This window comes from Sapajus apella, unplaced genomic scaffold (assembly GCF_009761245.1).
Source record: "Sapajus apella isolate SASKATOON/1434 unplaced genomic scaffold, GSC_monkey_1.0 scaffold34, whole genome shotgun sequence".
Lineage (NCBI taxonomy): Eukaryota > Metazoa > Chordata > Mammalia > Primates > Cebidae > Sapajus > Sapajus apella.
Genome location: NW_022436974.1, coordinates 1,001,847 through 1,073,935, shown reverse-complemented (window position 1 = coordinate 1,073,935; position 72,089 = coordinate 1,001,847). Strand labels below are relative to the sequence as shown.

Below are 72,089 nucleotides of genomic sequence, written 5' to 3'. Positions count from 1 at the left end.
AGACTAACCGTGGCTCATCTCCTCCAGCTGTGTCCACTGCTCTGAGTACTTTGATATCAATATGTGAATACATCTGGGGTTCAGTTAGAAAGGAATAAGGGTGGGGAGATGGCTGTTGGGAATTCAACAAATAGTGTCTGACATTATACCAAAGTCTCATTTCCCTCAGAGTCCTAAGTGAAAATATAAACTGAGAAAGAAATTCACACTAATGTATGACTGAATTTAATAGCCCACTTATTTTTATAAATATAATATTTTCATATATTTATCCTGATTATTTTTTAAACCTGCATATATACATACATATTAGTTATTCTATTTTACGTGATATTTCACAATAAGTATCTACTCCAAATATTCCTTTAGGTGCCTTGAATTATTCTTCAACCTTATGCACTAATTGCTGATGGCTATGGCTCTCATTTATTTGGCTCTACAGTTTAGCATACAGTTGTTCAGAGTCTACACATAGCTTCATTTGTTACACTTTTGTGTCCTTAGTGTTGTATACACTTAACTAGACCTGGCTTGTGTTACAGGTTGGAAATGCTTTAATTTTTAATTTTGTCATCTAGTTTTTTCTCTTTAATATAGCTTTTAGGGATTTTTCTATATTACTATTAAAAGTTTATATAGACCATTTTAGGATGAGGAAAGATTGGCAAATATAAGTACTAAAAATAAAGATCTGCTATAATCTGTAATTTATATATTAATGTGAATGATACATTTTGTGCAATTAAGAGGAAAGGTATCATAATATTGAGCAGGAGTATGAAGGTCAAGAACTAGAAGATAATTCCCTGACTACAGTCTGCAATCAAATCTTTTGAAGCAGGAGTCATAAATACCAGCTGTTTATCATCTATCTATCTATCTATCTATCTATCTATCAATCAATCAATCAATCAATCATCTATCTATTTAAGGTGAAGCAAGTTTATTGAGGAAGTAAAGGAATAAAAGAATGGCTACTCCGTAAGCAGAGCAACCCCCAGGGTCTGATGTCTTTTTATTCAGACTGAGTCTCACTCTGTCACCTAGACTGGAGTGCAATGGTGCAATCTCAGCCCACTGCTAGTTGCCTCTTTTTATAGTTATTTGTTGATTATATGCTAAACAAGGGTGGATTATTCATGAGTTTTCTCAAAAAGGGGTGTGCAATTCCTGGAGCTGAGGGTTCCTCCCTTTTTAGGTAACATAGGGTAACTTCCAGTTGTTGCTGTGGAATCTATAAACTGTCTTGTCACTGGTGGGAGGGGCTTTTAACAGGCCAATGCACTATAATTAGTGAATAATGAGCAGTGAGGGAGACCACAGGTCACTCTTGTCACCATCTTGGTTTTGGTGGGTTTTGGCTGATTTCTTTTCTGCAACTTGTTTCATCAGCAAGGTATTTGTGATCTATATCTTGTGCTACCCTCCTGTCTCATTCTGTGACTTAGAATTCGTAACTACCTGGAAATGCAGCCCAGTAGATCTGTCTTATTTTACTCAGCTCCTATTCAAGATAGAGTTGCACTGGTTCAAATGCCTCTGACAAATCCCCCTTTTCTTTTATAGGAGAATCTTTAACCCTAAATGTTGCAGAAGGATGAAGATCCACTTTCTGTAACTTCTTTGTGCTGAATAGGCATGATGATATTCCTGCCTAACTATTAGGGTCTTTTGTATTCAGGGCAGAGAGGAGCTCAGTCAGAAAGCATCAGTATGGTGAGGCCATTCGTAACTCTGAGTTCTGACAAAAGGTGTTTAACTTAAGAAAACATTCAGTGAGCTTATCCTGCATTCCTACACAAAAGAGTACAACAGCAATATATTTCACAACAATAAAGCAAAATAAGTAAAATTATCCTAGGTAAACTAAATAAGAAAGCTTCCCATGAACTGAGCAACTGGTGGAACCAAACAGATATGAGGTTGCTAGCTGATTCCAGTATGTTCCCAGAATTAGGATATTGATCCATATTTTCACATTATCCGTTCTTCTTTTTCTTCCTGAGCTGTAGTCAGAAACCTAGTTCTATAAAAAGGATTGTTGGTATTTTTATTGGAATTGAATACTTTATTTAAAAATTATACATTAATTCATTTATATGAAAATAAATACATGACAAATTAAGTTAGCAAGAAATGAAATCTTGATGATATTGATAAGTTCTAACCAAGAATAAAACATGTCTTTCCATTTGTTAACATGTCTTTCCATAAGTTAAGCCAACATATGTGTTTTTATTTAGTGTTTTATACTTTCCTTTATATAGCTTTGAACATTTCAAGTTTATTCTAAGTGTTTTATATTTTCTGTTGTTACTTTAAATGTAATTTTATTTTTATTTTTATCTTCCAATGGATACAATTTATGCATACTAATTTGACTGATATTTGAGTGTTAATTTCATAGCCTACTACTTTAATGAATTCTATTAAGTTTGTAGGATTTCCCAAGTATACCACCATATTATCTGCATGTAAAAGTGGTTTTATTTCTTCTGTAATTTTTATGACTCTATTTTATCTTTTCTAAATGCAGTGACTTATGTGCCTAGTATTATGCTAAGTAGAAGAGATAATGGGCATCCACGCCTTACTTCTGAACTTAATTGGAGTTTCTGTGGTGTTTCCTCGTTAGGTCCAATGCTACTTTAGAATTGTGATATATATCTATATCTGTATCTTTCTATCTATATATATCACAATGTTATATGCTGATAAGTTTTATGTTTTATATATATATATATGTCTGTGCACATATATATTTAAAAACTAAGTATTCATAGCTTCTTATTGTGGTCCTCTACTGGGTATGCTTATGTTTATGTGTTGATGATTAGTTTTATGTATATACATGTATATATATATATATATATATATATACATATATATACACATAAAGTATAAACTATATATACACAATAATATATATACATATGTACTTATGTATATACACAAACACATATATGTATTACTAAGTATTTATAACTTCTTATTGTCTTAAGTTTTTTATTGGGAATGAGTTTGAATTTTATCAAAGGCTTTTTCATATTTATTTTTCATCAAATTTAGTCTTGATTTCTGAAATTATGTTTTTTTTTTTTTTTTTACTTTTTTCTATTTTCAGTCCTTGAGTTTTTCAAGTTCTCAATTCATCAACACTTCTTACAAGCCACTGTTTTCTGGCCATCTCTTCTCTGAGTTTTTGTATTTCTGCTTTGTGGTTTTCTTTTTCCAATATTTGTCCAAAGCCTAGTGGTTTACAATTTTCATATGATCAGTAACAACATTGGTGAGTTTTAAAATAAAACTATTTTTTTTCTTTTCCAATATTTATTTAATTATATATATTTATGAGTATAATTTTATGTTTTAATACATATATATTGTATAATGATTGAATCAGGGTATTTTGTGTATCCATTGCCTCATGCATTTATCATTTCTTTGTGGTGAGACCATTCAAAAGCCTTTCTTCTAGCTACTTTGTAATATACAATACCTTACTGTTACCATCATTACCCTACTGTGCAATAGAACACCAACATTTTTTATTTTTACTTCTATTTTTATTTTTAAGTTCCAGGTTACTATGTGCAGAACATGTAGGCTTGTTACATAGGTAAATGTCTACCATGGTGGTTTGCTGTACCTGTCAACCCATCACCTAGGTTTTAAGCCCAGCATGCATTAGCTGTTTATCCTGCTGTTCTCCCTATCCCGCCCAACCCCTGCCCTCCTTGACAGGCCCAGGTGTGTGTTGTTTTCCTCCTGTGTCTATGAGTTCTCATTGTTCACCTCCCACTTATGAATGAGAACATGAGGTAGAACATAAGAGAACCAAGATTTACTTCTCTTATCTAATTGTAACTTCGTACCCATTGAGCATCCTCTTCCCCTCCTTCCCCTTCCCCTCCCTTCTCCAGTTTCTGGTGAACATTGTACTCTCTGCTTCCATGATATCAACTAATATTTTTGCTTAGTTGAGCATATGGGTAAGAGCATGTGGCACTTATCTTTCTGTGTCTTATTTTTCTTAACATAAAGTCCTCCAGGTCCATCTGTATTGTCACAAATTACAGGATTTCATGCTTTATTATGGCTGAATATTATTCCATTCTGTTTATATGCCACATTTTCCTTATTCATTCATGTGTGGCTGGACACTTGGGTTGATTACAGATCTCGGTCATTATAGATAGTGCTGCAATAAATGGGAGAGTGTGGGTATCTCTTCAATATGCTGATTTCATTGCCTTTAGATATATACCAACAAGTGGGTTCGCTGGATTATATGGGAGTTCTGTTTTTAATTTTTGGAGGAGACTCCATAGTGTTTATCATAGCAGCTGTACTAAATTATAATCTCATCAGTGGTGTATAGTGTTCCTTCTTTTCTATTCCTCCCCAGCACTTGTTTTATTTTTATTTTTGTCTTTTTGACAATAACCATTCTAACTATAGTGAAGTGTTGTTTTATTATGGTTTGATTTGCTTTCCCCTGATAAATTCTTTCCATTTCTAAAACACAAAATTGTTACATGGATGCAGTGGCTATTCTTTTCGTTTCTCGTACTTGATTTAATTTTATTTTTATGAACCAGCTCTTTACAACAATCTCATGTTAGGGAAAGGGGAAAGACCAGGATAACCTGGCACCTCTGTAACTTAAAGGCTGTCACCTCTGTTACAGTGACAGAGCTAAGGTGTTATTTCACTTTCTCTTCTACTTTTTGAATCTATCCTGGTTCAGAAGAGGTTCTACTGCCATACCTAAACTTCTTCAGGTTCTAGTCTACCTATGTCACCAGGAAACAGATCCTGCCTTCTGGAGAATCTCCCTTACATACAGAAGATTTTTAAAATGTGATGTTATTATCTTCTTTCCCTGAGTATCTTCTGAGCTCTCTTTCTCTGCCTCCTAGTGTGCTCCCCAGCCTCACTTATAGCAGTTCCCATTCAGAGCGTGGTCTTCTTGTGGGTATGTTTATGTGCTGATAGTTGTTACACTGTTCCCCCTTTGTCCCCTCCTTCCCTTTGAGTTTTATCTCATCTCATTTCAGTTTTCTGCAAGATGTTGCTAACAATTTTGCTTTGGACAGCATTTACACAAAATTTATAGCTTGGACTTCTGCCTTTGTTGACCATTAAATGTGCATTTTTTTTCTAATTATCCTTATTTCCTTATGGCTTTCTAGAGAAGTGGAATATTTCATTACTTAGTTGCCACCAAGTTTTTACTGGAAGTTGAAACATATTCTACAATATTTTCTCTATTTTACTTTTCATGTGACTAGTTATTTAAATTCTTTGTATGACTTTACTTTTTATCAAAGTAGATTAGTTATATCTAGTAAGGTTGATGTGGGAGTACATTTAGATACTAAAGTTGGCATAATATCTGATATGTGATAGGTGTTTATGATGGACTGAATTTGTGCTCCCCTATCCAGTTCATATGTTGAAGCCTTAACCCCCAGTTTGGCTATATTTGGAGGTAAGGCCTTTAAGGAGGTAGTAAGATTGATTGAGGTTATAAGGATGGAGCCTAATCGAATATGACTGTTTTCCTTATAAAAGGAGGAAATATCAAGATTTTCTCTCTCTCTCTCTCTGTTTCTTGCTCTCTTCCTTCATCTACATACATATGAGCACAGAGGAAAGACTGTGAGGGCACAGCAAGAAGGCAGCCATCTGTAAGCCAGGAAGGGAGGCCTCACCCGAAAGCAACTCTGGTACCTTGACCTCAGATTTCCAGCCTGCAGAACAGTGACAAAATAAATCCTGTCATTTAAGCTGCCCAGTCTTTGGTATTTTGTTATGTCAACCCAAGCAGACTGTATTGGGTTTCTCTAGAGGGACGGAACTAATAGGGTGTGTATACATATATAAAGGGGAGTTTATCAAATAGTGTTAACTCACCCAATCACAAGGTCCCACAATAGTCTGTCTGTAAGCTAAGGAGCAAGGAAGCCAGTCTGAGTCCCAAAGCTGAAGAACTTAGAGTTCGACATCCAAGGGAAGAAAGCATCCAGCATGGGAGAAACATGTAGGCTGAGGCCTTTTCATGTTTTTCTGCCTGCTTTATATCCTGGCTGAGCTGGTAGCTGATTAGTTGGTGTCCACCCAGATTAAGGGTGGATCTGCCTTTTCCAGTCCACTGACTCAAATGTTAATCTCCTTTGGTAGTACTCTCACAGACACACCAGGATTAATACTTGGCATCCTTCAAGCCCATCAAGTTGACACTCAGTATTAACCATCATACAGACTAATAGAGTGTACGTTAGATTGTAACTGCTAATAGTAACAGTTGGTGGTAATGGTGATGATAATCCTAGAGGTCCAGATCTATGGACATTTACTGATAAAGAATTGAAAGAGCTGCTTTGAATTGATAATGGAATTTTTAGGAGGGATATAAATAAGCTTTCTGCTCTTCGACTCTCCCCTTTCCTTTTATTAAGTGGATTTAGAAATACTTTTATTTGGTAAAAGAAATGTTATAAATCTCCATACATATGGCTAATATTTCTGGCTAGTTATCGTGAAGCAGAATAACCATTAAGCATATTATTAGAGATAATTAATTTTATTGTATGCTTGATTTTAGTAATAAATTTAAGCAGTTTGTGTCACCTCACTTAGGTAAGCTGCAATTATAATATATGTCTAAATGCAAAATAATGAGATGTCTGTAGCTACCTTTATTATTACTTGTATTTCTTTTTCTTTTTTCTGAATCCACAATTTATGATTTTGATACTGAATGAATAAAATTGTTCTTTCTTCCTCACTAGGAGGCCTGCCTTCCAAGCTGCTTTTTTGCCAAAACATTTACCAGGACTTTTAAAGTCATCTCTTGTTTTCAGTTATTCTTCTCTTTTATGCCAACTACCTTTGAATAGATTTGGAAGTTAGTCTATGTTTGAAATTACTGTGTGTTTTCTGTGTTTATATGTAATTCTAACTTAAAAATCAAAACATCTCCACAATTCCATTGGTGTCTCATTTTACATAAAAGTATCATTTCTTTTACTGAACGTCTAGATTAGATGTTACTTCCTCTGTGAAACCAACCTGGACACTCCCAATGCAATCAGAGAAATTTATTTGTTGTATCAGAGAACTTTCCATGTTGTGTTGTATTTTGTGTACGGCATATGGCACATAGTACAGAACTTAATGATTAAATGTGTCTCCAGTTAGACCCCATGTTGCTTGGGAATATAGATTGTATCTTTTCACATCCTCAGAACCTAGCATTTCTCTATGTTGATTTTATTATTGTCAGATCATACTTTGCATGCTTTCAATTCTTATAAATTTAAGTTTTGTGACTCAGAATATGGTCTATGGTGGTTAATGTTCCATCTGCAGTTTAAAAGAATGTATATTGTGCTGTTTGGGGATGTGAGGCTCTGCAGTATTTCAGTTGGTTGATAGTGATGTTCACTTCTCTATCCTTGCTATTTTTTGTCTTCTTTTTATTATTGAGGGAGGAGTGTTTAAGTCTCCAACTATATTGTGAATTTTTCTGTTTTTCCTCAGTTCTATTATTTTTGGCTTCCTGTATTTGCAAACACTGTTAGATGCATATACCTTCAGAATTATTATATTTTCTTGATGAGATGCCCCTTATATTATTATGTAAGTTTCTTCTTATTCTGGTAATTTTCTTTGCTCAGAAGCCTACTTTGAATAATATTGATATATCCATTTCAGGGTCCTTTTGATTAGTGACTGCATGATGTATCTTTTTTTTGTCCTTTTGCTTTTCTTAACTGAATAGATATATATAGTTTTGGGTACATATAACAATTTAATACATTCATATAATTTAAGGTAATCAAAGAAGTATACTTGAGATATATGTCACCTTAAATATTTGTCTTTTCTTTATGCTGAAACCATTCTATGGTTTACAATTAGTTTTAGATGACAAATAGCTAGAAGACAAGAAGTCATGCAATAGATTATTATAAACTATAGTCACCCTACTGATTTATCAAACACTAGATCTCATTTATTCTATCAAATTGTGTATTTGTACCCTTGATATGGTTTGGCTCTGTCCCCACCAAAATCTCATCCTGAAAGTAGTTTCCATAATCCTCACGTGTTGTGGGAGAGAACCAGTGGGAAGTAGTTGAATCAGGGAGGCAGATACCCTCATGCTGTTTTTGTGATAGTTAGTTCTCATGAGATCTGATGGCTTTATAAGGGGCCTTTCCCCCTTTTGCTCGACACCTCTTACCTGCTGCCATGTACAGAAGGGCGTGTTTGCTTCCCCTTCTGCCGTGATTGTAAGTTTCCCGAGGCCTCTTCAGCCATGCTGAACTATGAGTCAATTCAACCTCTTTCCTTTGTAAATTACCCAGTCTTGGATATGTCTTTAGTACCAGCATGAGAATGGACTAATATAGTAAATTGGTACCAGGTAGTGTGGTGTTGCTGTAAAGATACCAAAAAATGTGGAAGCAACTTTGGAACTGGGTAACAGGTATAGGTTGAAATAGTTTGGAGGGCTCAGAAGAAGATAGAAAAATATGGGAAAGGTTGGAACTTTCTAGAGACTTGGAGGGCTCAGAAAGCAAGAAGATGTGAAAAGTTTGGAACTACCTAGAGACTTGTTAAATGGCTTTGACCAAAATGCTGATAGTGATATGGACAATGAAGTCCAGGCTGAGTTGGTCTCAGATGGAGATTAGAAATTTGCTGTGAACTGGAGGAAACATCACTCTCACTATGCAAAGAAACTGGCAGTATTTTGCTCCACCCTAGAGATCTGTGGAACTTTGAACTTGAGAGAGGTGATTTAGGGTACCTGGCAGAAGAAATTTCTAAGCAACCAGGTGTTCAAGAAGTGATTTGGTTCCTGTTAAAAGCATTCATTTTTATGTAGCCACAAAGATATGGTTTGGAACTGGAACTTATATTTAAAAGAGAAACAGCATTAACATTTGGAAAATTTGTAGCCTGAGGACGCAATACAAAAGAAAAACCCATTTTCTGAGGAGAAATTCAAGCTGGCTGTAGAAATTTGCATAAGTTATGAGAAGCCAAATTTTAATCACCAAGACAATGGGGAAAATGTTTTCAGGGCATATCACAGACCCTCATGGCAGCCATTCCCATCACATGTCTGGAGGCCTAGGAGGGAAAAATGGTTCCTTGGGCTGGGGCCCAGGTTCCCCCTGCTCAATGTAGCCTCAGGACATGGTACCCTGAAGCCCAACTGCTTCATCTCCAGCCATGGTTAAAGGGGCCCAATGTATATCTCAGGCCTTTGCTTCAGAGGTGCAAGCCCCTAGCTTTTGTAGCTTGCACATGGTGTTGGGCCTGCGCGTGTACAGAAGTCAAGAATTGAGGTTTGAGAAATTCTGCATAGATTTCAGAGGATGTATGGAAACACCTGGATATCTAGGCAGCAGTTTGCATAGGGGTGGAGTCCTCATGGAGAGCCTCTGCTAGGGTAATGTGGAAGGTAAATATGGGGTTGGATTCCCCACGCAAAGTCTTCACTGGAGCACTGCCTGGTGGAGCTGTAAGAAGGAGAGCCACCATCCTTCAGACCCCAGAATGGTATCTCCACCAACAGTACACCTGGAAAAGCTGCAGACAATCAATGCCAGTCATGAAGGCAGCCAGGAGAGGGGCTATACTCTGCAAGGCCGGGGACAGAGCTGCCCAGTCTGTGCGAGCCCACCTCTTGCATTGGCATGAACTGGATGTGAGACAATTTTGATCTCAAAAGAGATCTCAAAGGAGATCACTTTGGAACTTTAAGGTTTAATGACTGCCCTGGTAGATTTCAGACTTCCATGGGGCCTCTAGCCCCTTTCTTTGGCCAGCTTCTCCTATTTGGAATGGGTGTATTTACCCAATGCCTATTCCCCATTATATCTAGGAAGTAACTAACTTGCTTTTGATTTTGCAGGCTTATTGGTGGAAGGGACTTGTCTTGTCTCAGATGAGACTTTGGACTTGGAATTTTGAGTTAATGCTGGAATGAATTAAGACTTCAGGGACTGTTGGTAGGGCATGACTGTGTTTTCAAATGTGAGATCATGAGATTTAGGAGGGTCGGGGCAGAATAATATGGATTGGCTGTGCCCACCACCCAAATCTCATCTTGAATTATAATTCCCACAACCCCCATGGGTTGTGGAAGGGACCCAGTAGAAGGTAATTAAATTATGGGGACAGTTACTCTCATGCTGTTCTCATGATAGTGAGTTCTCATGAGATCTGATGGTTTTATAAGGAACTTTTACCTCTTTTACTCAGCTCTTCTCCGTCCTGCCACCATGTGATGAAGGATTATTTGCTTCCACTTCCACCATGATTGTAAGTTTCCTGCAGTCTCCTCAGCCATGCTGAACTGTGAGTCAATTAAACCTCTTTCCTTTGTAAATTACATAGTCTCAGGTATGTCTATGTTAGCAGCATGAGAATTGACTAACACACTGTTCATTAGCTTCTCTTCATCCCTCTCTCCTGCTTACCTCTCCTGGCCTCTGTAACCACTAATGTATTCACTATCTTCAGGAGATTCACTCTTTTAGCTTCCATGTATGAGTGAGAACATGCAGTGTTTCTTTTTTATGGCTGAATAATACTCCTTGGTGTATACATACAACATTTTCTTTATCCTTTTGTCCATCGATGGTGCTTAGATTGATTCTGTATTTTAGCTATTTTAAGTTGTGCTGCAGTAAACATAGGAGTGCAGATGTCTTTTCAATGTATTGGTTTCCTTTCTTTTGGCTATAGTATAGTAGTGAAATTACTGGATCTTATGGCAATTATATTTTTAGCTTTTTGAGGAAACTTCATACTGTTCTCCATAATGGCTGTACTAACTTACCTTTCCATCAACAGTGTACGAGTGTTCCTCTTTCTCCACTTCCTTGCCAACATCATTATTGCCTACTTAATAAATGACATTTTAACTGGGATAAGATGGTATTTCATTGTAGTTTGGACATGCATTTCTCTGGTGATTAGTGAAGTTGAATGTCTTTTTATATTTTTGTTTACCATTTGTATGCCTTCTTTTGGGAAATGTCTGTTCATATCTTTTGCCCATTTTAAAATCAAATCATTAGATTTTTTTTTCCTATTGAGTTGTTTGAGCTCCTTATATATTCTGGTTATTAATCCTTTGTTGGATAGATAGTCTGCAAATATTTTCTCCAATTCTGTAGGTTTTCTCTTCACTTTTTGGTTGTTTTCTTTGCTGTGCAGAAGTTTTTTAGTTTCATGCAATCTCATTTGTCTGTTCTTACTTTGGTTGCCTGTGCTTTCCAGTTCTTATAAAAATATTTGCCTAGACCAATGTCCTGGAGTATTTCCCCAATATTTTCTTCTAGTACTTTCATAGTTTGAGGTTTTAGATGTAAGTCTTTAATCCATTTTGATCAGATTTTTGTATATGGTGAGAGATAGGGATCTAGCTTTATTCTCCTTCATATAGTTATCCAGTTTCTCTAGTATCATTTATATTAGAGACTTGACTTTCCCCATTGTATGTTCTTGGTAGCTTTGTCCAAGATGAATTGACTGTAAGTGCATAGATTTATAACTGGATTGTCTATTCTGTTCCATTTGTCTGTGTGTCTACTTTTATGCCAGTACCATGCTGATTTGGTTAGTACAGCTTTGCAATACATTTTGAAGTCAAGTAGTGTGGTGCCTCCAGCTTTGTTCTTTTTGTTTGGGATTGCTTTGACTATTCTTAGTCTTTTGTGATTCCATATAAATTTTAGGATTATAATTTTTATTTGTGTGCATAATTTCCTTGGTATTTTGATAGGTGTTGCATTGAATCTGTAAATTGCCTTGGGTAGTATTGTTACTTTAACCATATTAATTATTTCAGTCCATGAGCATGAAATATTTTCCCATGTTTTTGTGTTCTATTTATTCCATCAGTGTTTTATAGCTTTCCTTGTATTTATCATTTACTTTTTTGGTTAAATTGATACCTAGGTATTTTAATTTTTTGTATATTTTTTATATTCTTTTCTTTGTAGCTATTGTAAATAAGATTGCTGACTTTATTTTTTTCAGATTGTTTGCTGTTGGTATATATAAGTGCTACTGATTTTTTTATGCTGATTTTATATCCTGCAACTTTACTGAATTCATTTATCTGTTCTAGCAGTTTCAGTGTGGGCTCTTTAAGTTTTTCTAAACATAAGATTATGTCTTCTTCGAACAAGTCTAATTTGACTTTTACCTTTTCAACTTACATGCCCTTTATTTCGTTTTCTTTCCAATTAATCTGGCCAGGACTTTCGGTGCTATATTAAATAAAATTGTGAAAGTGGGTATCCTTATCTTGTTTCCGATCATAGGTGAAAGGCCTTTTACTTTTTCCTATTCCGTTTGATGTTAGCTGTGGGTTTCACATATGCGGTCTTTATTATTTTGAATTATGTTCCTTCTATATCAAGTTTGATGAGAATTTTTATCATACAGGATGTTTTATCAAATACTCTTTTGGCATCTATTGAAATAATTATTTGGTTTTTGTTCTTGGTTCTGTTAATATGATGTGTTACATTTATTGATTTGTGTATGTTGAACCATCCTTGCATCCCTGAGATAAATTTCTCTTGATCATGGTATATGATTTTTTAATGTGATATTGAATTCTCTTTGCTAGTATATTGCTGAGAATTTTTGCATAGGTTAATCAGTGATATTGGCCAGTATTTTTCTTTCTTCATTGTATCCCAATCTTGTTTTGATATCAGGGTGATTCTGGCCTCACAGATTGAGTTTAGATGTATACCCTCTTCAATTCTGTGAAGAGTCAGAGTCATATTGGTATTAGTCCTTTAAATGTTTAGTATAATTCAACAGTGAAGCCATCAGGTTCTGGGCTTTTCTTTGATGGGAGACTTTTAACTACAGCTTCAATTTCATTACTCATTATTGATTTAGTAAAATTTGCTATTCTTGGTTCAACCTTGTTAGGTTGTATGTGTCTGGGAATTCATTCATTTATTCTGCTTTTCCAACTTGTTGGTATATAGTTGTTTATAATAATTTCTAATGATTCATTATATTTCTGAGGTCTTAGTTGTTTTGTCTTCTTTTTCATTTCTGATAATATTTATTTGAGTCTTTTGTTTTTCTTAGTCTAGATTTTAGTTTGTTGATTTTGTTTATAATATAAAAACAATTTTTCATTGTACTGATCTTCCATACTTTTTTAGTCTCAATTTATTTCTGCTTTGATCTTTCTTATTTCTTTCTTTCTACTAATTTTGAATTTGGTTTATTCTTTTCTGTGTTCTTGAGGTGCACCACTATTTTTTCAAAATTTTTCTACATTTTTGATATGGGTATGTATTGCTATAATCTTTTGTCTTAGTACTGCTTAAACTATATTCCATAGATTTTAATATGTTGTAGTTCTGCATTAATTTGCTTAAAATTTTTTTTAATTTTCATCATAATTTTTTATTGACTAAGTATGTTCCAGAGCATATTTTTTAATTTCCATGTGTTTGTGAAGCTACTGAGACTCATCCTGTTACTGATTTCTAGTTTTATTCCATTCTAATCACAAATGATACTTGATGTGGTTTCTACTTTTCTGAATTCTTTCAGACTTGTTTTGTAGTCTAAGATATGGTCTATTCTGGAGAATGTTCATGTTCTAATGAAAGGAATTTGTATTCTGCAACAGTTGGGTGAAGTGTTTTATAAATGTCAGTTAGACCTACTAGGTCTAGTGTATAGTTTTAACTTTAATGTTTTCTTGTTGAATTTCTATTCTTTTCTTTTTTTTTTTTTTTTTTCGGTCTGGATGATCTGTCCATACTGAGAGTGGAGTGTTAATGTTCATTACTAGTATTGTACTGCAGTCTGTCTCTTCCTTCTAGTCTATTGATGTTTTGCTTATATGCTTGGGCTCTCTGGTGTTGGATGCATAGATATTTATAATTTTTATATCCATTTGTTGACTTGGTCCCTTTATCATTATACGATGACTTTCTTTGTCCTTTTTACAGTCTTTGCTTTGTAGTCTATTTTGTTTTTTGGGATTTTTTTTTTTTTTTTAAGATGGAGCTCCATCACCAGGTTGGAGTGCAGTGGCATGATCTCAGCTCACTCCAATCTCCGCCTCCCAGGTTCAAGCCATTCTCCTGCCTCAGCCTCCTGAATAGCTGGAATTACAGGAATGTGCCACCACAAACAGCTAATTTTTGTATGTTTAGTAGATCTGGAGTTCCACCATGTTGGACAGGATGGTCTCAATCTCCTTACCTCATGATCTGCCTGCCTTGGCCTCCCATAATGCTGGGATTACAGGTGTAAGCCCCCACACCTGGCTGATTTGTAGTCTATTTGATCTGATATAACTACTCCTGGTCTTTTTTGGTTTCTAGCTGCATGGATTATCTTTTTTCCATTCCTTTTCTTTCCGTCTATAAGTGTCTTTATAGATTAAATGGGTTCTTAAAGGCAGTATATAGTTGCATCCTGTTTCTTTATCTATTCAGCCACTCTGTGCTTTTTAATTGAGTCAATTTACATTCAGCATTATTATTGATAAATAAGAACTTACTACTGCTAATTAGCTCTTTGTTTTCTGGTTGTTTTGCAACTCCTCTCCTTCTTATTGCCTTTCTTTGTGATGAAGGGATTTTCTCTAGTAGTATGTTTTAATTTGTTGCTTTTTATTTTTAGTGAATCTATTGTCAGTTTTTTGTATTGTGGTTACCATGAGGCTTACAAAAACATCATATAGATATAACAAGTTATTTGAAAGAGAGGACAACTTATCTTTGATCATAAAGAAATGAATAGAAACAAAGAAAAAACAACAAAAAACTCCTTACACTTTAACTTTATCCCTGCCACATTTTAACTTTTAGTTTTCTTAACTTACATATTTATATATTTCCTGTCTCTTAACAGGTTGCCATACCTATTACTGTTTTTAATAGATTTGTCTTTTGGGTTCATACTAGAGTTATGGGTATACTGCATACCACAATTACAGTATTAGAGTATTTTGGGTTTTTCTGTGTAATTTTACCAGTGGGTTATGTTTGTTGTTGTCATTGATGGTAGCTTTTTTTGTTACATATTACTGTTTCTTTTTTTCTTTCAGATTTGAAGAACTCCCTTTAGCATTTCTTGAAAGACAGATCTGGTAGTGGTAAATTTGCTCAGCCCTTGTCTGGGAAAGATTTTATTTCTCCTTCACATAAGAAGGATAACTCTGCTGGCTGCAACAGTCTTAGATGGCAGTAGTTTTTTTCTTTCAGCACTTGAAAATGTCCTTCCACTTCCTCTGGGCCTATACTGTTTCCATTGAATGAAGTCTGTTAACAGATAAATTGGAGTGTCTTTATTCATTATTAACTTCTTTTTTCTTGCTGATTTATGGAATCTCCTTTTGTTCTTTATCCTTGACCTTTGAGAGGTAGTCTTTTTTTTTTTGAGACAAGGTTTTGCTCTGTCAAGCAGGCTGTAGTGCAGTGATATGATCATGGTTCACCATAACTTCAACCTTCTGGGCTCAAATAATCCTTTTGCCTCAGCCTCCTGAGTAACTGGGACTACACCTGGCCATTGCCCCAATGGGGGGCTTTTTTTTTTTTTTATTTTTATTTTTTTGTAGAGCTTGGGTCTTACTATGTTGCCTAGGCTGGTCTTGATCCCCTGGCCTCAAGCAGTCCTCCCACCTTGGCCTCCCAAAGTGTTGTGATTACATGTGTCAGCCACTACAGCTGACTCTGAGGTAACCTTATTTGCTTGGTGCTCTATGACCTTTCTGTACCTGGATATTTATGTTTCTCATGTTTGAAGACTTTTCTGTTGTTTCTTCTTTGAATAAGCATCATTGGTTGTCAACTTTGTTGTTGGTTGTCTTTCTCTTGAACATTAATAATTCTTAGATTTGGTCTTCTGAGATAATTTTCTGTATCTTATAAGTGATCTTCAGTGCCTTGCTTGCTTTCTTTTTTTTATCATTTTTCTCCTCTGACTGTATTTTCAAACAGCCTGTCTTCAGGCTCACTGATATTTTTCCTCTGCTTCATCCATTCTACTGTTGATAGCCTCTAATGAATTTTTCAGTTAAGCAAATGTATTTCTCAGTTCCGAGATTTGTGTTTGACTCTTTAAATTATGATTTCAACCTCTTTGTTAAGTTTCTTCAATAAATTTGTGAATTGTTTTTTGTGGTAGATTGGAGATCACTGAGTTTCCTTAGAATTACTAACTTGAATTCTTGGCCAGAGGGTTCACATATTGCTGTTTCATTAAGCTCAATTCCTAGTTTCCTGATTTGTCTATTTGGGGAGATTATGGTTTGGTTCCCTCTTTGCTGTTATTTCTTGTAGATGTCTATGCCTTTGCATTGAAGGATTAGTTATTTATTCCAGTCTTCTCTGTCTGGTTTGTTTTTGTTGTCATTGGGTATATTTGTATAGATTTTCTTTACTGCTAGGTTGCTGCCTCCTTTTTGGCTCTAGGTGGTGCCTTAAGCCAACGGGGGCACACCTAAAATGGATGTCCAAGCAGTGTGATGTGGGAAGGCTAGTTAGGGGTTCATGCCCAGGGGACCTATTAGAAGAACCCCCTAAACCATGGTGATGCTGAACAGTTGCTCTGATTTCGTGTCTTCTTTGGCCAAGTTACAGAGTAGTTTCCAGGACCGGGGATGATAGTTCCACCTCCTTGCTTTGTTTCTGCCTGCCTTCAGGGTTATACCTCCGTTCATACACTCGCAATGTTTCACATGGATTAAGTCAGGGACAGGTCTCCTGCCAGGGAACTGACAAGGGTGGGGAAACTAGTTTTTACCTTGATCTCACTTTTTTTCAGTGTAGAAATTGTGAATTTGGGGGAAATTTTCTATATGCTTAGTGCTGGGCAGAATTGGGGTGGGGTGTCATGGATGTGGATATCTAATTCTCTTACAGTCTTCTCAGAGTTTTTTCACTTCTGTTTGGCTCTGGGAACCATCTCATCTTCATATTTAAGTGTTGGGGTATTTCTGATTATAAGTTTGATGTGTGTACTTGTTTTTAGTTTTCAGGAGGTGAGTGAAGCTAGCTTGTTTCTATGCTGCCATTTTGTAACCACAGTCTTTTTGCTTTTAACATAACCATGGGATTATATTTGAAGTGAGTTTCTTGTAAAGAACATATATTACTGTCTTTTATTTTTTTGGCTTTCGTTTTATTATGAAATTTTCTGTATTTGAATTGGTGTTTTTAGACAATTTATGCTTATGTTTAAGTTTCCATCAATCATTTTATTATTTGATTTCTGATTAACTCTTTTTTTAAAATTTTTGTTTCTCTTTTCTGTCTTCTTTTTATTCATTTCTATCTTTTCAGCATTCCAGTTTTGTTAACCTAGCATGTTTTTGATTATGTCTCTTAATCTAACATTTTAAATAGATGCTCTAGGAATTAAAATGAAATTACTTAACTTTGACAGTTTACTTAGAATCAGTATCTTTCCACTTCAAGTGAGATGTAGAAACCTTACCAGTATATAGGTCCTTTACCATCTCTCCTTAATTTGTAGTTGTCTTATGTATTACATATTCATACATTAAAAATCCCATTGGAAAAATGTAACAATTTTTGTTCTCAACCATCAAATGTATTTTAAAGAACTTGAGGATAAAGAACTTGAGGATATTTAACCAGATATTTACATTTCTGTTCTTCTTTCATTCCCTAGATTCAAGGTTTCCTGCTCATATCATTTCCTTTCTCTCTGAAGAAATTCCTTCAGCAATTCTTTTAGACCAGATCTGCTGGTGTGAATTCTCTTATTTTACTTTTCTCTTGCCGAGAATGTCTTTATTTCATCTGTCCTTATTTCTGAAGGTATTTTCACTAAATATAAAATTCTGAATTGACGGTTTGTTTCTCTCAACACTTTAAAGCTGTTCTATTTCCTTCAGGGGTCCACGGTTTTTGATGAGAAATTCACAATTATTTGAATCATAGATAAAGCATTGTTTATTTCTTCTTGTTTTCAATATTTTTCCTTGTCTTTAGTCTTCAGCAGTTTGATTATGTCTCTTGGTTTTGATTTCTACAGGTCGGTTTATTCTATTTAGTGTTCTCTGATGTTCTTAAATATGTAGGTTTATATTTTTAACTAAATTTGGAGAGTTTCAGGCATTATTTACTTTAATTTTTTTTCTGCTTCATAACCTTTATTCTCTTCTTTAGGTATTCTATTGACATAAATATCATAACTTTTATTATTTTCTCACAGGTCTTCAAGGCTTTGTTAATTTCTTTGTTTTTTTTGTTGTTGTTGTTGTTCAATTTGGATAATTTGAACAATTTGGATAATTTATTTTGATCTATTTTCAAATTCAGAGATATCTTCTGTCATCCTTATTCTACTTTTGAGTTTATTCAAATACAGGTATATTTACATAAATGTTATTGTATGTGATAGTTCTAAAATTTTAATCTGGATCTTATATTTCTTTGCTGATAGTTTATACTGTCTATTCATTTCAAAAGTGTGTGGCTTTACTTCTTTTAGCATTTTTTTAATACCTGCTTTGAAGTTTTTGGTAATTCCAACATCTGTGCTTTCTTGGTTTTGGCATATGTTAATTATATTTTCCTATGGAAATTGACATTTTCCTATATTTTTGAATACGGAATAAATATGAATTATATCCTAAACATTTTGAATATCATATTATTATATAACTGATATCTATTATGTATAAATCTTTTGTAAAATGTTGGTATTTTTAGTTTAATAGATAATCCACTTGGTTGGTTTTAGGCACAAGTCACAACTGACTGACCTATTTTCTGTTGTCATGCCTGTCTCACGTCGTTTCCATGTATTAAGTTTTTGCGGTGTTGTTTAGATCTATCCCGTAGGTGGCCAGTCTGAGATTAGGGAGGTAGCTTATCTCATAGCTCTTTTCTTGTAGCCTTTGATGTGTTGTTTAGTGTCTGATTCATATATATAAAGCTTAGGGTTAAGCTCCAGAATTCATAAAAAACTCTATAGGGTCTTTTTCATGAGTTCTTCTCTCTCTGTGATCTCCTTAGTATAATACTTCACAGGTCCCAACCTTCCTTGTTCGGGTCCTCTGGCCAACCGCTTGAGGCTTTAGTTACCTGATCTTCTGCACATGCACACTTATGTTGACTGTGCCCATGTCTGGAGCAAGACAGAGAATTAAACAAATAAAATCTCTAAACTGAAAAGTAGATGTTTGTTCTACCATTTCTGGAATACAGCTATCTGATCAGAGAGGATGTTTCCCTTCTACTGTGTCTGAATATTTGTCTACCCCCAAAATTCATATGTTGAAACCTAATTACCAAAAAAAAAAAAGAAATCTAATTACCAATATGATGATATTAGATGGTGAGGCAGTAATTAGGTCATGGAAAAGTAATTTTGGGAAATAATTAGGTCATGGAGGCAGAGCCCTCAAGAATGGGATTAGTGCCCTTATGAAAGAGACCCCAGGGATCTGCTTTGTCCCTTTCATCATGTGAGAAGAAGATACCGTCAGGATCAGGAATTGGGCTCTTACCAGGCAGTGAGTCAGCTGGTACCTTGATCTTGGACTTTCTAGTTTTCATAACTGTCAGAAAAATATTTCTGTTGTTTATAAACCACCCAATCTAAGATATATTGTTGCAGCAGCCTTAACATACTAAGATAAAAAATTGGTCCAAAGAAGTGAAGTGCTGCTATATCAATTACCTAGAAATATGGATGGGGCTTTGAAACTGGATAATACATGGAAGCTGGAAGAGTTTTGGGGTACATCATGTACACATCTACTCCAGAAGAAAGGAAGGATAAACAGATGACTCAAGAATTTTAATTGAGAAGGAGATACAGCAGTAACTAACTACAAGGTCAAGGAAGGATTTTATTTTGCTTAGAAGAAGAGAGAAACTTGAAATATGTGTAGAGGAAGGAGCTTGTAGAAATGGGAGAAACTGAGAATGTAGGAAGAAGAAAAACTAAGATTCTAGAGGATCTGAGGAGAAGATGGAGTTGAAACCATTGGTGGAGAGATGGGCTTTGAACAAGAGTGAGATGTCTTGCTAAGGTTAAAGAAAGGAGGCAAAAAAAGTCATGTCTTAAAGCTCAATTCATGCATTTACTGGACATGATATGTGCTCAGGACTTTGTTACATGCTAGGGTGGAATGGAGAAGGGAATAGTAACTCAAGACAAGTACAAAACACTGTTCTCAATAATTATACAATATGTTATGAGACAGAATTAAGTTCCAGCTTCTTAGTGTCTCAGGAGAAAGAGAAAGACAATCTTGAAAATATAAAAGGCCAACAAATATAAGCTTAACAGCACTGAGTTTAAAAATTATAATCAGGGAATATAAATGGATATCCACTCTGTATCCTTATTTTGTTAAGACTTTCACATTGTGCTAAAGCACATTCTATTTGTTTTGAACACATTTGAAGGGGGAGCTTCGCTCTCTGCTATGGTACACACACTCCACTTCAGTTTTCTGCCTGGCCTCTTAAAGCATTAAACAATTGGACTAGAAAATCTGCACGATCTTTTCTAGGTTTAGATATCATGATTCTCAGGCAGCTTCCCTGGAGATATTTGCTATCAGAAAACTCTATGCTAGGGATCACTGGAAACAAAAGATAAATTTAGGAGGGGAACCAAAGGAAGACTTTTCCTTTCCTTTTGAACTCAACTACTAATACCTTCCTAAGCATCATATATTAAATTCTTTTTTTTCCCATATAAAGTACAATCTCACTAGACATCTGTTTTCTTCTACTATCAAATTTTGAAGTAAAAGTGAATTACTGCCAAAACGAAGTAAAAAGAATTATTTTATACTAGTCTAAAATAACACCATCTAAATTATGTGTGTTGCTTAACCTTATGTGGAAAACTTTCCATTTATGGGTAGATGTTTTTCACCTACGGGTTTTATAAATCATTTATGAAAATAATGGAGGATATTGGTATGCCTCAGAAAAATTTAGAAAAATATTTAGCACCTAGAAAAACAACTATTTAAAGACTTCTTTAGGTAATCTAACATTATGTACTCTGCTTCCCTTTCTCTCTGAATGGATGGTGTGGAGTACTGAAATTAGGCTTTAGGAGAGGAGGACAATGATTAGTATAACTGAGGCTGAAGAGAAACCCTTTATTATCCAGGAAGATCATCTGTGTGATGGCAGAGACAGGAAGCACTATCTTCTTGGGCAATCAGGGCAGCTGGTTCAAGATTATTCTCACAAATAGTTATTCCTTTGTCACTCCCTCAACATACCTTGTTTTACGGAATTTTAAGACAAATAATGCAAATATGAGATACACTAAACCTTATCCTCCCTTTTACTTTTATTTAACATGCCAGGATTTTGGATAATTTACAGTGTTTTAGAAATCATATATTCTGTCTTCATAGTATAGGTCCCAACTAATTAATTGGCCTGGGCTTAATGAGCTTTTTTGTATTTTTATTTTAAATATTAATTTCAGAATTAAACATAATGTTTATGAACAATTGTAATGATCCCCATCTCATGTACATAGAAACAAGATAGTCAAATCTGAGCTATATTCAGAGCTGTTTTAGACTTCATTAAAGACTTTAACCTCAGAAATTATTTTTCCTTGTTACCCTGATATCAGACCTTTTTATTTTTATTTTTTAATTATTTGTTTATTTTTAAACTTTGTGAATATATAGTAGGTGTATATAGACCTTTTTAATAATTGCAATACCTGCTAATCAACTTTTCCCCATGTACCTTCATTCCTTCCATTTCTTCATTAAACTAGCTTTCATCTTTACCAATGAAGTTAAAAACTTTGGAATGAACAACAAGTATTTCAGTAGAATGATAATTCAAAGTGAAGACAAAGTGAAATGGTCAGTTAAAGGGGCCTGCCTGAGAGACTAGAGTAGAAAACCTGTTTTAATATGGAACAACAAAAATGCAGAGACCACATAGAGAAGCAGTATTTGGGAAAGAGAAAGGAAGAAAACAAGAGAAGGAAGTAGACTTACATGGACTCCTTCATTGCAATAAATCTCAATAGCTTGGAGTGCTTTCTTTTTAGTGATTTTTATGTCTGGCTGTAGAAATTATTATATATAGGTAGCAGTTTAGAATGAGGAATACTATTATATTTCCTATTTTTAAAGATTCGTTGTATTGATTAAATTGAACTTTCATAATAATCGATATGGTGAGAAGATTATGACCTCTAAACTCAGATATTGCCATATTTTAAAATGAGCTAGTATTACAAAAAAATAAACAAATGGAAAGCATCTTTGTTAGTAGTTGGCTTGGCAATGAAGCGGAAGATTTTACAATTAATTTTAGTTGATCAACCTGATATTGTATTTTTGTATTTATCTTATAATTTGCTGCTACTATTAGTATATCCTGTTTCTCAATAATATGTGCATATTTATATACATGAAAAATTTGTTTTTTTGAGGAACTGATATGGGAATGGGACAGGGAAATGCTGGATAGTGAAGGGCAGGGTCCCTGGTGAGGACTCCACCCTTGGGCCTGTACCATAGACCTAAGAGGACAGGTACTCCTGTTTTCATGCCGAAATGATGCACTTTCCAAGACCGCTCTGGCCTGCCACATACCGCCCCCCCGCAACAATCCTGTGCCTATAAAAACTACAAGACCCTAACGGGCACATACAGTAAGTGGTTGGAAGTTGAGAGGAACAGACTGGCAGAAAAACACACTGACTGAGGCAAGGAGGCAAGCAGGCCATCGACAGCAGAATGACACGAATGCTGAAGGAAATTCAGCCAATGGTGGTTGGAAGAGAGTCTGGTTACTAAGCAGCTGGACTCCAGGGGAAGACCACCTTCCCACTCCTTCCCATTTCTGGCTTCCCATCTATCTAGGGGTAGTGGAGAGCTACTTTCACCACTCAAAAAAATATTTTACTCATTCTCCAACCTCACGTGTAATCCAATTTTTTCAGTATACTAGGGCAAGAACCCCAGGATACAGAAAGCCTTCTGTCCTTGCAATAAGGCAGAGGGTCTAATTGAGCTAATGAACAGAAGCCACCTGCAGATGGCTAAGCAGAAAAAGCACACTGTAACACATGTCCACTGGGGCTTCGGGATCTGTAAATACTTATTCCTAGACACTGCCGTGGTGTTGGAGCCCCATGACTTGCCCATCTGCATGCTGCTTCTAGAGGGTTTGAGCAGCAGTGCACCAAAGAAGTGAGCCACCCCCTGTGACATGCCCTGCAAGGGGGAAAAGGGAAAACTGCTTCCATTTCAGAACCTCTATACTGTTTTCCAAAATGGCTATACTAATTTATAGTAACATTTATTAAAATAAAATAACACTTTGAAAAACTGTCAGTTTTGTTATTATTGTTCTATTTCTACTAGCTAAGCCCCCTTTAACAGTCTTTTTAAAATAAATATAGTGATACATTATTTTAAAGTTTACTAGAGAAGAGTTTGTCATTTGAATAAAGTAGGTCTGATGACATTTGTGCCTTCTCAGAGCTTGGTTCATTGCAGTGGCTGAGGCGGAGGTTATTAGGTTCATTATTTTGAGCATGTGGGAGAACCAGGATTGGCTAAAGTCTGACTATTAGGGTTTTCTTCATCTAGTTAGTTGACAGGAACCAATGTAATTATCTGTTGGGCATTCTGCCCCACCACTCCTACAGCATTGCCATTGGCTTACTCATGACTCTGGGACCAATATTCCTCATAGGGATAGGGAAATATGAAAATCGCCCCATCAGTAGCTCAGTGACTCAGTTGTCAGGACTTTGCACACTGTATATATACCACATTGGTAACAACTGAGCACCTACTGTGTTCTTTACTAAAGTCCTGTATGACTAAGGTCTTGCCCTCCACTTTTACCTAGAACTCGGTTCATTCTCCTCATTTCCAGAGCAGAAGTCTTCCTAAGATTGTGTCTTTTCTGTTGCCTTCAGTGACCTTTGATTCTGATTGCTTCCTTTTCTGGATCTCCACTGATTCTATACTACCAGGCTCCACCCTGAAATAATTCATCTGGGTGCTAGGATCTGTGTCTATTGCCATTTCAGACCTCTCTGATGTTGAGCACTCACCTACCTATGCATCACAGCATTGTCTAGGGTTATATAACTTCAATTATCTGGTTTCCCCTCATGAGACTTTGTGGTGATTGGATCCTAGCCAAACCAAGTCTGGTCTGCTCTGCTGCCAGTCAATCCTAGATTCTGCCATGCTTGTCCTTCTCAAGGCCTTTGCATCATGAGCCATGGAACTCTTTAAAGCAGTTGTGCCTTTGGACTCATAAAATTTTAAAGTTTATATTAGCCACATTTAAAAATGTACAAAGAAGCAGCTGACATTAATTTTAATTTAATCCAATGTTTTGTTTGTTTTATATTATTTATCTAACGGAATATATACAAAAATACCATTTAAAAGTGCAATAAATGTGAAAATGCTAATAAGGTATTTTATTTTTTCATGCCAAGACTTTGAGATCTGGTGTGTATTTCTTACTTTGTCACATCTCAATTCAGAGTGAAACTGCCGAAATTAATTAACATTTAGAGTGCTTTATAGGTAGTGGATACTGTATTGAACAGTGTTGTTCCAGAAATGGATGGGAGCAGCTGTCCTTCACAGGCAGAGAAGGCCAAAAGCTCATCTCTGAGACACTGAATTTCAACTAAGAGGAAATCCACGTCCTGACGTATCTCTATGTCTCTTGCATTATTTAAAACTCTGACAATTACATTCCTGGCCACTATAATTCTTGTTATAGTGTGCATTTATGCATATAATAAAATAACCTCATTTATTCATTCATTGATTTATTTGCCAAATATTTATTGGGAATGTTCCAGTTGTTTCTGGCACCGTTCTAGCTTCTTGGAATATATCAGTAACAAAAGAGAGAGAAATATTTTGCCCTTGTGGAGTTTGCATTATACCAGGAAGGGGCAGGTAATAAATCATTAATAGTAAATAATTATATAATATGAATGTTAGAAGGTGATAGTACTATGTAAAAAAAGGAAAATGAGGGAAGCCTAAGTGGGTTGGGAATGTGGGTTAAGGAGTGAGTTGTAGCTTTAAATAGAACAGAAAATATACAAGATAATAATATAAAAGACAATAGAAGAAATATAGAAGGTAATAGAAAATAAATAGAATATAAAGAAGTAGGTGTTGAGATCACAGAGGTAACTGGGGTCAGGTACAGGATCCTAGGCTAGGTTTTATCTGAGATTCAAAGATGAGTCAGACCCAGCCCCATTCTTAAGGGAATCTATCAGGAGCAACATAATAAATATATTGATAATTATGAAAGAATTTGGAAAAAAATACCACAGGAATTAAAAAGAAGATTCAAAAAAAGGCAACATGGTTGAAGAAAGAACATGGGCTTTGAAGTTAAATAGACCTGGGTTTGCATCCCAGCTATCATCTTACCAGCTGTCAGTAGAGTGAACAATGATCCTGGATTGCCCAGGTCAGTCTGGTTTTAACACTGAAAGTTCTACATGCTGAGAAACTACTCAGTCTTAATTTTAGCACTGAAGGCTCAGCATAAGAAGCTTCTCAGTCCAGGTTTACCATTGAAAGTCCCCACCTCAGTCCCTTGCAAACTAGTTTGGTTGGTTTGTGTGATTCAGGGCCTGTATCCCCACAACTAAATTCAGGATAAATTCAATCTTGTGTGGTTGACTGAAGGATCATATATAAAATACATAAAACACTTGGCACATTGGAGACAGTAAACTTATGGTATTTGTTATTTGATTGACGGGGTCAAGGAAAGACTTCATGAAAATGGTAGGGTTTGACTTAGATTTTGAAAGAATAATGAAATGTTGCTTGCTATAGGGCAAGATAATGCTTAACTGGCAAAGAGGGATAGAGATAGGAAATAAGGCCAAGAGAACAGGAAGAGCCAAAATACAGGAAAAGGAAAATTATGAGGCATCTTCTAGGGATTGGCAATTGTAGCTCACATTTAAGGTAAGAGTGGGATATGGTAAATACAATAAAGAATTAGGGTTTAGAAAGTTTGATTTCAGCCTTCTTCCTATAAATCTTAAATGCAAGGAAGAGGAGTTTTTAAATTCAAGTTGCAAATATTGTGTGATTTCCCAAGTTTTATCTTTGTAAATGCGCTTAATGAATGCTTACTTGTGTTGCTATTAAGCCAGATAAGCCAAGCTCAGAGAGATATTTTCTGTTTTTAATGGAATGTTACAGAGTCATATTGTTTATGAATTACATGTAAACTGGGTATGTGGAGTAAATATTCTATGTAAGGCTGGAAAACCTATCAGATGATTAGGTTTTGAGGAAAGGGACAGAGAATACACCACTTACAAAGGCTATAAAAATTGCACCAGCATCACTACAAAGTTCCGTCAAGACTGTATCTGGTCTCTGTAGGCCAGAGCTGGTGATAGGAGGGACCAGTCTAGAAACAGTCTCATTGATAGAAATGGGAATGATAGGAGCAAAAACAATTGATGCCGGGGGTATCACTGAACTTTTAAAACCCAGATGAATGCAATTATAAAGACCATTAAGGTCAGAGAAGCAGTGAAGGGAGTATGATCCACAGATCATTATAAAGGTGCTAAATAAAGCACATGTTGCTAGGGCAAGATAAGAGACAACCCAAAAAGACAGTGCTCAGCTAGCACCATCAGAAAAAATCAAATATGGATAGTCAAGGAGTCTGAGGGTGGTTTCCCAACAAAAAGTCAACCATAATCACTAGCCAAGTGTTTGAACTAGAGCCAGCATTTGGACCTAGAGCCCAATGATGGAAGAAGAACCTGGGTGCTAAGGGACCTGGCACTATGTTCTCCACAGGAAGAATAAATGAGTCCAGGAACTAAGGGGTGCAAAGAGGAGTGGCTCTCCTTGTAATCACTCCCAGAAATCCCCTTGGGAAACTTGTGCTTCTTGTCCCTGCAACTTTTGTATCTGCAGTACGATCTTCAGATCAGTTTTGGGATTTGCAGTTCTCATGGCCCAAGGAGGGAACACTTTCAGCAGAGGTTACATAATAATTTTCATTGAACTATATGCCGTGGTTAATATCTGGGTAATTCAAGCTCATTGTTCATAGGGAACATTAGAAGAAGTGAAGTCGGATCTTGGGTAATTGACTCTGATGGTCAAGAATGAGGAAGTGCAGTTACAAAATGGGGAAAGGCACAAATATGTTTGGCACCTAGGTGAGGTATTAGGTGCCTCTTGGTGCTTTCTTGACCAATTGTGACAATAAATGAACAATGCAGCCACCACACTCTGAGGCTAAGGGACTCAGATGCTTCAGGAATGATTTTTCAGGCCAACAGCTAAGCAACTGAGACTGGCAGGAGTGCCATCCAAGGGTGAGAGGAATCTGGAATAGATAATAGAGGAGGGAGACTATCAGTATTGGTTGAGACCAGCTGTAGATTAATCTGTTTGTAAATTTCCCCCAGGAAGATAGGTTACTAGATTGTGGACATTCTGCCCCCTTCATATAAATGAAAGAGAGGATTCAAGCAACATGAGGAGTAGAATGTTTTGGACACTGTGATCTGCTACCAAGATCTCTTTAATGAAGGACCTGTTGCCCGCTCTTTGCAAGTGCTCGTGACAAACAGCTTTTAGGTCTCAAGAACTGCTTCAGCTCTAATGAGCCGCCTTGCTTATGGTCCAGCCCTTCTAAGTGGGCCCCTGATTGAGACCAGCTTACCAAGTTCTGGCCCTTTTTGGCCCTACGTAGGACAATTCTTATGAGCTGTTTTATCTCTTGAACTTTTCAAAGGATTGATAAAGCTTTGATTAGGTCTGCATCAGAGCTCAGCTTCAGCGTTTGCATCCAGTAAATGCTAGCCATTGTTAGCAAACAGGATTAAGGATAAAGAAAAAAGAGGTGAGACTATTGTGAAAATATTTTAATGATCAGTGTTCATATAAATAACACACTTCCTACACTAACATCTTTTTTGCCTGATGCAAAAGCTAGAAGTAATTTCATGCCCTTCGGAACATTTTATTTTCTTCTCTTGCCTCTACTCTTGTGTTTCCCATGGTTACAGGTACCTGGAGAAACTGACTTCTTTCTCACATTAAGCCCTGTGAAATGAATGGGATGATGTAACCAATCTTCTAACTATAACTCTGTGTGTGTGTGTGTGTGTGTGTGTATTCAAACCATAGACACTCAACAGAGGTTCTATGACAAAGAGTTTTCACTCTTGAAATCTCAGTGCCACAAACCACATAAATATTAAACAATAATTCAATATTAGCTTCTCTTTTAACTCTGAAAGAAAAATAACTTTGCTTCACCAATTCAACTAATAATTTTAGCCCCATTACATTCCTGGTCCCAATCTAGGAATGAGGGATAGAAATATATGATCCCCAACATCTTACTCTTTAGAAATTTGTAGATAGCTGTTTTTATGTTTTCTAATTTCCTGGTAATTCGTACTAATGTGGTCACTGAGGAGTCAAAGAACTAAAAAAGAGTCTTTTAATGTAACTAATAATATAATAACTGCCATCTGTGAAGCGCTTACTGTGTGGTAGACATCATACTAATTATTTCATTAATGTTTAATAAGCCAACTTAATAAATATTTATGGAACAGCCTCTGTGTACCAGGCACATAGTGAACACTACCACAATGGTCTACACATCAGGCACGTTGCCTCTCCTTACAGCACTGATTGCCTTCTTGTGAAGACAAACCTACATTATTATATAAAAAAAATGCTATCTTATGGAAAGAAAAGGATAGTATTGGACAAAAAATAACATAGAATGAAGTCTCAAACTACGTTGAATGGTCAGGGAAAGTTTTTCAAAAAAAGTGATTATCTAAGTTAAGACCTGGAACATAAACAGGCATTGGCTAAGAGATTGAAGGCTTTTGGGAGGAATAGCATGCACAAAGCAGCAGAGGAAGCAGATGATTTTCATCAGGCAGGAAAGCAATGTGGTTAGTGGGAAACAGTGATAAAGGCATCCAGAGAAGGGAGCAGATGACCAGCCAATGATAAAAGACCTTGCATACCCATAAAGCGGTACCCATGAATGTACCCTCTACTTTTTCCTAGGGCAATGGGAAGCCATTAACCAGGATTTTAGTAAGGAGACAGATGAATTTTGTATTTGCTCTTGAAAAGTTTCATTTTGACTGCATCATAGGTTACAGAGGTAAGCAAGACCAGAGGCAGCAAAGAGGCTGTTAAAATCATCTCTGTGTTAGAGGGTAGTAGTTTGGATGAGGAGAACTTTGGGGTTAGCAAGATATTCAGAGGTTCAAAGGATGTTTAGAAAACAGTAATAATAGTTATTAGAGAATGTTTTGGGATTTGGTACTGAGACCAAGGAAGAATAGGAACGCTGCATGTACTCCTGCAGATGTTGCCTTGCACAAAGGATGGCTCCCCAGGAAACAGTTGGTGCTGATTCTCCTGTGAGCACAGCTTACCTGATCGTGTGCTCTGGCATGGCCTATGTCTGTCAGGGGAAAAGAGGATCTTTTCTAAGTTGCACAAAGATGCCATATGGGCTACTGGTGACTGTGGAGGATGTTAACTGCAATATCAAGGTTTCTAGTTTGAACTATTGGATTACTGGTAGCACCATTTGCTGAGACTGGGAACAGAAGTTGTGGTGGGGAGGAAAGTAATGAATACAGTTTGCACATAAACCCTACCACAGGCTGGGAAGGGTGTGTGTGTGTGCGTTGTGTGTGTGTGTGTGTGCGTGTGTGTGTGTGTGTGTGCACGTGTTTGGGGGGAGATGAAGAGAGGTTGGCTATGGAGACAAATATTCAGTTAGATAGAATAAATAAGTTGTAATGTTCAATAAACAGTGTAGGATGACTATAGCTAACAACAGTGTATTGTATCTTTCAAAATAGCTGCAAGAGAGGATTTGAAATGTTCCCAACACAGAAATGATACATACTTGAAGTGATGGATACCCTAAATCCCATGACTTGCACAGTCTGTGCATGTAGCAAAGTGTCATATGTACACTATAAAAAAGTAATATTAAGCCTATTTTATAAGAGGAATTGAGTTGTAGAGAGGTAAATGTTTTTCTTGAGGATATATAGTTAGTAAATAGTAAAACTGGAATTTAGATCTTGATACTATATTTTTTTCATTCCTATAATTCCTAGAAAATAAGAAAGATAAAACTCAGTTACCATATTATGGGGACTACATTGTGAAAATAGATGTGATTTCATTTGGGAATTGGACCTGAAAAATTGTTAAGTCATTTGTGTATTTAACTTCTGAATATCCAGAAACTTAATTTCAAGACATATTTTTGCCTCTAAGCTTTCTTTTCACTTTTCCTCTCTTCCCTCTTGCTGTGCTATTGGTTTTTCTCTTTTTGTCTAAAGCCCTTTCTCTTCTCTGTTATTCAAGCTCCAACTGTAGCCTTACTTCCTCCAAGAAAAGATTCCAAACATCCTGCTTGATATAAATATTCTTCTCATGAGCTTCCTAGGCATCTTGTGTATATTTTCACTTGAATTGTCACATTACCCTAATGGTTGGTTTACTTTTAATTTTACATTCCAAGTACCTTTCACATAGTTACTATTCAGTAAAGAGTGTTATACAGAATATTGTGAGAATGAACCACTCCTCAAGGCACACCTCTTCTAATAAGCCTTCATTGATTTACCCATTCTATCCTCTAGTTCTATGACTACCAGACATGGGTGGACATAAAAGTGAACTAGGAATTTTTTTTTAAATATGGATTTACAGGCTTCACTGCAGACCTACTTACTGAATCTGAGCCAGGGCCAAGTTATCTGAACTTAGAAAATGTTTCCCACATGACTTTATAGTCAGGCCAGCCATTTAGGAACCACTGCTTTACCCCCAGCACAGCCTGATAAAACCCTTCTACCAATGTGTGCTTATAGTTGTTATATTGTATGTGGTGTTTATGTAATAAATTTGTTATATCATTATTAGGGAATGCTGAGGTAATTATATATATCTAAACTTTTTAATATAACACCAGAGACTCAGCAGAGTGATAATGGTGATAATACATGCTTGTCCGCAGCTTGTCCACACAGTATTTTCCTATGTCAGTATTTTATTGTGTCTCACATCTTAAATTTATTAAGTTACTTACAGTCCTTTCATTTTAAGAGAGTTGCATGTCACACTTTGTATACTAAGTAAAATTTGTATAAACATACACATGAAGCAGGTAATTTTCTCTACTTTTTGGTAAAACATAGTATGATCATATTACTGTTTTAGAAAATATGGGAAACATTGTTTATCTTGCTATCTGTTATGCACTTTATAAATTTTGCCAACACAGAATCCATCTGGGCTAAGGCCAGCAGAACTGTTTCACTTTTGCCTTGTTTGCATATTAACAACACAGCTAATGTCAACATGGCTTTATTTGCTCTTGCTCCAAAAAAGCTGACCAGAATCCATGTAGATATCTTATAAATCATTTAGATATTCTTCTGCACCATTAAGAAAGTGTTGACATTTTTTAAAGGAAGGCTTTTTTTTTTTCAGACTACAGTAATTCTAACATTAAGCACCAAAATCATTTTTAGGTTGGCATTATTCATTTTTCTAAAATGCCATGTCCAGATCCCCATTTTTTTTTTTCAACAAGCTTGGCTGAATTAAATGAATGGCTTGGCTTGACTTGACCTCATAAACTTTGATGTCTTAATATTTTGCCATGGAAGTGCATTATCATTGACAGGGCATGCTTTATGTTTTTTGTTCCCATTTCCTCTGTTAGTAATCAAGAAAACCTGGCATTTCTTAATGCAATAAATATCTCTGCGTCAATAATGTAGTCATATTTTTGGATTATTTCTCAACACTTCAGCTAATGAGACATCATTCTAGATTATCTTACTAAGTCTTTTATGCTCTCAACATACTTTCAGATCTAAGATTTATCACTTGTCCTTCATTCTGCAAGTATGCTGCTTCCTAGGGCTGGGATCTCTGAAGGAGTTGATGATAATTTCAACATCCCAAGATTTTGCTATGTCTTCTTTGTGGAAGAGCATCTCTCAAGAGTGTCATTTTCCAAATAACCTCGCAGGAGTCCTGTCAACTGTAAGCACACTTCTGGAACAAGTTAATTCATTTTTACCCATTTTTTGAGATGATAATTCCTGGGTGGGTTGAGTCACTGAACCTGTTCCTGCTGCATTGTCCAGTCATATCATGATTCTGTCATCCAATTGCCTGTGTCCTTACCTCCATTCTTCCTAATTCTGCTTCATCCCTATGTAAAGGGCCACGATAAGGTCTTCAAACATCGTATTTAAGTCATTCTTTTGCAAATTCTGCAGAAATGTCTTCTTTCATATTAAATTAAGTTTGAATTTCCCAGTCTTCACTGAGTCCCCTGTCACTAGGCTGCCTCCAGGCCATCTCCACCCCGCCCCCCCCTCATCATTTGTTGTTGCCTAACGTGATGAGCTCTTGGTTCCTAGCCATTCTATTTTTCTTTAAGTTTCTGAACTTGTTCTTACATTTTATTCTTTCTGTCATGTTCAGTGCATTCCATTTTAATCACCTCCTTGTTCTGTACTCCTTCAACAATTATATTTAGCCATAGCTAAGGGAGAGTTGAATTTCTGAAAATATTTGTGGGGCTCTAAAATTAGCAAGGCAAGTTGCATTTTGAATTCACTAGAGGGAGTGAATTTAAATAATTAAAATAACCTTCCTAGAAATTAAGAAACTAAAGGAATCCTTTCAAAGAGTAAAAAGTTACTCTTTAAAAGAGTAATTTAGAATCACAGAATAATAGAAACTTAGTCTAAGGATATCGCTTAGTCCTAAACACTTTTTTTTTCTTTTCCACAAGGTGGCTGTTTAATGAAAGCAGCAGCCGCCGAGAAGCGGCAGTGCTCTAGCTGCGCTGTGCACACCCGGGCCTCTGCGGTGCCCTGCTGCTGTGCTGCCTGATGAGCAAGGGTTCCTGCTGTTTGGCTGACGAACCAAAACTACCTTCAGTGCTCAGGAGAAGGCTCGTCAGGGTGGAGGCAGGGAGGGTGTGAACGGAGAGGGGAATAGCACAGAGACAAATGTTTGTTCTGAAGGAATCTGCTGTAGGTGAGCTCTTCATCCTGCTCCACCACATGGGGCACACCGGCCTCCCCCTCACCTTCCGCCCTGACTGAAGTCTCCTGAGGCCTCCCCAGCCATGCTTCCTTACAGCCTGCAGAACTGGTCCACTCTTTGAGCTCCCTGTGGGACAGTGAGTGTCCTCGAACGGTCACCGCAGCAGTGACCCGCTGGCCCCATGTCATACCCGGAACTCCAATAACAGTCACATCTGTGCTGCTGGGGTGAGCCAGCAGGGCGCCACCTCCAGGGCGCTGACCTTGTAGCCTCCGGTCTTGATGACATCCACCGAGCTCTGGCCTTGGATCCACTACTGGCTGTCCTTAAACACCACGGTGTCCCCTGTCTTAAACCAGCCATCCCCGGTGAATGTGCTTTTAATCTCTTCTGGATTATTCCAGTATTCTCGAAACACCGAGGGTCCCCTCACCAGCAGCTCCCTGTCCTTCTCTTCAAACCCCGGGGTCACCGTGGTGCCCCTCTCGTCTCCCTTTGCGTGGACGGTGTGGGCGCAGCCTTCCTTCTGTGAGTTTTCTGAGACAGTGCGCACCTGCACTCCTGGCAGCGGGGTCCCCGCAGAGCCTGGCACACACCCTGCGGCGTTCAGGGGCCGGGACAGAGCCATGCCGCTCTCGGTCATGCAGCATCGCTCCAACAGGGTGTGGCCTGTGATGTTCTTCCACTTCTCCAGCACGGGGAGGGGCAGGGCGGCGGAGCCTGAGACCATGGGCCTGATTTTTTCTTCACAAAAAAGGCACGCACGGAATCCTGGACATGTGACTGGGTAAAATGTCTGTCGTAGTGCTCCATCAGCTTGGTGTATGTGGTAGGCACTGCCATAAATACACTGATATGTGGCGTTTCAGAACTTAAGAACTTCTCCCAAACCTGCTGAGCGCTGAACTCCGGCATCATCACGCAGGTGGCACCTACCCAAAGTGGGCAGAGCAGCGCGTTGACCACACCATGGACGTGATGCAGCGGGAGCACGTGGAGGATCACGTTGTCTTTGGTCCATGCCCACTTGTGGACCAGCCCAGTCATCACAGCCCTGAGGTTGCGGTGCGTGCTCAGCACACCCTTGGGCCTCCCTGTGGTCCCGCTGGTATAGATGATCATGGCGCCCTGGTCTCTCCACCCCTGCTCCATGACCAGCCCCTCTGCCACTTCCTCCACCGCTCCACTGTAGACGGCTGGTGTGAGAGGCAGCAGCGGGACCCCCAGCTTCCTGACTACCGGGCTCCGGAGCTCCAGGTACTCCTGGCTGGCAAGAACCACGGAGCTCTGGGAGTCGCAGATGACGCACCTCAGCTGGGCCGCAGGGTGCTTCCTGTAGAGGGGGACCGCCACACCGCCGCTCATCCACGAGGCCCGCTGGGCCACGACGTAGGAGGCGTAGGTAGCGCACAGAAAGGAGACCCTCTCCTCGCTGAGGCCCGCAGCCAACACACCCGCGGAGCCTGCACATCTCCCCGGACAGGTGAAAGCTGCGGGAATAAAGCTCCGCGTACCTGTGGTGGCCGTGCTGGTCAACCAGGGCTGTTCTGTCCCCAAAGCTCAGGACACGGGTGAACACTGGGGTAGTCCTGTCCGAGGGGGCCACGGGGGCTGTGCGCCGAAGGCCATTTCCTCCGTGTCTTGCAGGAGCCAGACAGCAGGAGGCCAAGGCGGAGGCCAAGGCACAGGCCAGGCACTGGAAGGTCAGCTTCACAGGGGGCGACATTTTACTGACAGGCATTCCCAGGGGCCTCCTCGGGGTGACCTACAAGACGGCCGCGCGGCCGGGGCGCAGGATCTGCCTTGCGGGAGCTTTTCCTCTGCTCCGCTGCACGAGCGCCGCGTCGGGCATCTATGGCAGGCGCTGCACCCGAGCAGGGCGGGGCAGGGAGAAGCTGAAGGCGCCGTGATGGTGGCTGTGTGTGGGTGAGGGTGAGGGTGCAGACTCCTCCAGGCTCACGCTCTGGGTCCTGCGCCAACACTCCACTGACAGGCAATCCTTGCACTGCTTGTGGCAGTTCACACCACAGGCTCGGCATTTGGGGCCTTTTGTAGGTGCCCAGGATCAGGGCTTTGCAGTGGCGACCGGGTGCAAGGAGTTGCTCTCCTGGAAGTTGTGTACGAAGCCCATGCGGCCCCACAGCACAGAGCTGGAGCGCAGAAAATAGGAGACCACCTTCTCCCTGATGATGCAGCAGTCCTGGCTCTGGTCGAGGTCCCCAGAGGCGCTGAGATAAGGGAAGTTCCCACGGATGATCTGGAATTCTTCCTGTGAGATGTGGCCATCCCCATCGACGTCAAAGTTCCGGAACACAGACTCCACCATCTTCTCAATGTGCTCCACCACGAGGGCCTGATCCAGCTTGGGTTTGGCAGCCGAGGTCCACTCCTTCAGCACCGGGGGCCGGGGTGGCGGGGTGCAGCTAGTGGGGCTGGTTGGCGAGGACTTGGAGCGTGGCTCCCGCTGCAAAGACAGCTGGTGCAGCTAGTTCTCCGTCTGATACTGATCCAGAGACACCATGAGCAGGCTGAGTGGATCAAGGTTGGCTTGTACTGGTGACAGAAGGCTGCTCACCATGGCGAGCTCCTCAAGAATGCTAAAAAGCTGCTTCATTTTGGCCCAGTTGAGCCGTGTCTGGGCTGGGTCCAGCCAGCCAGGCAGTGCCAGCTGCAGGGCCACCAGGTCCTTGAGGTGCACACCCAGGATGGGGAAGCGGAAACCCACACAGGCTGCCAGCCAGCGCCAGTAGTTGCCACAGTTGCCTGTCGTGGTCTCTAGTTCCGTGAGACCTTCCCAGAGCTTGACGGTCTAAGGGCTAATGTGGCTGTGGGTCTCCTTGAGGCGGGAGATGGAGCTGTGGCTCAGGCCCCCGACCACTGCCAACAGTGTGTTGAAGTTCTGCAGCTGCAGCAGCTTCTCCGCCACGTGGACAAAGTGTGTGATGACCAGGGCCCGCTGCAGGGCTGTGGGTTTGCTGAGGATCATGAGCTGCACCCACTGCGAGACGCTGTTGAAGAGGGAGCTGAATCATTCCGGGACGGGGTTGTACACGGTTCAGCCGTGAGTCACGAAACTGATAGTCCTGGAACAGGTTCTTGCAGAAGGAGCCATACTTCAAGTAGGTAAGATGCCCCGCCAGCTCCAGGGGCTCCAGGTGGTCGAACAACAGGGGCGTCTTGCGCTTTTTCTGTCCCATAGGGTTCCGCTGAGTTACCTGCCTCTTCCACTTGCAGGCAGGGACGCTGTCTATGTCTATGACGCTGCTGTGCCGCCGGTTCCCTTCTTGGTCTAGCTGAGCCTTCAGCTCCTTGATCTGCTCAGCGAGCTCCGGGTTTAAGTCAAACTCCTCTGGGAAGGCAGGGAGATCCAGTACCTGACCAGGTATCTTGTTTTCCTACTTGCTTCTCCTTTATTTTCTTTCCTAGTTATTGGCAGTTTCATCAATTCAGTGGTTTGAGCTAGGAACCTGGAAGTCATCAAGACCTCGCTCCTTTACTCAACTCAACACCTTAATCTCTTCACCTAGACTGTGATTTTTTGAGAGCAGTATGGTGCTTGTTTGATGTCCTACCTCTCCTACCTAGCACAGTACTCAGAATACAGGAAGTAGTCAGTAAATTCTTGAATTAGTGAATGAAACTAATCTTTCTCTCTTCCCTATATCTAAACCATTATCAGGCTTTTTTGATTTTGTCCCCTAAATAGCTATTTAATATGATCTTTCTTCTCACCTCTGTTCTGTTCATTCCTTCTGATTTTACCCCACAACTGGTTATTTAATCTGATCTCTCTCTCACCTCTGTTCTCATGATCTCTTATCTAGACTGTCAAAATAATGTTTACACAATCTTACCACCCCACGCTCTATTACAATTTCTCAAAATGATTCATTTTGAATTAAAATATGATATTGCCACTACTGCTAGAATCTCTTCAACGGCTTTACATCATTCATGGGATGTTTTTTAAGCCCCTTAGAATTAGACAAGGCCCTTTGTGGGTCCTTCAACCTTTCCAGTCTCAGGTTGTGTCACTCTCACTCTTCTTTTCAAATAGTACCAAACTGATTTGGTACTGTTTTATCCACCATGAGGTATATAGCAGATGGGTTCTTAGCCTGGGTTGGCGAAAAGGTCAGAGAAGGATTCCTACAGAGGAAGACACATTAGAGAGACCTGAAAAATTAGTAAGAGTTAGGGGAAAAGAAGGCAGAACCTTTGGAAAAAATATAACCTTACCTCTTTTGGACCCTGTTTGGCTCTAAATTATAATTATTTAAACCTTGAAATTTATTGCCTGAAGTATAAGCACAGTGCTGCATCAAGCCTTTTTTCAGTTAAGTCTTGTGGTTGACTGCAGGATCTTTCATTCATTTACTCATTCAACAATTATTCATTGAGTTCTGCTTATTTTCCAAGCACTGTGTTACACACTGATGGTACAGAGGTGGGCAAATGAGGCACACACCCTGACCCCACGGAATACAGACACAGTTATTACTCAGTTACCCTTCAAAGCCTAAGACCTAAAGACTTGATTGGACCACAAGAGGAAACCAGAAATGCCAAAGATGGATCTTTAGCCTCCTCTCTATGAGAATGTTGTGCTAGTTCAGTAAGGAATGAATAGCAATTGACCCCCTTAGTATATGGTGGTGAGAATAACTGCCAATGATACTATCATACAGATTAATCACAAGAGATCAGTTAATTTAGGCATTATTCTAATAAGGGTTAGTGGAGAGTTTTACCTTCAAGCATGGAATCAGTCTAAGAAAATCTTAAAAGCTTTTTGAATTCACATCAGTGTCATCACAGGAGTAGTTTTTTAAAGATGGAATTGATGTATACGCTGCCCTTAAAGCAATAATACTACACTGTAAGAGGCTTAACACATCTTTAACAATCTCTCTTACCATCCTAGAAACACTGCTGGATATATGTGTTCAAGCTGATGTGGTTTCAGTGCAGAGAGGTTCTTTAAGGTAGCATGAAACACAAATCTAGCACTGCAAATACACCCCTGGTTTGATTTATTAGGATTTTGGATAACTTACGTGTCATCTGTGTAAATAACACAGAGGTCTCCTATGTAGCTAATTACTCAATCTAGTTTGTAATGTTACTAGCTGATGTATGAATGCTTAGAACATATCCAAATGGTATATTTGCTGCTCTTCTGAAAGTATGTTTTTAATATCTAATATGACCAGTTTAACTTATTGTTTCAATTCTCTGTTTGTGGCATTCAAAAAGAATTCTTTACTAAAATCTTTTAGTGTTTCATTTTCAATTCAATACTCCCTAAATTGTGCTTTTATTTAAGTAGTTTTATGTTTGTAATTAATTCATCTGGAAAATATTGTGAATTTTAAAAAATTACACATATCTGGTCCTATTACTCCATAACAAGTTACATGAATGAAGAAACCAGCAGTAAGAATGAGATGTGAAGGTGGGAGGGAAAGGTGAAAGAGAACTCATACATTTTCTCAGGTAGGCATCAGAAGCCAAACATAGGCAGAGAGACAGGGTAATTGTTTACCAGATGTCAGGGAAAGAAAAGAGATCCAGAAACTGTAGAATCAAATCCAGAGCCAGGTGTGTAACTATGGTTACTAAGGTTACTGTCTGTTACTTTAACCAAGAAATGGAAAGCATCAGGAATCCAGTCACAACTAGGATTGCATGTCATAAAAATAAATTATAAAGTATTTCACCTTTTGGAGAGTAATAGAATTATAGATCAGAAAATAAAAGAACCAATATCACAGGAAAATCAATATTATACCAGTAGCACCACTACTACTCCTAGGACCATTACTTCAACCTTTATGAAGATGTGTGTTTACTGTAATATATCCAACGAAATGTGTAGATTTTGATAAAGGTGCTCGACGTGGCTGTTTACATGTCAAAAGCTCTCGTCAGGCCCAGGTACCTGCCACTATTAACTAATAAAGCTGTCTCAGTCTATTCTTTGCATTCAGAATCCTTTAAGGTGGCATTGGTATTTTTCTTATTCTATTACAGCAAATTAGGATGAAGTAAAATTCACATGACACAGAATAGTTTCAATGTACACTAAGGTGAAAGGGAGAGTGGCAGAAACAGAGAATATCTATGGTTAGAAACACAGGCAAGGGAGAAAGCATAGTGAAGGAGATAAAGAAGCTCTGTTCAAAGAGGAGGAGGGAACTTAAAGAACACAGTCTTACAGAAGCCAAGGTAACAGCTATTAAAAAGAGAGATATGTGAAAGTGAGAAATGCTTAATTTCATCAAGTGCTATAGAGGAAACAAGAATGGCGAATTTGGTAATTAAAAAGACACTTGGAACTTGGGGAAAGTGTAAATAATAATAATTGGTGTCCACTGAGTACCCTCTACATGGTAGCTATTGTTTTAAGAACTTTTTATATAACATCTAATTTAATCTTCATAGCAACATTAACAAATTTAGGAAGTAGGCACTAGTACTCTCATTTTATATGTGAAATAACTAAAGCACAAAGACGTTGGTTTACTTACTCAAGTGTATGACACTAATGGAGAAGCCATGATTTAATCCTCACAGTCTAGCTCTCGAAACAAGACTTTTACTGGAGGTTGATATGAATTAGGTTGAATTTGAATTAGGTTCTGAAATTCTTGAGAAAATGTGGGAATGAGCTAGAGATGTTGGTAGAAGGTGACATGGTGATAAGGAAGGATTCTTAAAACAGAAGGGAATAGACTGTAAAGAAGAGGGTAGTTGGACTAGCTATCTATGGAATGAGCCTAGAAGAGCTGGTGGAGAAGAAGGGCATGTAGGCTTTTCTCTTCTTTAGGAATGAATGGCCCTGACTTGACTGGGTTGGGAAGGAAGTAGGAATCTTAAGGAAAACAAATGATTCAATTAAGATGAAGAGGAAAAAATGATAAAATATTTCAGAAGAATTTGTTTTGGGACCCATAGTGATTAGGTTTGCAGAAAATACCAAAAGGTTAGTGGAAGGGTAGTGCTGTGCTGAAAGGGAAGGGAGTATGAGACAGCAGTCATGAAGAAAGGGTAGCAAGTGATTATGTACCTTAGGACTGAATTGACAGGACTCCAGGAGACATCTGCAGGGGCCTAGATGTCTATAGGGATATGCTTAAAGGAGGTGTTGAATAGATAGAAAAATACTTTGTTTCCAAGTTACAAATATAATGTTATTATGACGGTAGAAGCATCTCCAAAACTCTGGCCCTAGGAATTAGGTCCTAAGAAAGCTTTAAAAGTGGTACTCCCAGTCTTGGGAGATTTATCTTAAAATTAAACTATAAAAAACTAAGAGAATTCAGAAAATTATTTGAATGAAGAAGTCCTTTATAAGTGTGACAAAAACTTAGAATTATTTTAAAAATTTTAATTAAATTAAATTGAAAACAATTTCAAAATAGAAAAAAAACCACTATGAGCAAAGTCAAATGACAAACTCAATAAATATTGGCAATTTTTAATAATAAATACATTTTCTGATAGGTTAAGAATTTCTATAACTCAGTGAAAAGTAATTAGATTAATAGAACAATAGTCAAAACACATATTTATGTTCACAGAAAACAAAATAGAAATGGTTTTTACACATAAGGAAGATGTTCAGTCTCAACCGCAAGAAACTTGCTGAGTGAAACCATAACCAGCTACCATTTTTTCTTATCAGCTTAACCAAGATAGAATAGTTGATAAGTTACTATGTTGGCAAAGATATGAGAAAATACATACTTTCATACATTATTGGTAAAAGTATAAATTGTGTATTTGGCATATAGGTAAAGTTAATAATGCACCACACCCTTTGATCCAGCAACTTGACTTCTAGGAATTTATCCCATAGGTAGAGTTGCACATATGCAAAATGAAATATGATAAGTTATTCAGTGAAGCATTATTTATAATTATAAAATATTGTAAACAGTTTAAATGGAACCAGTGCAAAATTGGAATTAGAGAAAAAAATTGTGGTAAAATGGTATACTTTTTAATCATTACAGAAAAGAAGTAAAAATTAAGGAAGCTGTGTAAGCACCCATAAGGAACAATATCGAAGGGAAAAAGCAAGGGGTATATAGCGCATTATCTTTTGTGTAAATATAGGAGATGTAACAGAGATATATGTGTTTATTATTTTTATATAGCATAAATCTGGAAGAATGGGCATACATAGAAAATAAATCCAACAAACTTCCCTGGTTTCCTCAGGGGATCTAGGTGGCACAGGAGATGTTTAGCCATTGTCTATTCTTCTGCATCTTTTGTATTTTTAAATGAGTTGCTCTGTCATCGGGATTCCTTGTTTCAGGGTAAGGATAGGACCAAGAGAACTGTAATTTTCAAAAACAAAACTTGATCATCCACAAGTCCCCAGCACAGAGCTTAAATAAATTGGAATGCTGGCTTAACGGTAGGTTTATGAAAGTCATAAATTCCAAATCAAGGCTTATGTAGTCTTTTGCAGGCAATGAGGAAGTGATAAAGGACTCTGAGCAAGAGAATGATGTATATGGGCCATTGTTTTGGAAGATTCATCACAAATTCATGTGCAAGTAGATTGGAGGAAAGAAGTGTCAACAGAGAGAAAGGCCAATTATGAGTCTATTGCAATACTATACGGTGCACATGTTGCATATGTTTTACAGGTAACATATATAAACACTTCAAAAAGTCCGTTATCTCTAACTTCCTTCCTCCTTTCTTTCATTCTTATTATACACTTCAGAAAGTATTGAAATTTCTAATACCTTGTCACCTAACATCTACATTACACTCTTCTTCCCAGTGTTTGACATCTTTGACATTTTAATACAGAACAAAACAGAAACATCAATTAATATTTGGAAAAATTAATTTGTGTTTATTTGTTTCACTTTTTTTTTTCCATTTGAGCTAAATGTGATTTTGAAGGACCATTTGTCAAATACTTACTTCAGTTTAAAAGTTTGAGATAAAGATTTTTAGACCAAGTGAGAATTGGAACAGGCATAGAATCTAATTTTTAGAAGTAAGATTTGGAATTTCCAGCGAACTTAACATTTATGCCTCCTTGGGAGTTAGTGAAGACTTTTCTTAGGAATGTGGCAATGGAAATGGAGAGGAGGTGACACATTTGGGAGGAAGCTTTGATTACTCTTATGGACTAAGTGGATTTTAGAAAATACAGAAAAGCAATGGTTACTTTTGAACCTAGTATTAGGAGAATTACACTGACTCTAAAATAAAAAAGGAAGTGGGAGGAAATGGAGGAAGGCAAGCATTTCATAGAAGTACTATGTTTCTAATAAATCAAATTTGATTTGACAGTAGACATCAAAGTGGCAATAGGCAAGCAACATACTTTGAGCTCAGGGAGATTAACGTGGCTATGCAGATTAGAAAATCATTTGTACAGAGGCAGGTGAGTTTTCTGAGAGTATAGAGAGTTTTAAAAGGGAATAGCTTGAAGGAAATGCTCCTTACCATTTCAATAATGTGTAGTGAAATTATTCAGCTGGTGTTTGAATTGGCACACAAAGTCATTCTGAAAATGACAGAATTTGTGTAATAGTTTTCATGTGAAAGCTGAGACTCAGATAAGCAGTTGCATGCACCATGCATCATAGCAGTTCTCCTGACACATATCTCTCCAGAAAAACCAGGAATTGGAAATAATAGCAAATTCATTCAATGTATGTTGTATGCTTTCATGGCTGGTTTTTTTTTTTTTTTTTTTTTACAAATGAGGTCAGTGTAAGTGTAATTAGATTAACTCACTTCAATATGCTTATCTCATTGTAACGCAAAATATAGATTCAGGAAAATCAACTACTCTTATTCATTAAAACATTAAGTTCAGTTGTGTAATATTTGTAGTTATGTCTCAAAATAATGGGAAAACAATAGGAAAAATTGTTTCTTAATGTACCAAGTAGCAGACAACATAAACCCCTCGGTTCACTATGACACAGTTTCCAGATTACCCCACTTGATATATTTTTATACTCCATTTGAACTTAGAAATAGTATGATACATATTCTTCTCAAGATATAAATCAATTGAAATATGTGATTACTCTAAATAGTTTAATTCTTTTTAAGGCAAGTATTAGCAGTATTACTCAAACTGTATTTATTTAAATAATTTGAGAATTGAGAACTTTAATATAAGAATATATTCTTAAACAGAATTAGGCCTTGGCTACCTATAAGAAGAAAATTTGAAAGTTTTCTCAGGGAAATTATTTTTCACATATCTGATTTTAATGTACTATAGAAGATTTTTTGTTTCATTTTAATAAGTGAATCGTTACATAGTCACAGCTAAGTATTACTGAAACAAATATCACATTATCAATATATATTGTTTAGAAAATTAGACTCAATAATGAGGGTAAACACTTACTGTGTTAACATTTAGGAAATGTAGATAATGTATCATTAAGAATGAACACTAATGCAAATTTTAACAATACTGTGCAATTTGTTTGTTCTCTATCTTGTATTAGAGAAGACTTCTTGTCTAACCTTGATTTAATTGTACTCTGTACATAAGCAGTAACCTTATTTGGGTCATAAGTGTGAATCAGTAGAGTAAAAAATACCACATTTGACCTTGCCATAATGCTAAAACTTTAGATATTTAATATTGTATTCCTTATTGAATGTGCTAATTTCATTTGGAGATAACATAACTATCTTATCTTTCAAAACATAAGTGAATAATGAATTAAACCAAAACAAGCATTCGAATCATCTTTTAGACTTTAATGGCCTTAAGAGTGAAATAAATAGAGTCAATGTGAGTAAGTTACGCTGACATAAAGAATAAGTTTGTGGTGCAGATTTAACTACATTCTGTTACAAATTGTGCCTGGGAGTTTTATAGTTTTGTTTTCAAGGAGGTAGAATTAACAGGAATTGCATCAGGAATACCAAGCAGTATGAGAATGAGGAATCTCAAATTGCTCTTAGGACTCCCTGCTACCTGGCAATGATCAGATATTCAAGTAAAGACCCCATTAAGACAGACCTACGAATTGTAGTTACTGAAACTTTACATGAACAAAAAGCATGAAGGGGTCTCATGAAATGATAGTATCCCTTTTTGGTTTTATTTATTTTTAAGAATTAGTTTGAAGAAAGAGAGAGAATTAATAATTTTCTTAAACTGTGATATTCAACCTACATCTCTGTATTGTAATTAGTTCTGGGAGTTTAGAGCAGACTGATCAGCAAGTCTGCTAGAAGGCAACTAGGCAAGTCATGCATAAAAGGTGACTTCAGACATCACCCAAGGAAGGAGAAAAATGATGAAACCATATACCACCAAGAAGCAGGTTCTCTTAATTCACCCTTATCCTTGCCTTGAAAACAAATGCAACCTTTTGAAGCTTGGTCATCGGAAAGGTTGGAGCAAAGCTGAATGAATTCATTTTAAGAAAGTTGTATGTCAGATTTTGCATTAAGTAGAGGTTTGAGCTGGATGACACATAAATCACATGCAATTCAAAGATTCTATAATTATTCGTATGCATACATATATGTCCAGAGACAGTATGCTTACTGATTAAATTTTATTTCAAGATGCAAATTCAGCTAAATCTTTATTTCATTTCATTTAAATAGCTGTTATTGTCTAAAACACCCATTTCTTCTTAGAAACCTCTGAGTAATTTCTGATTCCCCCAACAGCCCCTTAACAGTCTTATATATTATTCCATTTTACAGAGGAGAGCCTCAGAGACAATAACCAAGGTCTCATAGATACCAAGTGAGGAATCTGGGATTAGAAGTCTGTCCATTTCATTGGAAAGGCTATTCTCTGTCTTTTTCACTGGAGAGGTTGTCATCCTGTGTCTTTCTTATAGTACATATATTAAAGTAATAAAACAATTTGATTTATTTTCCTTTTCAAAATTTTTGGCATCATAGAGTTGTAATCCTGCTTAAGTGCAACATTTCTAATTTTATAGTACAGAGAATAATTAACAATTACAAATTCAAAGAGCTGTAGAGTCTTGCTATAATATCAAATTGTAACATATTGATTGGCCTTATACTATCATATGCATATGCATTGAATGAGAATTCAAGAAATTTCTGGATTGAAGAATTTTAGTTGTGATTAGGTAGCACCATGGATAACCATACTGAAATAATCCTGTCACTTTTAAAGATAAATTTTTCTGATTAGACTCCAAACGTCACATTGATAACTGTACTTCATTTTTGTATCAGAAAGAAGCATTATGAATTTGGTTTTATAATTACAGGACATATAATTTTAGGACATAATGAGCCAAGAATCTACAGAGCTGTCTTTAACACAGCTTTCTTATCTCCAAAACACCATTGTCAGTTTGAAAAAACAGGCATAGTCTTCCCCAAAACATTGCTCCTGTACCAGCTCACCTGTGTGCTCCCTCCCACCAGGGGTGAAGTGCAGTGGATCCCAGTGAGTAGAGGTCACCTCTGCCGGCACCGAAGTGACTGGCTAGTTCCAGAGCCTGTGCACTCCAGTTCCCTCCCATGAAGGGGTCGGGGAAATATCGTGCTTCAGTAAGTTTATTCCCCTAAGTGGATATTCTTGGCTTCAGCACTGACCCTTTTAGATGCCAGGATGCTTTCTGTGTACATGTATGTGCATGTGTATTTGTGTGTGTGCGAGCACTATTAGAGCAGTTTTAAATTTACCATCACCTTCATTTTTTGCTTGGATCCTTAGTCAGTGTAATGAAGTACATCCTTGGAGCCAGAGCTGGGTTCAAATCATGGCACTGCCACTTATAAACACAGCCATGTTGGAAGTCAGGTAACCTCTCCAAGACTCATTGTTATCTCTTTGAGAAAGTAGAGATAATAGTAATACCTACTTGTAAGGTTATTGTATGGGCTAGAAATGTTTATGTAAATGGTCTCCTATAATCCCTGACTCTTCTTATAAATTAATGTCAAGTAATAACGAGTAATTTTAAAATGTCATTTTCCTGGGAATTTGTTAGAAATGCAAATTCTGAAGTCCCACCCCACACCTACTAAAAAAAAAACAAAAAAAAAAACAAAAAAACTCTGCTGGTGGGGCCCAGCAATCTCTGTTTTAACAAACCTTCCAGGTGATTCTGATGTACACTCAAGTTTGAAAATACTGATCTAGAACAAAGAAATGAGTCTCAAAGCTGACTTTCTTATGTCTCTGGAAAGGCAATAGTATTGAAAATCCAGCTTTTTTAATTGAGGGAATTTCTAAGTAGAAAAACTTCACTTATGTAGTGAAAAGCTTACTAACTTGAAGATAGAATTTTATTAAAAGCCAAGGTGTGGAGAATGTATAGAATGTGACATAGGTAGAGTCTCTCAGAGACAGAAAGGAGAAGTGCTTACTGCACAGCCCTTCCAGTCCTGAGAGAAGAGGAGAGAGAGACACAAACTCAAATGACCTTGTGTTGCCCCTTCATGGTGGAGTACCTGGAAAATGGGGAGAAGAAATCAAGTAAGGGATAATTTTCTTTCCTAGGAACACTCCATTATAGCAGGTCTTTATTTTTGATTCTGAGAGCACAGTCCTGAAAATTGCTAGCCCTGAAAAGATGTTCCACAATTTCCCTGGCACCATATCCAACATGGTGCCCAAGCAGCAGAGCAGCAATGACTATGGCAGGTGCTGAAGATAGATTCACAGGCTGTATGTGGTGTGAAGAAAGGTGCTGGAGTTCTCAAGCTCCTCACATGGCTTGCAGGAAAAAACTAGTGAATCGGAATAGGGCTGTGGCTTCCATCAGGGAGACAGAAAGGAGAATTAAATAAATTCTTTTCACCTGAGAGTGAAAAGACCGCTTAAGTCTTCAGAAGTAAGGATAGCTAGTCCAAACTTAAACAGTGGGTGCTAGCATTATCACTTTTAGACAGTGGATTTTGAATTAACTGAATATTTTCTACAAAGAAACTACTGCAAACCACTAGAAGCTGGTGAGAATGGTCTTTTGAAAGCAAGGTAAGCTACAGCAAATAAACAAAATGTTAGTTTTTGCACACTCAAAAAATAATAAAATAAAATGTCATTCACCTTATACAACAACAGACCTTTTTACTGAATTCATTATTCATTCTTTTGAGAATACTAGATATATAATAAACATGTAACAGAGATGTTTAACACTTACTTCAAAATGTGCTTCAAAAAATCTATTCAACTTATAATCTTTTGTATACCAGTGTATGGTCTCTTACATTTACGTTTAAAATCCATGGCTTATGTGATTTTAGTTTAATTTATAAAAAGATATTGAGCGAGTGTTAACCAATAGCTGTGCTGAAATCTTAGCATATTAATAATGTGCTAGAATATTGTTATTGTATTTACAATACAATATTATTTAACATGTATTAATATTAAATATATTTAATTAACTTGTTTGATAAATTAAAGATCATCTTGTCAAAATAAAAACATCTTGTCTTTTTCTGCTGCCAAATAATTTCTTTTATACTCCTTTAGATGAAATACTTTGCTAATAAAATTTCCCCTTTTTTTCCTTCTTTTCCCTGAGGACTCACAATTTTTATGGATAATGAAAATTATACTTTATTCATAACTCCGTTTCTTTATTCTCTCCCCATTCGTTGTTAAGTCCCTATTCCATCTCTTCCTGGTACACATTCATGCTTAATTTTCTATCTTCTTTTTTTTCCATATAAAGACAGACCTCTTAAAAATCTTTCATACTTAATCTATTTTTTTAGGGGGGAGAACTGAATTACTTTCCTTAAAGAATTAAAAAATTTCCTTGGAATTAAAAAATATGTAATATAAATTTATTGTCACTATTTAGTTCTTCTAGACTGAGATCATCCAAGACCAGATGTTTCCATTTTCAAAATTTGTTTGTACCTCTATGTTTCTTCAGGTATCCTCTGAACTTTAATTTCACACTACTCTCTGACTCCTTCTACCTCCACTTCCATTCTGGCTAGACTCCAGCCCAGTTTGATGTTCTTGATCACCTTGCTAATTCATCCTTAAGATGCTCCACGTTGTCTTTCTTTAAGACATTTTAATAGTTCAAAGACCATGTTCTTCAAGGAGTTTGACTAAATCTTTCTTTAAAGCTGACAGTATGAAATTTTGCCTACATTTTGTATTCAGTACACTTTTATAACTCAGCAATTATATATTTCTGAAAACCATTTTTTTGTCCTGCTCCATCTTCTTATCCCAGTGTATCAATTTATCTCTTGTATGAATCTAGATTTCCATCTCCATTTAAGGCTTCTGGATGTACTTCTGGATCTTGAGATGGTTTTTAAGACATGTTAGCAAAATGTTGGACATTCTTCCACAAGAGTTGGCTGAGTTGTATTCCATTCCCTTGAATTTTGGGCCAGTCTTAGTGACTCACTTCTAGTGTGTTGGATGAGAAGCAGAATGGCCTTAAAGGTTAGTTTAGGAAAGGCAATGCAGCTTCTGCCTGTTTCCCTTTCTTGAGACATATGTCTTGGGAGTCCTGAGTGGACACATGAGAAATCTGTCTATCCTAAAGCTTTGTGCTGAAGAGACAACATATAGAGGTCACATAGAGTTGCAAAGACCCAAGGAACTCCAGCTTTCCTAGACTCGAACAGTTTGAATCTTTCCAGTGTCAACCGCCAGACACAAGGGAACAAAAACTTCAGATGATTTCAGCCCAGTTTTCAAGCTGCCCGAGATGACTGGGTGGGACAGAAATTAGGTGTCCCTTCTGGGTCCTGCCCAGATTGCATATCTGTGAGCAAAGTAATATACCTTGTATATTACTGCTGTTTCAGTTACCGTGAGCTACAGTCACTGACTTCTCAGCTCAGAGAGATTACTCTGCGCTGTTGGGCTTGATTTCCCAGTGTCATAATTAAAATGTGCCTCCAAGGAGAATGCCCAGGCAAACATAATACTCATATGCGCCAATCACAACCCTGAACTTTTGTGTTGTTGCTTATGGCAAAAAGGTGAGTTCACTACCAGTTACGTCATGGTAACCAGAAGTGGAAATTTTATTAAAGTAAATTTATACAATGTTCATTTACTTTTTTTTTTGTTGTTGTTCTTTGTTTTGTTTTTTGAGACAGAGTCTCACTCCATCACCCAGGCTGGCACGATGTCAGCTCACTGAAACCTCTCAGACCTCCTGGGTTCAAACAATTCTTCTGCCTCAGTCTCCCAAGTACCTGGGACTACAGGCACTCACCACCACGTGTTTTTAGTAGAGATGGGTTTTCACTATGCTGGCCAGGCTGGTCTGGAACTCCTGACCTCAAGTGAGCTACCTGCCCCAGCTTCCCAATGTGCTGGGATTACTGTCATGAACCATCATGCCCAACTGACTGTTCGTTTACTTTGATGGAGATAAAATTCAAAACCAAAAATCTGCTAGATGGGAAAAAGATATACCATGGAGTCTTTAAAAAAATTAACTTTTAATTTAGGTTCAGGGGTACATGTGAAGGTTTGATATATAGGTAAACTTGTGTCATGAGGTTTGTTGTACAGATTATTTCATCATCCACATGTTAAGTTTAGTACCCAGTAGTTTTACTTTCTTCTGCTCCTTTTCCTCCTCCTACCCTCTACCTTCACGCAGACCCCAGTATCTGTTGTTTCCTTCTTTTTTTTCATGGGTTCTCATCATTTAGCTCTCAGTTGTAAGTGAGAACATGTGGTAATTGATTTTTTGTTCCTGTGTTAGTTCACTAAGGATAATTGCCTCCAGCTTCATCTGTGGTCCTACAAAAGACATGATCCCATTCTTTTTTCTGACTGCATGATATTCCATGGTATGTATGTACAACATTTTTTTATCCAGTCTGTCATTGATGGGCATTTAGGTTGATTCCATGTCTTTGTTGTTGTGAATAATGCTGCAACAAACATTCATGTGCATGTGTCTTGGTAGATGATTTCTATTCCTCTGTATATATACCCAGTAACAGGATTATGGGGTCAAGTGGTAGTTTTGTTTTCAGATCTTTGAGGAATTACCATACTGCTTTTGAAAGCGGTTGAACTAATTTACACTCCCACCAACTGTGTATAAGCATTACCTTTCTCTGCAACCTCACCAGCATCTGTTGTTTTTTGACTTTTAAATAATTGCCATTCTAACTGGTATGAGATAGTATCTCACTGTGGTTTTGATTTGCATTTTTTGTTGTGGTTTTGATTTGCATTTCACTAATGAATAGTAATATTGAGCTGTTTTTCATATGCTTCTTGGCCACTTGTTTGTCTTTTGAAAAGGACCTGTTCATGTCCTTTGCCCACTTTTTAATGGGGTTATTTTTCTCTTGCAAATTTAACTTCCTTATGGATGCTGGATCACAAACTTTGTCAGAAACATAGTTTGCAAATATTTTCTCCCATTCTGTAGGTTGTCTGTTTATGCTGTTGATAATTTCTTTTGCTCTGCAAAAGCTCTTAAGTTTAATTAGATTCCATATGTCATTTTTTTTTTGCTTTGGTTGTGATTCCTTTTGGTGTCCCTGTCATGAAATCTTTGTGTGTTTGCTACGTCTAGAATGGTATTGCCTAGGTTGTTTTCCAGAGTTTTTATAGTTTTGGGTTTTACACTTAAGCCTTTAATTATTACAGGAAATGGCAGAAAGATGCCTTGGTAATTTTAGTCACATAAAATTATTTACATTTTGTTTTCAACCCTGAAAAGTGGCAATAAATAAGATGTGGAAATTAATTTTTCTCCTAAGGAGATATGAAAAAACCATGTTAGAGTCTACTAAAATATGAAGGTCACTTTGTCATTTTTACATACTCTTCAACATTTTATAATCGTTTCATATAAAACGTTAACGTACAGTATTCTTTTTTTTTTTTTTTATTTATTTTTTTTATTTTTTATTTTTTCCATTTATTTATTTTACTGCATTTTACGTTTTGGGGTACATGTGAAGAACATGCAAAATTGTTGCATAGGAACACACGTGGCAGTGTGATTTGCTGCCTTCCTCCCCATCACCTACATCTGGCATTTCTCCCCTTGCTACCTCTCCCCAGCTTCCCACCCCCCACCGTCCCTCCCCTATTTCCCCCCAACTGACCCCAGTGTGTAGTGCTCCCCTCCCTGTGTCCATGTGTTCTCATTGTTCAACACCCGCCTATGAGTGAGAACATGCGGTGTTTGATCTTCTGCTCTTCTGTCAGTTTGCTGAGAATGATGGTTTCCAGGTTCATCCATGTCCCTACAAAGGACCCAAACTCATCGTTTTTGATGGCTGCATAATATTCCATGGTGTATATGTGCCACATTTTCCCTATCCAGTCTATCGTCGATGGGCATTTGGGTTGGTTCCAGGTCTTTGCTATTGAACGTACAGTATTCTTAATTCCATGTTTTAAATTGACAAAATTGTATATATTCATGGGGTACATAGTAATATTTTAATACATATAATATATTGGAATCAGATCACGGTAATTAGCATATCCAATATCTCAAACATTTTCATTTCTTTGTGTTGGTAGTATTCAATATACACCTTCTAGCCATTTGAAAATATATATTGTTGTAACTATATTAATCCTACAGTACTGTAGAATACTAGACTTTATTCTTCCTATCTAGCTGTAATTTTGTATTCTTTAACAAACGTCTGCATATTCCTCCCTTCACCTTGCCCTTCCTAGCCTCATCTTCTGTCCTACTTTTTACTTCTATGAGATAATTTTTTTTTTTAGCTTTCACATATGAGTGAAAACATGCAGTATATAACTTTCTACTCCTGATTTATTTCATCCACATAATTTCCTCCAATTCCATTCATGTTCCTGAGAATTACAAGATTCATTCTTTTTTATTGTTGAATATTTTTCCATTTTGTACATATTACATATTCTTTATCTGTTGTTGGACACCTAGTTTCATTTAATAACTTGAATTCCCATCCATTTCATAACTTATATTCCCACCAACAGTGTATAAATTCACTTTTCTTTGCATCCTCACCAGCATTTGTTATTTTTTATATTTTTAATAATAGACATTCTAACTGGGTGAGATAATACCTCACTGTGATTTTGATTTGCATTTCCCTGATAATAAGTGATACCGTTTTCATATGTTTATTGGGCATTTATTTGCTTTCTTTTCAAAAATCTATTTTCAGATTATTTTCCCGTTTATTAATTAAATTTTTTTTCTGTTGACATGTTTAAATTCTTTGTATATTCTGGATACAATCCCCTGGTGAATGAGTAGTTTGCAAATATCTTCTCCCATTGTGTAGGTTGTCTTCTCGCTTTGCTGATTGTTTCCTTTGCTACATAGACGACTTTTTAAAAAAAATATATATATATATAATCCTGTTTATTTTTGCTTTTGTTGCCTGTACTTTTGAAGTCTTATAAAATCTTTGCCCAGACAAATGTCCTGAAGCATGTTGCCTGCTTTCTTCCAGTAGTTTTATAATTTCAGATCCATTTTGAGTTGATTTTTGTTTAGGGTGAGAGGCTAGAGTCTAGTTTCGTTCTTCTGCATATGGATATGCAGTTTTCCTGGCACCATTTATTGACTGTCATTTCCCTGCAGTGAGTGTTCTTGGTGCCTTGTCAAAAAATCAGTTTGCTGAAGATATATGGATTTTTGGGGGGTTCTCTATTCTATTCTATTGGTCTATGTGTCTGTTCTTATACAATGCTATTTTAGTTACTACAACTTTGTAGTATACTTTCAGGATTGGTAGAGTAAAACCTTCATCTTTGTTCTTTTTGCTTCAGATTGTTTGGCTATTCAGGGTCTTTTGTGATGGCATGCAAATTTTAGGACATTTTTCTATTCCTGTGAAGAATGTTATTGATATTTTGATAGAGATGGCATTGAATATATAGATTGCTTTGGATTATTTGTCATTTTAGCAATATTAATTCTCATTCGTAAGCATTAGGAATTTTTCGATTTGTTGGTGTCTTCTATAATTTCTGTGTGCTCTGTAGTTTTCCTTGTAGAGGTCTCTCATCTTGGTTAAATTGATTCCTAAGTATTATTTTTGTAGCTATTATAAATGGAATTGCCTTCTTGATTTACTTCTTAGCTAGTTTGTTGTTCATGTATAGAAATGCTACTGATTTTATGTACTAATTTTGTATTCTGCAAATTCAACGAGTTTATATACCAGTTCTAAGAATTTTTTTGTTTCTGGTGTTCAGTGTATATAAATTTGTAATTGTTAAATTTTCTTGCTGAATTGATTCCTTTATTATTATATAATGTCCTTCTTTTTCTTTTTTTACAGATTTTAATTTCAAGTCTGTTTTGTCTGTTATAAGTATAGTTATTCTTGCCCACTTTTGGTGGGCAAGAATAACTATACTTAGACAAAACAGACTTGAAATTAAAATCTGTAAAAGAAGATTTTTTTGCATGAATATCTTTTGCCATCTCCTTACTTTTAGCCCATGCATGGTTTTATATGTGATTTGAGTTTCTTTTAGGCAGAATATAGCTGGGCCTTTTTTTTTTCCTTTATTCAGTCAATCTATACCTTTTAAATAGGGAATTTAATTAAGATATTAAAAAAAAAAGATATTTGCATGAATATCTTTTGCCATATCTTTACTTTTAGCCTATGCATGGCTTTATATGTGATTTGAGTTTCTTTTAGGCAGAATATAGTTGGGGTTTTTTTTTTTTTCCCTTTATTCAGTCAGTCTATACCTTTTAAATAGGGAATTTAATTAATTTACTTTCAAGGTTATTATTAATAGGTGAGGACTTACTTCTGCCATTGTATTGACTGTTGTCTGTTTTTTCTTTTCTTTTTATTTTTTATTTATTTATTTATTTTTCACCATATTCTTTGTTCCTTATTTCCTCTCTTATTGTTTATTTTTGTGATTGGGTTGTTGTCTGTGGTGATAAGCTTTGATTCCTTCTTCTACCTGTGAACTTTATAGTTTTGTATGTTTTTATGATGGTGATTATTATTTTTTCACTCCACACGTAAAGCTTCCTTGAGCACTTCTTGTAAGGCTGGTCTAGTGGTGATAAATTTTCGTAGTTTTTGCTTGTCTGTAAAATATTTAATTTATCCTTCATTTCTGAATGATAGCTTGGCTGAGTATAATATTTACGGCAGACAGATTTTTTTTTCTGGTACTTTGAAGATATCATCCCATTCTTTCCTGACCTATAAGGGTTTGGATGAGAAATATGTTCAGCTAATGGGGATTCCCTTATATTGACTTACTGTTTTTCTCTTGCTGCTTTTATAATTATTTCTTTGTCTTTGCCTTTTGACAATTTGACTATAATGCGCTTTGGAGAGAACCTGTTTGAGTTGAATCTATTTGGTTATTTGAGCTTTCCGAACCTGGATGTCCATCTCTTTCACAATATTTGGAAACTTTTCTGCTATTATTTTCTTAAAGATGTTTTCCTCACTTTTTCTTTTCTCTTCTCCTCCTGGAATGCCCAGAATACAAAAATTTGTTTGCTTAATTGTGTCTCGTAAATCCTATAGGCTTTCTTTTTCTTTTCTTATATGCTTTTGCTATTTTAAAAGACTTGTCTTCAAGTTCAGAAGTTCTTCTGCTTGGTCTAGTCTGTTGTTGAAGCTCTTAATTTTTTTTAAATTTTTGTTTCATTCACTGAGCTTTTCAGCTCTAGGATTTCTATTTGGTTCTTTTTTATATCTAACTTCACTGAATTTATCATTGAAATCATGAATCACTCTTCTGATTATGCTGATTTATCTACCTATATTCTCTTGTAGCTCACTAAGCTTCCTTAAGAATATTCTTTTGATTTCTTTTTCTGGCATTTCATATACTTCTTTATGATTGGGATCTGTTTCTGAAGCATTATTGTTTTCCTTTGGAGGTGACATGTTTCCTTGCTTATTCAAGGTTGATGTATCCCTATGTTGACTTCTATGCATGTGGTAGAAAAGTTGCCTTTTCTCTTTTACGGAATAGCTTTCATGTGGAAAGAGCTATTTGTGTAAATGGGCCTTGGGGTGTTGGTTTGATGGAGGTATATTGGCCTTGGTTCTCGATGCAGTAGTGTAACTTTTAAAGTAGTTTCTTTAGCTGTAATACATACTGTTGTCATTTGCAAGTTTATCAACCGCTTAGGCTAAGAGAATCTGTGGTGTGGCTCTCCAGGAATGGGCTTGCCAGGCTGTCTGTCAGGTTAGGGTCATTTGTACACACATGGTGGTTTGGCTGACTTTGTGTCTTGCTCCCTGGGGTTGAGGCCATGGGGCTGTTACTCTGGCTGGAATCATGGGCATGTGGTTGCCTGGTTGGTCTGGGAATGTGTTTGTCAGAGGCAGCCTACAAGGCTGTACCCCCATCCCAGCCTATTTCTCAGGCCTGGGATGGGGGTACAAGGCTACTTGGCTGGCCTGGGGATATTCTTGCCAGAAGCATCCTGAGGGGCTGTTTTTCAGTCCTACTATGTGGGCACATAGCTACTGGGCTGGCCTGGGAGCATGTCTGTTTGGGGTGACCTATAGGGCTGTTACTCAGGCCCAGGACACATCTGAATGGTTGCCCAGTTAACCTGGGAATGTGCTTGCTTCGTTGGCCCACAGGGGTATTTCTCAGGCTCAGGATGTGTTCTTACGGCTTTTTGGCTGGTCTAGGGATATTTCTGCTGGATATGGCCCACAGGTTATTTCTTAAGTCTAGGATGTGGGTACACAGCTGCTAGGCTAGAGAACAGACACCCACTCAGCCAAATCACAGCTTCTCTGGCTCCCAGAGGAGGGGTCACTCCAGAGGTGGCTCTGGTCTCAGATAGCACCATGCTGCAGCACCTTGTCTCACAGGGGTTGGTGAGGGGGAGATAGTGTACACCTCGTGTTCCTAATCTGAGGCAATGCATCTGCATGAATTCCCAGCAGCTTTCCAAACTGGGCTCCAAGCTTGTTGAGCACTATGGAGACTCTCCTGTAGTAAGAATGTGTTTTCAGTGGCACTGGAGAGTGGTGGGATCATCTGCTTATCTTTTTCCTGCGACTAGAAGTCCCTCCTATCTCTGGGCCAATCTGGTCTAAGTGGTGGAGACAAGACAGCAGAGGTGATGGCCTCCTGGACTTCCAATCACTGCAAATGTGTCTCCACTCCCCTACTGCACTTCAGTACTCTCCCTCTGACACTCCAGTCAAATCTTAGCTATTTATTTGTTATTGCCTTGGTCCTTTCTTGTCAAAGAGATGAGTGCTAAGCATCTCTAGTCAATCATCTTGCTCCAGTTTTTTATCTTTATAGCTAAAGAGCAACAAAACAAGAAAATCAAAGATGCTATGTCACTTTTCTACAAGATGCTTAAAGATATTATGTTTTGAAGTTTTTCATTTTACTTAGGACTCAATTAGAGTTATTACTTAGCTTTCTTGAATGGATTTTTGAATTTAATTGCCACTAAACTAATTTTGCTTTTCAAAACTGTTTTGCTGCTATAATGATAATTACTAGTTATATGATAAACCACCAAGGTGGCATATAGCTACTCAAAATTCTGTACAATAATTATACCAATTAGAAACTGTAGCTCAGGAAAGATGTACTGTTAAATGAAAATTTAGTAGTTACTAAATGCTGAGTTAAAACTAATCTTCTTCAAGGTATAAATCAACTTTCCAGATGGACAAAACCAGACAAAGAGTTTTAATTATTTTTTAGTTTATTATAATAAGAACACAAACAGTTTGGGGAAGTATTTCTTTAGTAATTATTACCAGTATACCAAGGCTTTTTGAAAGTTAGTGCTGAATGCCCTAAAATGAAACAAAAAGTAAAATAAAATAAAATGAACAAGCAAAAGAGATAATCACAATCACTTTAAAAATGAAAACATTTTAAAATATAATTCAAGACAATGCAAGAAATAAAATCTGAAAACGTTATATAATGATGAATCTTATATTTCTGCTTAAATGTATGAAAGAGCTGTCCCTGTGATGTATAGACTGAGGAGGCAATTGCTTCTGGAGCATGAGTTATCTTATTCCTACTCCTGAGTATCTCTACTATAAGACGCTGAAATTGTAATCTTTAAATTTCTGCTTATAGAAGTAAGGTAAATTCTTAAGGCCTTTCTGCTACAAATTACTAGATCCTAAATAAAACATGCATTTTTGCAATGCATTGCCAGACTCAAGGAGTTAGGAAAATCTCCAAGAATCACCTCCTAAACAAACACATATTATGCAAATTAATATGTGAGTTTAGGCTAAATAGGACCACTGAACGGTAACTGGAGAACAAGCTGGAAAAGTGAGGTTGCCTCAAAAAAAGTGCTGATATTAGTGAAGAAAGAAGAGACAATGCAGTCTGTCGGTTGCAATATGGAATCTTTAAAGTGAACTCAAGTGATTCCAGGTGGACAGCAACTCCTGGCTTTTAGCAGAAGTGGTACAAATTCTCTCTGGAAAATAGCAACTAGTATTTAGACTGTAAGACTTTCATAGATTAAGCCCAAGCAAATTTAGCTCACAATAAAGATCAATAAAACCACCAAAAAGATAAATTCATGACTGGAGTTCAGCAAAAAGAAAAAAGATTTCCCCAAGGGCTTTGGATTTTGAAATTAGCAGAGAACACAATATAACTAAAAATGAAATGTCTAAAAATATTTGAAAAAAACAGAATCTACAATGCAAAAGCAAAGGCCTCAAGAAATTACTAGGATTATTTGGAAAAGAAACCAAATAGAAATTGTAGGTATAAAAAATAAAATTGCTTTTTTAAAAAAATCAAATTAAATAGCAGATCAGACAAAGCTGAAGAAAGATGTAGTGAACTGGAGGATAAGTCAAAATAAGTCATCTAGAGTACAGTACAGAGAGAAGACAAAAATATATACGAAAGTTTTAGAAATATGAAGGAAAGAATTAGATTCAATATAAGGCAAAGGAACTACCAGACAATTAAAACAGAGGAAATTTAAAAGAGTGAATATTTGCAGAAATAATAGCAAAAAATAAATGAAAAACATGAATCCACATGCAGGGAAGCAATGCATATACCAAGCAGGATAAATTAGTAAAAAAAAGTACACCTTCACACTTTGTGATGAAATAGCATAAAACCAAGGAGAAGCTCGTAAACGCAGGCATAAAGACCAGGCAGATCATCTACAAAGATGTGACAACAGTGGAAGCTGTAAGATGAAAGAACTGCTGAAAGAAATAAAGAAAATGACGATAGACAGCAAGTAGGAGATAGAAAAAAGAAATGGTGCTCAAATATGTTGGTAAACATAGTGTTTATAAAGTACTAAAAATAGTGCTATCTTATTTATAGGTTAAAAAGGAAACAGAACTAAAGAAAAACATGTTAGTTGGGAAGAGAGAGTGATAGTAAAGTGTTCTAGAATACTGCTTAATGCTTTATTCACTTGGAGATGGTTTTGAACAAGAGGATTCTCATTTAGTGAGTTGACTGGCCACTCTGACAATGCAGAATGGAGCACCCCCCCATCCCCACAAAGTTTGGTTCAAATGTCAAGACTGATGAAAACACACACACACACACACACACACACACACACACACACACACTCACACATAAGAGGGTATGAAAAGGTTTATTACTCATACAATGAGGTTTGCTGGGGAAAGCAGGGAGGCTCCCAAGCCTTCCAAAAATGTCTTGAGAGGGACAGAAAAGGAAACTGGCTTGAAGTTTTCAAGGTGGTTACTGGTGAGACTGGGTCAGCGTTCCTTTGTGAGGTTTTAAACTTTCCATAGGTGCCAAGGGAAGAAAAACCTATGCTTTCTTATTCAGCTTGCCCAGATATGTGGCAGAAGGGGAAAAGGGAGGGTAAGGCTTAAAAGTTGTCAGTAGCAAAATGTTAAAAATAAGTGGAGTTTGATTCATTATTACAGTTCACTCCTAATATATTACTGATGACTGAAATGCACCGTGTTTAATTTAATGGATTTGGAACTTAAATAAGCCATTATGGTACCCTGTGAGGCCTATAGCCTGAAGCCAGTAAGGGAGGTGACAGTTCCATTTGAAGCATTATTCAAAAGTCCCACATTGTGTATGCCAAGAAGTGAAATGAGTGCCTTGGTCACTTGTTGCTATGGCTTGAGTGTTTCTGTCTTCTTTAAAATTCATGTTGAAGTGTAATCCCTACTGCAACAGTATTAAGAGATGTAGCCTTTGAGAGGTGATTAAGTCATGAGGGCTCTGCCCTCATGAGTGGTATTAGCACACTTATAAAAGGGTTGGAGGTTGAAAGGAGTGCTGTCTTGCTCTTCTGCTTCTCCTCCACGTGAGGACACAGTGTTCCTCCCCTCTGGAGGACACAGCAACAAGGTGCCATCTTGGAAGCAGAGATCAGCCCTCATCAGACACCAGTGCAGGTAATTTGATCTTAGACTTCCCAGCCTCTAGAACTGTAAGAAATACATTTCTGTTCTTTATAAATTACCCAGTCTAAGGTATTTTGTTAGAGCAGCATAAACAGACTAAGACAGTCATGCAATATCCATTCCATCTGCATATTTTTATGGATTCTTGTGCCCTTCAATGGCCTGGCTGCCTGGACTGATCATTGGCAGAAACACTTCCTTGTACAAGTTTGAAACTGTGGTTAAAGAATTCTGGGAACCTTTTGTCTTGTAGAGACAATATATAAATACTATTTTTGAGTGTCTATGAGATTCAAAGTGCAAGATCAAGGTGCTCACAGGTTTGTTTTCTTCTGAGGCCTCTCTCTTTAGCTCTCATCCTCCACCTGTGTTGTCTGTGTCCTGAACTCTTCTTGTAAGAACACCAATCATATTGGATTAGGGATCACCCATGTGCCATCATTTTACATTAATTGCCTCTTTAAAAGCCCTATTTCCAAATAGTCACATGCTACTTACTGAGGGTTAAGACTTCAGCATATGAATTTTGGAGAGACAAAATTTAGCTGATAACAGATGTACTGTGTCCCTTTGAAGGTAAAGGCAAATTGTGATGGAAGTCTATTGAAATAGGCCCTGAACACTAACTAGATCTATAATACAAAAATCTGGGCCAGACGTAGTGCCTCACACCTGTAATCCTAGCACTTGGGAGGCCAAGGCGGGAGGATCACCCGAGGTCAGGAGTTCTAGACCATCCTGGCCAACATTGTGAAACCCTGTCTCTACTAAAAATACAAAAACTTAGCCGGGCATGGTGGCGTGGGTCTGCAATTCCAGTTACCTGGGAGGCTGAGGCAGGAGAATCACTGGAACCTGGGAGGTGGAGGCTGCAGTGTGCTGAGATGGTGCCATGCACTCCAGCCTGCAGCCTGGGTGACAGAGCAAGACTCCATCTCCAAAAAGAAAAAAAAAAGCACCATTTTCTGATTAGATGGAGCCAGTAATATTTCAATCATATTGGGTATGAGTGCCTTAATGAGGGAGATCACAGTTTTAAGACTGAGCACTGTGAGGCACCATTCATTTTTTCCAACTTTGTCAACAGGCCAAATAGGGCTGTTAAATAGAGAAGCAGTGGGGATAGTCACTCTCCTTGAAATAGATCTCATGTAATGATTTTAATTCTTGAAGTTTCTTTTTAATTTACATTAATTTACATTAGGCAGTATTCACTAAATTTAATTTTAGTTTATTAGCTATTGGCTTAAAGCATTCATTCTACTTTGGTATATGTTAAAGCAATGGATGCTATGATCATGGGAATTTAGGCAAGGCAATGATTTTGGCAATTAAGATGACACATAACTCTTTGTTCTCTATGTTCAGCAACTCGCCTAAGATTATAGGGTGTACTTTGTTTAAATTTAGTGGGAGCCTCAGGTACAACTAATTTAGGCCACAGTATGGATGAAGGCCATAAGAGTTGCCAGTTGATGTATTTCAGCAGCTTTTAAAGTTAATTTAGAACTTGTATTTTAGATGTGCAGAAGCTGATCAGTATTCTTATTTTTCCCATGTAAATTCTTTAAGTAAATTTTAGATTTCCAATTGGGCCAAATTGTGGATCTCTGTTTCAGTTTTGTTTGTTTCTTCCTCTTGTATCCAGGTTTCTTTCTTTTCTTTCCTTCATTTTTTTGGTTCTTCCTTTATTTCTTCCTTCCTTCTTGCCTGCCTGCTAGCTGGCCATCTTGGTGGTTATGGGATTGCTTTGGAGGTGAGGAGGTACTCTCTACTCTACTCATATTTTTAAGTAAGAGATTCTTCAAGAGAATCTCTAACCAGCACCATCAGCTTTAGGAGCCTCTCTCATCACAGTGGTAGATTTTAGCCTTTAACCATGCCACAGGGGTGCAATGGATATTTTCCTTACAACCTTGAGGATCAGGATATTTTCTGGTGACAGAGTCATAGGCAGCAGCAGCAGCAGCAAAGGTATGAGCTATTTGCATTTAGGAGTGTGACTTCAGCATGCCACACAGTAACTACTTTTCCAGGCAAGTGACCACCCAGTGGATATCAGTGTTTCCTTTGAGTGTGCTATAGAATGGAGGTAACACCTGGTTGGGGCATATGACCATGGGGCCCAGAGTAAAAGTTCCTGAGCTTATGCTAGGATTAAGACATATGAGTCCATCTGAGACACACAGATAGGTCTGGGTTAAAGCACAACAGCAAGGGTCACTTTAACAAGGGCTCCAATACCATAATCTGGCTCTAAATGCCTGTTATAACATCTGAATTAGACCTGTTAAACCTATAACAAAGGCTTAGTAGGACTCAGCAGATGCAGCACAAACTGGCACAGCTCAAAGAGAAAGCTCACCAACAGGCATTAGATTCCGTTAAAAAAAAAAAACAAATCTAAAAGAAAACAGACTTCTGGTGGTGGTAATTGTGGTCTAGACATCCTGCTCACAGTGCCAAGCCTAGTGCCCGCTGCTCTCCACACAAAACACCAAGCCAATTGCCTTTCCTGTATCTTTGTAGCCATTTTTGGATTTAATTCAATACAACCTACGTTTTCCTGTAAGCTTCATTATGTGAGGAATAAATGTTTTTAGGCCCTCTTTGTGTATGCCCCTGTGACATCATCAGACTCAACCCAAACCAAATTTGGATAGAGTTCCTGATTTTTCAGCTGGATAGCTACAGCAGCTGGTCTAGTGGGGCCGAGAATGTACCTTTCAAATGAGTTCCCAGGTTAAGACCACGCTTTGGGTAGCAAACTCAAATATATCAGTGATGATAGTAAACATATATGAACTAAAACTGGCTGGTAAAAAAATTTGCTTATATGTTACTTTTGAAGACCAAGAAATGTAAAGACAAAAAACTTTAAAAATTAGAAAAAGACATACCAGGCAAATACTAACCAAAACGGAAAGAAAAGTTAGGTTAGGATAGCTATATCAATATCAGAAAAAAAATGTATCTGTGATAAAAAGAATTAAGTGGCAAAGATAGGATCAATATGTAATGATAACAGACTTAATTCGCTAAGATTTGATAACAGTTCTAAACTTGTATCCACCAAATAAGATAACCTCAACTGATATTGATGAGGACTAATAAGTATTCATATATATTTATATTATGTGTGGATGCATGTCTATGTATACATATATACACACACATGCATCCACACATAATATATGCAATTGGTGGGGATATAAATTGGTACAATCTGCTTTAGATATTTGTGTTTAAAGTTTAACAGTCTCATGTAATAGAATGTATTATTTTTCTTCTAATTATATACCCTAAAGAAAATCTTGTACGTATGCAAGAATATTCATAGTATTACTCCTTGTAATAGTAAAATGGTAGAAACCCCTTAAATGTACACTAATCGGAAAACAGATAAATTTGGTGTATTCATGCAATAGAATGCTATATAGCAGCAAAAAAGAATGAATTCCAGCTGTATACACATTTTTGCTGTATCCTAGAAAATATTACTTAGGGAAAAAATCAAGTCATTGAAGATTACGTGGAGTACAGTTCTACTTTTAAATATCTTAGAGATAAGCAAAAGTAAACAAATATTGTGTAGTGAAAAATACATATTTAAAACATTTAAAAATATAAAAATCAAGGGAAAATATATCCTAAAATTATGACTGTTGTTACCTGTGGTAGCAGGAGGATTGGAGAGGAGAGGAACACAGGTAGATACTAATATACTTATTATACCATTATTCTTAATCTGTTTGCTGGGTTATTTTAATTAATTAATATACATGTTACACATAGTGTCTCATATGAACCAGATGTTGTATTATGAAAATTTTTAATTAAAAAATATGAAAAATTATAAGGCATATCCCTTGTCTAATGTATAGTAAACAACAAAAAATCCTAACTTTTGTTATTGTTATAAATAAAGAAAAAACATATTGAGAGAATCAAATTGAACAATTGCCTACATTTGGAAGAAAATTAGCCTCCAGGCACTACACGGTTCCCGAGCAGCATGAGGGCACCTGGAGTTTATTGGACTGTGGGAGGAATGAAAACTAGGGGAGTGGGGAGGAGTTAGTTAAAGGGTGCTGGAAGGGAAAAACTGGTGTGTTGGGGGCTCCTAAATGCAAATATTTAGCAGTTTCTCACTATATGTAGCTTATAACACCTTCATGAGATGTTCAAATACCTTCGGGAAAAGCCACATTTAGTGCTGTCACTTTTAGTGTTGACTCTGCACCCACTTCCCAATTCACAATGTACATTAACATCTTAGGAACAATGCACAAATATGAACATTTGTGAGAAAACCCACTAGTTAGCAAACAAAAACCCAAAACGCGTTTACCTTTATTTAACTAAGTAGTGCCCAGTTTGACCATGAACCTCTTTCCTCTTTATGTAATAATATCTTACAGAACTGACTTTTCTATAGAGCTCATATTGATAAAGTCAGGCCTACTTTATTTTATCTACAGCCAGTAGAAGGGTAGGGCCATATGTCAACCAGAGATCTGAGGCGAGGTAAAATGGCTTGGGTTCATATGGGAAAGACTGCAAAGAATTTAAAATTTGAAAGTTAATTCAGGGTTTGGCATAGTTGCCATATGTTGGCTTACATATTAAAATTCCTCTTTATATTTATATTTGTGATAATAACAATTTCCTCTGTGCTTCAGAAGAAATTGTGTATGTTCATGGTTGATATATATGCATGTCCATGTGACTGTATGTATAGCAGTATTTTTTCTTCTACATGAACTTCCAGCAATCTGTAGCCAGCCATATTCTATCTCAATCTGAATTTGGGAGTTTAAATTATTAAGGAGTTTGATGACCTGGAACAAGTAGTTCAGCTGGTCACAGATTTGGAGGAATGAAGCTGAACAGAAACCAAAAACAGACTCTTACTTCCTGTGATGTGTGGTAAATGGAACATTTTAAGGCACTAATTTAAACCCCTTGTGTTTTGGGTACATAATATTCCACTAAAAGTCATTCGAGGCTTCTTCTACACCTACTTTACAGTCTTCAATTTTTCTGTGTTATTTATTTGTATGAAGTAAAGTTGGAGGAGGAATGGCTTCAAACCAAATGGGCTTGTGATTTTTCTAAAACAAAAATTGCCTAAAATATTTCTGTCTTTCAATGCCCTGGGTCATGGTGTTCTACCGAGTTCAGGCACACTACAGGCAACTTCCAAATGGTTTTATTTCTCCTTTTTTTCAGACTTAGATTCTAGCAGAAACATTTTCGATCTTTAGTCAATCATACACAGTCTATGTTTAAAGCTTAGTGCTAAAACATTATTTATCTTAAGAAACCTGGGAATTCAGATAAAATATACAATCTACAATAATAAAGGAGAAGGATATTAATGAATGAGCCTGATTACTATTCCTTGATAATTTTTTAAATTATTATTTCACAAATTGCTTTGAGGACCTTACAGATGGGCTGGTATGAAAACTTCGTTGCCAAACTATATTCTGTAATGGTATATTGATTAGCTGATATAATTATTCTGGATACCAGAAATGATACTGCAATGGATAGGTAATGAATATTTAGTTTAGAAAGCACTATAAAACAATATTTGGGGAACATTCTGAATTTTGTGAAAAGGGAAAATATGTATTGAGAAAGACTATACCAACGCTAGTGAAACCTTGCTAGACAATTAAAAGGCAAATTATGTGTAACCAAACTATCCTGATATTAGTTTCAAGTTCCCTTTCATTACCACAGGGCTAACTATGCTTAACTAAGGTGGTTTCACTTGTTTAAACAAAGAAGATAGAGCTAGTCGAGCTTATATTTGTATTTTGTTATTCAGGCTCTGCCAGTCCTTTTCTGTGCATCCTGGCTGATGTCTGCCACAGGCTCCTTGGGCATCTTTCCCATTATAGTCACAGAGATCTACACCAAGTGGGAGTTAAGTAAATGCATGCTGACTGAATGGTTAAGTGCATGAAGTGGGATAGACATGTGTTTTGTTTGTTTGTTTGTTTGTTTGTTTTTGAGACAAAGTCTTACTCTGTTCCCCAGGCTGGAGTGCAGTGATGCAATCTCAGCACACTGCAACCTCTGCCTCAGGGGTTCAAGTGTTTCTCGTGCCAGAGCCTCCTGAGTAGCTGAGATTACAGATGCCTGCCGCCATGCCCGGCTAATTTTTGTAGTTTCAGTAGAGACGGGGTTTCACTGTATTGGCCAGGCTGGTCTTGAACTCCTGATCTCAGGTGATCCACCCGCCTCGGCCTCCCAAAATGCTGGGATTACAGGCATGAGCTACCGCTCCTGGCCATATTTTGTTTTAAAATGTATTTACAAACCAACACTAGCCTCTGCATTTCCTCAAATTTCATTTTACAAACATTATTCATTTTATTAATAGGAACAATTTGCTTTCTTCACTCCTTGCTGCTAGGATCTAGCATTACTTACTCAGAAATGGCCCTCTGCATTTTCCTCATAGCACCTTCAGACATTAGTGTTGTCTGTATTCCACTTGATCAACATTCTTTATTCTGCATTCTACCTGGGAAATTACTGTTTTTGGTGGGAAAAATAACTACATTATTGAAGTATGTGCTGAAAATAGATTGCCTCTAGTTCAAGAAAAGTCTAGACACCATGACACTTCCTGGGCCACATCATTAACTGTCTCCCATTGGCTATTTCTCAGCCATTTTTGCATCCAGGGCTATCCTTTCACATTCATTGTTTAATTTAATCCTCATGCCATATAAAATGGGATCAAATTAGTACTGTTTTCACTTTAAGAGACCTAAACAGAGAGATATTACATCTGTCGCTTAAACTCTCACAGTTGATAAATGTCAGGCCCTGGATTCTGATCCTACAGTTTGCTTGGCCCCAAAACTCTAGGCTTTACATTGAACTTGAAATTATACTGACTATTGTACATTGACTATGTAATCGTATACATACAGTGCCTATGTATTCATTTCCATGGTGCTGTATTTCCTTTTTAGCTACATATATTTTATTAACTTAGAAGTTACTGATCTGGGCATTTAACCTCTTAATTTTTAAAGCAGCTTTCTCACTCTCTCTCTCTCTCTCTCACTCTCAGAGGTTTGCTTTTATTTTATTAAATTCTAGAAATGAGGCAATGCCAAATATGGTTTATAAATGACTGCATATTTCAGCTGTATTTGAAGGATGCGTGGATATTGCCAGGAGAAGGGAGAAGGGATGAACTGGCGAGATAGAGATGGTAACAAGCATAAAGGCATTGGTGCATGGAAGCACTTGATGTGATCAGAGATAGGAAAAGTATCTAAATTTATGAAGCTTTTCAAAGCTTTCTCATATTTTCTGTTATAGATTCTGAGTAATAATTTCATAAACCGTTTAAAATGAGTATACATGAAAACCCTACTGTGAGAAATTGACTTGAAGCTTTGAAGACTAATTGATCTTAATGTTTAAACACATTCCTGTACTACCTTCATTTTGAAACTCAAAATACTTGTAATGATTCAATTTCTGGTGTTCTGATACAACTGAATTTTAGCTGAATTGTGCTAAGCAAAATATTACATACAGTTATTTCTTGGAATTAATATTTAGTTGTGTATTGGAAGCAAGTATGTATAAGGACATCTTGTTCAAATCCTATCTTCCAGCAGTTGTTTTAAAATATCCTAAAATTATGACGAACTACTTTGAAAAAGATCTTCACAACTCACTTTTGTATACTGTTACAGGTTAACTCCTTATATGACCAATACATTCTTTATTTCTAATTACATTCAGAATCCTCCTAAAAAGTCCCCACTAGTGTCCACAGTGATTTATTGTATATTAGAACCTATTGTCCTTTCTCTTACAAAACACAAAATTGGCACGAAGAAAGGAGCCTGAACTCTTTTTCAGCTCCCATCCCTTTAGCTGGACATATTTGTGCAGGGAAAAACTGGCACAAGCGATTTTACCTGAGGATCTTGTTAAAATACAGATTATTGGGCTTTATTTAGGATTTACTGATTCATAATCTCTGATGATAATATTTTTTAATTCACTTGCCCAGTGATTCTTTTGGAATCAGCGTGACCCTTGTCTGAAGACTGAGGTTTGGGAACCACTGCTTTTCACAGAACAAAATGGAAAAAGTCAGTGCCTCCATTCATTCATTCATTCATTCATTCATCCATCCATTCAAGAAATAGCCATAGAGGGCCCCTTATGCGTCAGAAGTTATGGAAATAAGACACAATCCTTGATCTTAAGGAACATCAGACTCTATGTGTTATATCATTATATTTTAAAATAAACTACTTAACCCCATGTTATGTGTTACCATGGAAGGATGCATGAAATTCTGTGGAAAACCTAAATTTATGGGAATCTAAAAAAGCTTCACCATGAAAAAGATATTTGAGCTGGGACTTAGAGGATGAATAAAAGTTTGCCAGGCAAAGAAGAGGCTGAGCAATCCAGGGAACAAAGAAAGCAATGAGTGGAGGAAATTTCTGATGGGCTTAGAGAATGGCAAGACAGAGTGGCTAGAGTACGGGACTTATGGGTAGAGAAGTGGTAGCAGAAGTTGAACTTGGAAAGATAATTTAAAAACAGAAGTTCCACACTATGAATTTTCTTTTTAATTCTTTATTCAGGAGTCAACCAAGCTTCTTAATGGATGCTTTAATGTGAACATCTGCTTTTAAGAATAACTCTTTTAGAGTATGGAAGGAGTTTTTTAAGTATGGAATTTTGTATGAGTAAGAAATTGTTGAAAAGAAAGCTGGCTAGTCCTTCTCCTTCCTCTCTCACCCTCTCTCTTGCTTTTGCTTTCTTTTCTTTCCCCGTTCTTCCTTTCATCTACCTTTCCTTCATTCTCTTCCTCCTTCCTTTCCTTCTCTTTCCTTCCTTTCTCTTTCCTTCCCCTCTCTTCCTCCCTTCCTCCCCCTCCTTCTTTCTTCCAGAAAATATCTATTAAGTAGCCACCATGTGCTAGGCCCATTACTAGGCTTTAAGGATACAAAAATGAGTAAAAGATGGCCTCTGCAGTAAGGAGTCCATTGTCCAGAAACAGAGACAGACAAGTCAGTCTGCTACTACAGTGTGGTAAAAGTTATGGAGAAGATGGGAAAAATGTCATCAAGTAGGAGATGATGAAAGCCTGCATTGAGATGATGGGAATGGGTGAAGAGAGGGATGTCAGAGCCAGCAGGTCGTTCTGTAAGTTTTGATGATAGTACACATAATACAATTACATAGCACTTGGTGCACAACTGTCTAAAGTGTATGTGTGTGTGTTTGTGTGCGCACACATATATATTTAATCCTCACCAGCACCCTATGGAATAGTACATCCAATACCCATTTTACACATAAGAAAACTGAAGTAGAGAGAGCTTACATGGTATTGCTGGGCTCTCATGGCTAGTAATCTAGCCATGAAATTAATCTTGGCTCTCCCAAGATTATAGTCATTCAGCATTGACTCTAGAATCAATGCCATAAAATGGATGGTAACTATGAGGGATAGGGAGGAGTACATGAACACTGTCAAATTTTTAACTTGAGAAATTGGTTCAATGATCATTCTATTCACTGAGGAAGGGATCACATGGGGGTGGTAGTGTGGTAGAAAGATAAGCTTTATCTGGTAAATATTAATTTTGAAGTGTATATGCTTATGTACATATTCAGTACTCTTCTTTAAATATGGGTCTGGAGCTCAGGGAAAATGTGTAAGCTGAGTGAAAAAAGGGGAGAACAAGACTGGATGGAATTCTAAATGTGTTTCTGGGCAATGTCCTTATTTCACAAGAAAGCAGGAGAAATCCTCTGCGGTAAACAATGCCAGTTACTCTGAGTTACTGATGTAAGTTCACTTTTTGTCATTTGAGTATTTCTGAATTATATCACTGCTATTATAATAAATTTATTTTAGGTCTACTGTGATTTATAGTGCTTTTACATAAATAAACATATAGTCTTATTTAATCTTCATGATAGTCTTTGAAGTGAGACAAAACAGATAGAAGAACTGAGATTCAGAAAAGTTCTATGATTTGCCTAGAATCACATGTGTTCGAATTTGCACTCAAGCCATGTTATTTGACTTCAGTTTTAGTACATTTTCATCGACATATGAACCTTTTCCTATGAATACATTATATTTATTGTTTTCCACAGTGTGTAATTCATCGTGGATACTAGGTGTCTGCTCATTTTCCAAGGAATATGAATTTAGCTGAAATAAGATGTGTTTTACACTTTACAGTTCCTAAGTTATCGTATTTAAAGCCACTGCTAAATTACATTTCACCATTTAATGGCACTATATTTGTGCCATCTTGTTCATCCTTCTTATTTAGAATTTAGTAAATGAAGACAAATAGAGGAACATTATCTTAGACTTTTGAATCAGTATAAAAAATATGTCTATCTAGCTATTGACTGGAAAATGATTTTTTTTCTTCTGAGGTTTTACACTTAAACACTAAAGTTCTTAAAATGATTCACAATACCTCATTTCATCTGGTTCTCCATTATTGCTGACTTTCATTTATTATTGGGCCAGAGTTTTTTCATTCCTTAACCCCTCCATGTACATTTTTACCTTGAAGTCTTAGAGCTCTGCTTTGCCATGAGCTCTATTCCCAAGATCTCCACCAGGCCCTTATCTCCTTTTTCATTCATGTCTCCCAAATCCTCAGGTTTCTAGCACTCCCTATTCCTCTTTCTTGTGTTTTTTCTTTCTATAGCAATTACTATAATTAAAAAATTTACTATAATTATAAAATTACTATAATTAAAATTGCTTTACTATAAAGCAATTACTATAAATTAAATTTTTAATTTAATTCATACTTATACTTTAATCTTTATTATATATTTATCTCCTTACACTAAAATGGGAGCTGGATTTGTGTCTGTTTTGTTCACTGCTGATACTACATCCTCAATATCAAGAACAGTACCAGGCAAGCAGTAGACACTCATTAAGTAGTTGCTGAATGAATGAATGATGTCTAGAGTTGTCCATAGTTACACAGCTTGTGGGTGGAAGAACATGAAGCAAATAGAGAAGAGTGTAATATACAAGTGGATATTTTTTAGTAGACAATTTTTAGAAGATAAATTCACATATATAAAGGAGTCTTGAAATTAGAATACTTTCCTTTCAATACTGTGTTTCATTATGCTGAAAAGCTGTCACATTCTCATCAGGGCACCTTTAGCTAACAGGAGGTACCAAAGATGAGAACAATAAGATGGAAAGAGCAGGAAAACCAGAGGTAGGTTACCTATGTTTCTTTTCCATCTGCTGCTCCACAGTACATTTGCAGTCTTGGTCAAATCACCTAACATCTTGATTCCCAATTTCTAAGTACAGAAATTGAAGTACCCTGACTACAATCTCACTCAGATATTTCTAGGAATAAATGAGGGAGGTAAGAGGAAGTACTTTGTAAATTGAAAGGCATTGTAAAAAAAAAATGCATCCTAGTAGTGGTAGTTTGCTGATACTATTTAGCAAAGAGTTAGTGATTCTATACTGGAAAAACTATGTGATGACCAGTGCTATCTAGTAGGTACAATTATTGTCTCAAAAGAACAATGTAGGGGCCAGGATTAAATGTCGTCATATTTGAAGAATATTCTGATAAACACCTATCATTTGGATTTGGTTCAATTTACTAATATTTTAGTGAATATATTTTTAAACCTCTCTGCCCCATCAAAGTCTCCAATTAATTTTACGGTAAAAACTAAGGTTGAAATGTTCAAAAACTTAGTGCAGTTTCTTCTGGATATTGGTTTATGATTAGATTTTTTCAAGTTGCATTTTAAAAATATTCTTTTAGTTAAAAATCTACTCCCAATGTGATCTTTGAATTTTCATAAGTTTTTAAATTATAAGAGAATCTCTGGAAACCTCATTACATTTTTCTTTTCATAGTCTAAAATAATTCCTGAGATATAGTACATGTTTTTTAAGTTTTGAAAAATTTCTCATCTCTAGATAGATATTTTTAGTAGGATTCTTGACAATATTTATGCTGTAATCATCTCCTAATAAAATCTTTCTGGTCTTTAGAAGATCTAATATTCTTAACTTCAGTAAACCACATTCAATTGGTTAAAGCAGATTATAAATTATAAGGAGGGAGGGAGAGATTAGAAGTGGTTCAGAGGTATGGTAAGAATGTGGTCAAAACTCAAATAATAATAAGAGTAATGACATTTTCATCTTACTGGGTAGCTAATTGATATTTTTGGTTCACCAGTTTCACAGTGAATAATAACTATTCCTAAATAAGACACAGTAAGCATAGCCACAATGTTGAGTGGCAAATGTACTGAATTTCAGAATATTCATCTTTTAATTTCTAGTTATCTAATCTACTTCTAGATCTACTTCCATATTTTCATAGTATAACTACTCATATGCATTGTTTATTAGCTTCGTATCTGTTGCCTCACTATTACAGAAGAGGAAGTACTTTACAAATTGGAAGGCATTATAAAAATGCATTCTAGTAGTAGTATT

General features: G+C 36.9%; 2 pseudogenes; both read right to left on the bottom strand.

Annotated features, from left to right (window-relative positions):
• Positions 1–33,061: 33,061 nt before the first annotated feature.
• LOC116563146 lies at positions 33,062–35,035 on the bottom strand (annotated as a pseudogene).
• Positions 35,036–35,039: 4 nt separating this feature from the next.
• Positions 35,040–70,234, bottom strand: LOC116563115 (annotated as a pseudogene).
• Between the last annotated feature and the right edge of the window lie 1,855 nt (positions 70,235–72,089).